This window comes from Motacilla alba, chromosome 2, assembly GCF_015832195.1.
Source record: "Motacilla alba alba isolate MOTALB_02 chromosome 2, Motacilla_alba_V1.0_pri, whole genome shotgun sequence".
Lineage (NCBI taxonomy): Eukaryota > Metazoa > Chordata > Aves > Passeriformes > Motacillidae > Motacilla > Motacilla alba.
Window position 1 is genome coordinate 98,398,667 of NC_052017.1, and position 72,089 is coordinate 98,470,755.

Genomic DNA, 72,089 nt, shown 5'->3' on the forward strand with positions numbered 1-72,089 from the left:
AGATAGTGAAGGCAAATATGAAGTAGGAAAAAAATACCTCAATAATCTGAAACATATCATTCAAATTCCAGTTCTGTTATTACTACATCCTCACTTGCAATGCAGAATAAACTCACATTTTATATATATTTGGAATTAAGGTAATAAACAAAATTTAAGAAATATAACAACTAAATGGACAGCCTGAAGCAAGCAGGAAGATCGGAACAACCTTTTTTGCATATAGGATGCATCAAGGAATGTAGCAAGGTGGCTAAGGGTAGAATGGTTGCCACCTGGACTATTTCACCAGGTGAGGATAAAACAGTCTTCACTGTCATTTTCCTGCATAAACAAGTGCAGCTTTAGCAACAAATCAACAACTTTTTCTGTCTCTGCAGAATGTGACTCCCAGTGTCATTCATATACTGCTGCACTGAAATAGACCACACATAAAGTGTGCTGCAGATTTTTTTTTTTAATGTCCTTTATGTCTGATGACAGGATTACAAGTTTCAAATAATTCTTTAGCTTTAGTGTTTTCTCTCCAGGTCACTGTCTTTTGAGATAGTACTTTAAAAACACCATATTATGTTGTATTTCTGTATGACTGCTACTAGCTCATTGTGTTTCTTGACCAAACCCCCCTTTCCTACTTTCAACATGCATTAAACATAATAAAAAATCAGGTGTCAGATTCAAGGAGTTGTTACAGCAGCACTTATACTTGAACTTGTTATGTATGATACATACCAAGTGCCGGGAGAACAGACTTGCTGCATAGTAATTTTTAGACAATTTCTCAAAAAAATCTTCTTCATGTGGCCCAAATACGCTCATGATAAAATAGATGTCTAAGAACACATTAGCAGAGTGTCGGGATATTACATTTAAAATGTCATTGTCTTCAATCACTTAAAAAAATGTTTAGGCATTCTAAATAACAGGCTGACTAATGATGGCATCAGAGGAGGTTTCTGCATTTTCTGCTCAGAGTGCTGACTTCTTACAAGACTGCCAGCTAAAATATATTTCAAACAAACAAATATATTTCAACTGCACACCTTAGAGGAAAGCTCTATTGTGGGTGTGCCAGACTTTCTGCAATCATTAACTTGCTTTTCTTGGCAGAAGGGTAGAATTTTAGAATTCATAAGAACTGGGGTGGAGACAGGGAGTTTTATGAATAACTCATCTGTGAAGTGAGTATTTGGCCTTTTTTTATTTAAAGGCAAGTAACTGCAAATTCCTTTTTAACAGGAGTAGAGCCCCAGCTGATCTCAAATTTTTATTACAAAAGTTTTCAGAGATCTACCATCCTTGATCCTTCAACATCTTTTACCAAGGTGAACTGGAAACTAATGAAGCCACCCAAGGTCTCTCAGGCTTTGGATTTTAAATGAGATATTTTCTGTTGCTACCCCTTGTCAACACTGCACTGGAAGGAAAAATTCATTATGGAGTGACAATTTCAGTTTTCCTCTTAGCAACAACTTCTGGGTAAGTCTATGGCATTCAAGATCCAAGTCTTCCGTTGCATCCCTTGAAATTCAACCAGATTATGTCACTTATCACCCTTGCCTTCATTTTGACATACAAGGATTACTATGAGTTTTCTTAGAATTTTAGTACCATAGCAACTTTTACTCCAAACTTTTTTTTATTGTATATTTTAAATTTTAATTGGTTGCTCTTCAGGATCATTCATATTTCCCTCTTTTCCCAGACTTTACTTCCCGTTTGCTCTGTTTTAAAGAGGAATGTATGTGTTTGTAAAAGCTTTTTTATTTTGCTGATTGGTGATTCTGGTTTTTTTTTGGTCCTGGTAAAGTCTGTTCCTATAGGTGGCATAAATATTCGCTGTCTTTCAAAGATGGGATCTCGAAACCATTTCCACACTTCTAGATTTAGGCAAGGCATTTCAGGATCACCTCAGGATATTGAGTCATTGACAATAAAGTGTCCACTGAAAACTAGTGGATATTGAGATTTTAGAATTTAATGTCACAAGATGTTACAGCTATCTGAAGCACAAGTAGACTCAAAAGGAAAGTATATTGATTTATAGAACAGGCCTGTAGAAAAGGTCAATACTTACCAGTTATAACCTTCATGCATTTCTAATTGCACGCCTGCTTTCTTCCATTGAGCATTGTTTCAATTCTCTGAAATAGCTGTAGTTAAATAAGGTGTCTATATAAACTATATAAATGAAGAGGACATTGAAAAATATCACTTGTACTTCATATTGTTAGGCTGTCAACCATGTCAAGTTTCCTGAATTAGTCATGTAATAAATGTGATTGTGTGTACCATACCATACAGTTTTATTATTCTTTGGCTCTTGTTGGCAATATTTGTTCCAGCAGTTTCAACAGAGGTCAGGACAGTGACAAACAGGACAGTGGAAATCTGCACATAAATGGACTAAGACTTTACAAGGATCCTTCAAGCATGAAATAGCATTTGAGAGAGAAAAATAAATATTTCCTGCAGGGGATATCTTCCTTCATACTGAAGTAGGTACTGTCATGTCATGAAATAAAATCTATAAATATGCCTTTTTTTGCATATTTTCAGCGTGGCAAATAAGTTCCAGGACAATCTCTCCTGTTAGTTCTTCTTATGTGTTGCCAGTAGGCAGACTGGAATACTTGACTGCTGGGTTGCATATGTACCATAAAATTGTCATGTTGTCAGATAACGAGTTACAGACATTCAGGTTTTAGTCTATGCTGTTTGTATTATATATAATACAATAATTATAGACATGATATAATTGTACTTGAACACAGGAAGTTTGTCTGTCAATGGAAGATAAGAAGATAAGAATGGAAGATAAGAAGACCAGAGCTAAGTATAAAAAAGTTTGTATTAACTAACAGAAACCTACGTTGATGTACAATAAGTACAGAGGAGTTATAAAGAAGTCATATTTCTCTGTGTGGTTCTATGAGCTAAATCAATATTATGGGGACAAGCCTTGAGGCAGCACCAAAGGACTCAATTTTGAAACATGAATGTTGGCCAGCATTTGATACAAACTTGCTAAGAATAGCTCCTGTGTTAGTTAATATATCCAAGTTAGGGATCACTGAACCTCTAACACAACCATCATGAATTATACAAAGGTGTAAAAATTAAAAAATAATGTGCTTTTACCCTTTCAATACTAATGCCTATATAAAGTTCCTTAAGGACTCAGAAACACTAAGGAGCTTTTAGTCTGGTTGGTTACAGAAAAAAATCACCAGAGACATCAATATCGCATGACAAAACTATGTACTTTATTTAGTTCTAAACATAGAATAAGTCTCACAGCAATCCAATTAGATCTGCATTTGGGTAAGCATCCTAAGCTGTCTTTCTCAGAAATTTGCTGCAGTCTTTGAGCATTCACCTGTCTAAACACATGATAGCTGCATTGTGAGGGGTGGGGGGGGGGGGGGGGAAAGAGCAGGAAATAAAAGGAAAATACTGAAAATGTATGAAGATTGAACTATCAGAAGCTACTCTTGAAGAAGAAGGCTAGTGTATACTGGTATGTTCATATGAGAAAGCTTTTTCTTGCTGAAATAGCTCTGAGGCTTATGTACAAAAAAAATCAGTCTCTGTAAGGGTATCATCTTTCCCAAGTACTTACTTCAAAGCAAATAATAAAATAAAAAAAAATTAAAAATAAACAACCAGTATAACAGAGGTAGCCCACATCCAGAAGAACTGGAATAAAATCTCAGTTTTGTGGATGCCAAAGTGGAAGATCCTACTGGCTTCACTGGAAACACCATTTAATCCATGGAGTATTTCAGAACATTCTCATTTGCTCCACTTAGAGCTAACACTCACAGGGTTTTGACACCATCCAAAGATGTGCACATATAATTTGCATCATCTTAAGCAAAAACAGTGTGGATATCTGAGATGTCAGTGCAGGTCTCTATGTGTGGGATTAAAGGAAAAAAGCTTAGGTTACAACCTGGAGCCTGGGAGATTTTCTTTGATTTTCTTTCACATTCATGAGCTGATCAGATCTACCACAGCTAGCATGAGAAATTTCATGAGCTTCTTTGCAGGCAAAATGTATTTTGCTATATTTAATGTCATTCCCAGCTGCCAAATAAAATTGGTGATATGCATCCTGGAAAGAGAACTTAGTAAAGGCAACCATGGACTCCTTTCTGTGGAGACTCCTCTCTTACATCTTTCCTATAAAAAAGAATTGTCAGTTCATCATTGGAGGAGGGAAAATTACATAATGGTTATGTGGTATAGTAAATGTTTATTTAGTTAATTTATTTTTTAAATAAAGTTATTAATTTGCAATTCATTTCTCCTCAACTTCTGTAAATAATGAGGAGACAATATAAAAAGAATGTTCTTTGATGATGCACATTGTTATATGTACAATACTTGTCAGTTTAGTTTGAAAATGATAAATTATTCAAACATTTTCTCACTGAGGTCATGTAGTTGTTTTATGTGTCAGTGAGACAGGAGTTTTATTTTTTGATTGCGTCTCTAAAAGAAAATGACCCTAAAAAACTCAGTACATTCAATTTGTGTTATTCATCCTCAGCCCTGAAGAGGAAAAAAATCAACAAAGAAATATGAGGAAATATTAAATATAAGGAAATATTATTTAATATAAATAATAAATATAAAGAAAATGTACTAATCATGTCCTCATTAAACAAATATACAAAAGACTCCTGAAACTATAATATTTGTTTTTCAGGTAAGTTATGAGTTTGAGGGAATTGCCCTTTGTATATGACAAGCAATATAAAGTTATAATACAATTTTAAGATGATCATAGCTAACTATCATCCATATTCTCCCTTTTAGATAAAGAAGAAAATGAAAAATCAGTTGATCTGTAGAAGGTCTGTTATCAAGTTATTTAGTAGTCACACACTGGTAGCTGATTGATAAAGGTAACTATTGAACTATTTTGACCCCAAATACTTCAGTGGAAAAATGAGTTTTAGTTCATGTATTTGCATATGTGATAAGCTGGGATAATGAGTCTTGCACATGAAATGAGTAACATGTGATAAGCTGGGATAATGAGTCTTGCACATGAAATGAGTAACAATAAGGAAAGAGATAATGTTTGAAAAATTGCAGGGACACATTTATATCTGGAAGAGATAAAAGATTAATGATGATGGTTGACTTCAGGTCCTCATCTTGTTTTTTTAACAAAGACTGGCCTTTAGGAGGTTCTGGATAGAATATATAGATATTATATATTTTTATGTGTATATGTGCATCTCTCACTCTTTCTCTCTGTGTTAACATCTGAACCTCTGTAAACCAGTCTTTGAGTGCTATTCGCTGTGCTGGCATTGAAGCATATTTGATTGTTGTAACATTTTATTTATTTTTAAACAGAGGAAATACCTTTTTTCCCCCAACAACTAGAGTACCTCCCATTCTGAGTACCTTGCCAGCCGCTTCTTACCTCTTCCTAGCGCTTGGGAACTCTATCAGTTCTCTAAATTTTTCTCTTGTGGTACATTCACTTCATCCTACCCAGGTTATATGTCTTGCCTGCACAGAGGATATCTTGATGCAACTGCAATAGATAAATCGTACACTGTAAGAAGAGACCCTTTGGGTACTGTAGTTTATACAGGTTCAAGAAAGGAAGCAAACTTAACCACCAAGAGCATGTTTAGTATTGTGCAACTATTATCAGAGAAAAACAGCTTGTAGAACAATCAGAACTGTTCTGCTATTTTTTTTTCTTTTTTTACTATGTTTGTACATAATACAATGCAATGTTGCATATCTTTTTAGGAAGCATATAGAAATTTCTCTGTTAATTTTCTGGGAATTTCATGATATATCATCTTATGGTACATCAGGTGCAAGGACAGTAAGTTGAATGCTTGTGGGCTATTAATGAAGTAAAGTTTAAATTAGGTTTAGCTAAGGAACTGGTTTTTACAGTTTTTTACTGTACCTATGGCTTAAGATACAGTCAATAATTTACAATTTAAGCATTATAGTTTTCAAAGTATCTACTTTTAGAAAAGATAAAATAAGGCAACAACATGTAAGTATCAGGGAAAGATGAGTGAAAATCAGTACACAAAACAAACAAAAACCCTTTCCATTTGTCTTACCTTAATTTCATTTTGCCTTGATTAAATTTTTTTTAAGATAGAATTTTAAAGCAAAAAGATTTGCTTTTCTTCACTATTTTCCACTTCAGGGCATGTGACCTTTGGACTCAATTGTCCAGTTCTCCACAAATGAAGAACTTTAGGTTCTGGTAAAATTATGTTTTGTATTAGGGTTATAGAAAAAGAGTTTGCAGGAAAGCCTCTTGAAATATAACACATGGAATTAGATGGGCACTTTGCAACATACAGAAAATTTAGTTTTTTATGTTTTTTGGTACAAGTGGAAGACAGATTGCATAATCCATGAAGCACCTACTGTGCATAAGATATCTGCCAAAATCCAATTAATGAATGTGGAGAATTGAATATACAAATGCACACTGGAAGTACAGCCTTAAGCACTCCCCATCAGGCCATAAGCCAAATTTAACATTCATGTCCTACATAGTTCATATAGTGCCATATCCTAAAGTCTTTATCTGGCAAAATTCTCATTGCCTAGAAGTCAACAAGAGTTTTGCCAATTTGTTCAGTAGGGAATAATTTTTTGGTAGGTTTGAAGTGTATCTCCCTACTGTACAAGAGAAAGTCTATAAAGATGCTTCATTACTTGCAACTGTTTCTTTTTTCCATGTCTTCTTCTTTGTGGACTATATTTATCTCTGATAAATACTGTATCTTCCTTTGCTGCCATGTGCTATGCATGAAGCATGAAAAAAGCAACCCAAACCTGAAAGCAGGACATACAAAGGTAAAGAAACCTCTGTTCTGTAACCTAGTTGCATTAAGCCAAAAGAAAACTCGAGGTGAATGATATCTCCAATTCTCAAAAGATCAACTCAGCATACCTGTTTCACTCTAAACCAGGAATGTCTGAGAGGTAAGATTTTAAACAGTGATTTATTCTTGCCTTTGAGTGTTGAGGTACAAGACTATATTGGGAAATAAAAAAACTTGTGAGGCTTTCAGGGTTGCACTGAATGATATTTTGTTTACAGGGAGCTGGAGAGAGCACAATTTTTCCAAACTCTAGATTTGATGGAAAGCTTTTAAAAATAGAGTTACATTTTTCTGACTTGTTTCGGGTATATTTTTCAATATATTTGCATTTACTACTGATTTATACACATTAGTGCAATATCTTTAGTGTACTGGCTGTTGGAGAGCTTCTTTAAGCATCTGCTGATTTAGAATTTGTATCTGGTAAATGAAACCTTTAAACACATGTTGAAAGGGCCTGTAATCTCACAGGTTCTACTCATCTTTTGAGTTTGTACCCTCCTAATTAATTTTTCCATATTTACTGAGGGCCTGTAAACAAGACCAAAATGAATGTACAACCTGCTCTACATCCTAGTCTTCTCTCTGATCATGCTTAGTGGCACTACAGAAAAAGGTAACTTGATGAATGTATAAATCCAAAATGTGGAAAAGGTATTTAGCCTAGATAACTTATGCAATAGAACTGATATTTAAAAGGCAGCTTATGAGTTTCCTAATTTATGTACAAACTGGCACTTTGAAGTTGAAGACACTCTATCAATCTGTCTAGTACAAACTTGGGATTCTGTGGCTGCCCTTATGCAGTATTTCTCATTTGTACTACTGAAAATTCAGGTTGATTTCCTGGATGGTTGAAAAGCCAAGGAATTCTATCTCTGCTTAGGCTCAATGATTTATGGATGATATGCTAGCTCTTTTTCTGTCCACCAACCTAACGTCACAGCAGCTTACAAGCTGCAGTGTCACTAAGACAGTTGTTATTACTCTTTTTTAAGCCCAGCAGTTGCACTTGCTCTCAATTCTTTAAAACAGTCAATTGTGACAGTAACTATGATGTATTCTTTCCCTTTGTACAGGAGACAGAATTCTGCAGCACTGTTCATCTATCTGGTTCCCTTGCAGGCTTTTCACCTACTGCCGTAATTTATTTTTCTGAAGAATACCTCTTGAGAATAAACACAGATATAGGAATATTGTATTGTTTATGTGCAGTTGTGTGTGTGCCCAGTTTTCTTTTTATACAACTTTGCTCTGTGCCTGAGGCTTTTTCCTCTATTTATTGCATATATCTGCCCTCTTCCATCCCACTTCATTCTATAGATTAGCCTAATCCAGACACTTTTTAGTGGCACTCCATTATGACACTTTACAACACTGCATAGATTGCCAAATTAAAAAGTAAAGGTTTCAAAAATCCTTATTGTTAAGGATATTATATGATCTGATTTTCCCAATATTTCTTACTGTTCTGTTTTAACTCTAAGTTTACATGAGTTAAAACATTTATCTTCTAGATCTTTCCAGCTTTGTTACAGCATTATTTTTATTGTGACAGTTTGTGAAGAGTGAAAATTTTCAGAGTCATATTTTTGACTATTTTTCTGGTTTTATGAACTGGAAACTCTGGTGTGTAAAATTATCAGAAACTAGTAATAGATAATAAAGGTTGCTCTAAGTAAGATCAGAATTATTCAATTTGCATTTGCATGCAATGTTTCTCTGCCACCAGATAAAGCAAAACTTTTACAGTAATTTTGCCATATTAAGGTGTTGAACAGAAACGAAAACTGATTATCACAGTTTGAAAGTATTCAGGGAAAAGAACAGGCTTTGTTCCCTTTGTTCCCTCTATCTTGCATTATCCTGGAGAAGGCATTGCTGACAAAAAGGCAGAAGACATGGGTCTTCTTCTTCTCCTTCTTCTTCTTCTCCTTCCCTTCTCCTAAGTCGGTCACAGACCTTGGTAGCAGGACTGTCAATTGCTCAGTAAGTCAGGGTGGAAATGAAAAGTCCTGCTTTTCTGTGGGAAATTCTGTCTTGAACTTCTCTGTCATTGTTTAGATACTATTTCACTCTCATTCTGAATTTTAGCTTCAATTTCCTCATTTAGTTTTTCAAATTCATGGTGATTAGCCCTGGCTAACAGGCCAACTCTCACCAAGCTGCTCGCTTACTCCCTTTCCAAGGCAAGACAAAATGAGAAAAAGAAAGCACATGGGTCAGGACAGGAAGAGCACTTGCTAATTGCTACTGTGAGTGGAACCGACTTGATCTAAGGAAAATTAGTATAAATGTATTTTCAATTAAACAAGATGTAGATAGTGAGAAATGAAGAAAAACATTAATGTCTTTCCTCCTGCTTCTCCCAGGCTCAAGTGCACTCTTTCATCCCTGTGTCCTCCCCAGCAGCGCAGGGAGGATGGGGGGGCAGAAGGCTCTGTGATCAGCACGTAATTGTTGCTGCTCTTTCTGTTCCTTCTTCCTTCCATAGTTTCCCTCTTCTCCAGCATAACATCCTCACAGATCACAGTTCCTTCAGGGAAAGCCCATCTTGTCTGGAAGGACCCTGTCCAAGGGCTGTAATGGGGTATCTGCTGTGGAGCCTGAAGCACCAGGTCCTCCTCCTCCTCCTTCTCTGCCTTTCATGTTCACACTGCTGTTTCTCACTGGTTTCACCCTCTCCTCTGTGCCAGTGGCATCCTTTGCCTTTAATTTGGTGCATTTTCTCAGAGTCACCACTACTTGGCTGCAAGGCCCAGCTATGCCCTGCACTGGGTTTTTTTGGAAACAGCTGCAGCTGATCATGCTCAACACAGGTCAGCTCTGGTCTCTCCTCTCAGAGGACACCGGAACCCCCCTGGGCAGCACCTGGGCAGCTGCAGTCTGTACAAAGACTTACTCATCTGCTCTCCTCATAATCTGTTTGATATGCAAGCACACTGCATAAATTAAAAAGTAGAAAACCTATATGCAAACAATTTAAATCCAAAACCAGAAACACTGAGTTTTTCCTTATGGAAGCAAGAATTCATGTCTGTAATGTAAGTGCCAGGCGGTATGTAGATCCCAACCCTATCACAGTCCCTGGTAAGGTGCTAACTAGATAGACACCAGCTGCTTTGCACCCAGGCTGTGAATTGGTTGCTTGGGGATGGAACCTGAAAGAGATGGGATGCACTCTATCCAGGCTCTCTTACTAGGTGATGTGGGAGAGAGGTTCAATGTGCATAGGTCCATGCTCCCCATCCTCTCTTGCCAGGCAGAATATCTTTCTTTTAAAAGCAGGCAACAACTATGCAAGTATCTTAGGCTTTCCAGGGCTGAAGAAGAATATATTTTGACATTTCAGACTTAAGTTCTACTTTTGAAAGGGATTTTTTTGACTCCTGATTTGTGGCATTTTTTAACTTTTCACCTGTTTATCTAGAACAGCTTATAGTTCTTGAGCCAGTGGGAGAATTTAGGAGCAGAGTAAAATGGTGAGATAATACAAAGGGAAGAGAAGATAAGAATGCAGTAAATGACAGGTCATCTCACCCTGTTGGAAGTCTAGAGAGAGTCATAGCCCTTCTCAGTGTCTGGAAAGTCTGCTAGGTAGACTTCTCTGTTCTGCACACAAGACATCTCCTTTCTCTCTCTGCTCTCCTTCCTGTGGTCCATGAGCCCTGCTCCAAATCAAGAAGTCACTGCTGTCCTCCATCCCAACACTTTCCGTGTTGTTCTTCAGTCTTAGCTGTACTAAAAAGGTCATTCTGCCTACAAATGATTCCCTCACAGGATACAATTTGACAAAGAAAACATCAGGACGCATCTATCATTTAAGAAGTGCTCTTACCTAGGCTACCTCTACCTAGCTCCTAACAGCTTTCAGTTTATAAATTTCTTTTTAGAGATGATGTGAAAAATTTCAGCTTTTTCACAATTGTATATAACAACAAATACATTTTTTTACAATAACTTCTCTTTTAGAACATTCAATTTTTTTTCATATTTTAGATCACAGTGCCCTGAATTTTTTTGCTGAAAACATGCGTGATACACAGCTGAGTTTCAGTCAGCCTTGCAGCTTTTTCATTTTGGTCATGACAAAGTATTAGTTTCCAGTGGAATTGTCTCTGATATTCTCAGATTTCTTTGTAACCTTCAAAGTGAAAAACCCAACTTTTTCTCATTTGTTTAGGTTGCTTTTACCTGACAAGCAATTCTGCCTTTTCAAAGTAAAAGAATGTTTAGTTACTGCTTTAGTTTTACCCACATTCTCAGCAGTTTTCTCATAGCATAGAGTTCTACATTACAGTAAGACACTCACTCTCACTTTGTTTATAACTCTGTGCTGTGTTGTATGCCATTCTCATAGGGAAAACTTTTCTTAGTTTTCCTACAAAATATCACAGAAACATTAATACATTGGGTTTTTATGGAGTTTTTCAGCTTGTCAACCTCTAAAAAAATAATTTGGGTGTTTGTAAAGACAGCACGATTCATGGGGAATGTCTCTTAAAGTCCATGAAATTATTTAAATAGCTTAAAGACCTCCTACAGTTCTTGTTTTATTTGTGAACTGTATGACACATTACGTTCACTTCAACCAAATTTATGTTGGTGTTTTAGTCAGCAGACACACAGGGCATAAAAACTCATAACAATTTTTTCTGTCTAATATGCTTTACATGAATACATTGCTTTATATTGTCTGCATGTACCTTATTATGATCTGAGCTTCTTAATTCATGGTGGAATTACAAATAAAACCAGCAGGAATCATAAACAGAAAAAAATACCTGCTTTCTGTATTTGTGAAAATAAAAGCTTTTTCTGATAGTGAAATTGCTTTAGAAGTATGTGTATTTCATCGTAGCTATTCTAATTTCTTTCTTCTATCACAATTTTTTTTTTGTGTAATCTTGTCTGTGCAACATTTGACTTATAAATCTCCTTTTTTGTCTGATTTTTTTCATACCTTAATCTTACTTTAAACATTCTACCATCTCTAGCTGGTGTAAAAGGGCCAAAGAAATGAAGTTATATCTATGCCACCTAGGAATCTCCCCAGGTATTGTTTTAATTGTTGTACAATTGTAAAATCCTAGATTTTTATCTTTTCTCTTTTTATCATAAGAAGCTTCCCTTTCTGCTACATGGATTTAGCAGGTTTTTAATATTTTGTACCCATTCTCAATATATTTCATATTCTTCAAACTGTACCTTTTAAACTCCAGTATTTTTGTTCTACTAGCCTTATGAATAGTCTTTTGACTCCCTAAAATTTGATGCTGTTGCTGTTGCTCTACAATCACATTAATCAAATCTTCACCAACTTTTGTCTCATTAATCACATATATTTATTTTTCTTGGGGACACATCCAAATACATGTCTGGCCTGCTTGATTGCTCAGAAGATTTGAAAAGAAATAGCTCCATTTTACCTCCAGAAATAACTTTCCATGGTCATTTCACAATTTCTATTCTAGTCTATGCCAGGGTAATTGAAGTCCTCATGATTAATGATGTGCCTCTTTAAGAGAAACTGTTATGGATACAAACTTTTCCTGACCTGTCTCTTTTTACACTGGTTTGCACATTTTTATCTATTTCCTTATAACATAGTTTGTACCTTGTCTGTCATACATTTCTATCCAGACTGCTCCCATTCTGCTAAGCCATTCTGCATGCAGAATATAACTTCTCTGATCTTAAAGATATATTGTCCTTTACTGCATATACTCTCCTGTTACTATGGTGTTTTCATAACTTCTGAGATTTCTGAGCCAGCTCTCAGTTAACCTACAGTAATTAAGTTATTTTTGTCTAAACACATATGGTTTCAACTCTGCAATCTTCTGTCTTTATATAATCCCAAAGAATTCATGTAAAACAAAGGCTTTCTTGGTTCACTTTTGTGAAGAAAGTCTTCGTATCACTTTCACTTCACTATTTTCAACAGTCTGCACTATACTACCTTCATTATGACCTTCTAGAATAATTTGTTCTCCTTTTATTGTAACTGTGAGTCATGAAGTTGTTAGCCCAAGGATGTGCATGTATAGGTTGGGATCATTGTAGCTTCAAGGGACTCACCAGCTTGAAAATCTTACAGAGTGAGGGACTGACAGATGATTAGCGTGATCCTTGACTAGAGAGGAGGCATTCAGAATCTGGGACAGAATTCAAGGGACACAGTGTAGATTGAAAAGCAAAACATACTGTCGTAGGAAAGGCAGATATTAAAATTTTTTATAGAATAATCATCTAGAACAAATAGTAGCTTCAGATAAACAGAATCATAAAATAGAGTTATTGAATGGCTTGAGTTGGAAGGGACCTTAAAGATCATATAGATCCAAATCCCCTGTAGCAGCAGCTCTCTGGCCACAGAGAGCAACACATAACTTTCCCAGGCCTTTCTGGGAAAGGCTGTGAGAAGATCAAAAAAAAGAATGAGAAACAATCCTTATCTTCACCTGCTGCACCTGTTACTGTGAACATGTGGGATGTGTTATGGAAATTTGTTTACCAAAGGGTAGTTTCTTAATTAGGCAATGATTATGGTATTTGGATTGGTGGACCAATTAGGTCCAGGTACCATAACTGTCTATAAAAGCAATGGGTTTCTTAATAATGATATAATAAAGAGATTGATCAGCCTTCTGTGAATCATGGAGTTAATGCTAATTATTACCTGGCTAAGAACGCCCTGTGGCGACAATCCTCTACTGTGGATAGGGATACCTTCCAATGGAACAGGTTTCCCAGTGCCCCATCCAACTTAGATTTCCCCTTCCAGGATGGGGAATAAAAATTAGAAACCTTAAAACAAAGTGTATCTTAAGTAAAAGGCTTGGGAATTATTTGTTATTCTTGTTTTGTTCTCTAGCTGATGATTACATCCTACCCCCTCTCTCACCTCCCCACACCCTCCCCATTCCTTTATCTGTCTCAAAAGAAATGAAAGGGGAAAATAAGTACATCATGTCTTTTGTTTTTATCTCATTTTTTCATCAGCCACATTTCTTTTTGCAGTTCTTACCAAAAGTCAGGAATAAAAGTGACATTTCTTACACCAAAAAATAAAGTGGTGTGACATAATGCAGACATTAAGGGCATGAGAAGATGACAAGGAGGATAATAGGTAGAGGGAGAGGGACCAAGTTCAAAACTTGTGTGTAGCCTCCTGAGGCTGTTATTTTTAATTGACTGAGCTTTTGGAATAATCAGTTGCTAATGAAATCTAGTATTTCATCACTAAACCTTGCCTTTAATTTGCAATTAATCTGTGAGTACCTTTGCCCTTTCTTCAGTAACTGTAGAAAATAGTGTTGAAAACATCATTAAAGTCTGTAGGATTTCTCCCACTCTGAATACTTCTTTACAGGTCCAAACTTCCTGTGCCTTGTGCTATAAATAAATTTGCATACTCTTTCCATGAGGGCTTTTAGCTTCAGCCCTTAAGTAAATAAATAAAGAAACCACTATCCTATTGCCCATGTCCTTTCAACAGAACACACTGTCTATTAAGATGAGCTATTCCTTTATTGCTGAATGGCTGTATTCGCTAGTCCATGAATTTGTAATTTAGCGTGTTTACTGCAGTCCTGGGATGTGTACTGCTTAAAATGTTCACTGGGGACTTTGTCATTTAGCTGTGTCATATTATTATACTGGGTAATGAAACATAAACACATAATGCATGTAAATAACAAAGTGTCAGCTGCCTGCCAAAATATAAAGAGAACATGAAATGTGCCTTCCATCACAATCCCAGATAAAACAGCACAGCAATCTTCTAGAGAAATTAAAAAGTTAACTTGTTGAAATTATTACTCTTCCTTTTCAGTAAAATAAATATAAGGAAAAGGAGTAGGCTCTTTATTTTGTAACATTTCCCAATCTTAGTTCCCTACTATGTTTCTAATTAATTGTTTTTATTTTAATATGATCCTGGAATAACTCTTTCAGCTGTTAAGTGCACACTCCTATACATATCCATCTTCCTGGCTTCTTCCCGGCAGCTGTCCTTTTTCTGTCTCCCTTTGCTGCAATCTTGACAACAGATACTTGGCATTTTCTTTCTTTTACACTTACCCTTAGCTTGACCTTAGTACTTAGAATGAACTAGGCTAAAGAAGAAAATCTGGCCCAGATATATGCATGCACACAGTAGCAATTCATTTCCAGATGAAATTTCAGTTTTCCAAAATCTGAGTTTGAGAAATCTTTCACATTCATTTATCCCCACTTGTTTATTTGTATGTCTTTCTCTCTCTCTTTTGTAGATTGCCTCATATTGCATATGGAAGCTCTCTCATATAAATTTATGACATTTATATATGTCATAAATGAACATACACAAAACTATTGTAAAGCACCGTTTCATACACACACACACAAAAATTATAATAATTAAGAGGAAGAATAAGGTCTTGGACATAATCATAATCACTTGGACAAACATACTTAAAAGCCAATATAAAAAAACTAAAGCACATGGCAAATATGCTGAAAGAAAGCAGGGCAGAACACAAACACACTTGAAGTGCTATTAGACACATTAGAAACAGCAGCAGTAAACACAGTTTTGAGATAGGGCAGAAAGTGAAACTCTCTAACAAACACACTCTAACAAGCAATTCCAGAAGAAATCTAACAAGCATAAAGAATACTAATTTAAAACAAAAAAAAAACAAAAACAAAAAAAAAAAAAAAAAAAAAAAAAAACAAAAAAAAAAAAAAAAACCTTGAAATGAGAAGAGAGATAAAAGATGAACTGGTTTCCTATTAGCAAGATTTTGTGGGGGAAAAATGTAAAGGAATAGCATGATCCCTTTTACTGAAAATGATACTTTTTAAATACCCATTTTTGTCTTAAGTTTCTTACTTCATGTCTCAAGCACAGAAGAATGAATGCCATATGATATGTTCTAATATTGGCTCAAATTTAGAAAAAAACACAACATTTTCTTCCACTTTGTTTATTCTTTTTGTGGTTGCCAAGAAAATCTGCATGTCTCTGCTTAAACTGAGAATCATTTTTTTATGTTTTATGTTCAAATAATCACATCAGAGTGGTCATAAACTGCACATACTGTTTTCCACATTGGGGCATTCTCTTTTCACACCACCTTAGTCTGGAAGCCTAAAATGTGCTTATGAGAAAAACAGAGCTTTGACTTTCCCTACATGTTCAGATTGTGCAGGAGTTAAAAAGAAAGTAAGTCGGAAGCCTAAAACCCAGCTATAAAATCCTGCACTCACTTACTGGTTTTAGAAATTACGTGCCATGTAAAATCCTTGCTGTCCAGGCAGATGCTAATTATTTGAATAACAGTTTCGGTTCTTTGGTCTCCTCAGTCATACATCAGTTCACAAAGGAAACTATAACCAAAAAAATAATAAATTCCAGATTTCATACATGGAAAAACTGCAACTAATACCAGCCCAACTTTACTCAGGTGTAAAATAATAATAATGTTTTCCTCTTAGCATAAACCCAGTAGAAAAGGGCAAAAAACAGAGAGGGAAAAAAACCAACCTCCAAATAAAATTAAGCAGATAAATTCAAGAATCTCTTACCACAGAAAATTGTTGATCCAAAGTGACTAAATTCATTGACAATAATCTGGTCAGCTCTCATCAGAATGACAGTACATCTTTTATGAATTGAATGAATTGTCTAATATGATGAAGTGCCTCAAAAACATTCTGAACAACTGAATAACCTTAGTCTAGATGTATTTGTATTTGCCCATTTTCTTCTTTCCAGCTTTGATATTTTATCTACTTTTAGTCAAACAAATTAAATCTGTCCAGTAATATAATCTGATCAATAATCTGTCCAATGAATTAAATCTTTCTATTCATAGATCATTTGGAGGAATGGGAGAAATAACTGCACTTTGTTTAATATAAAATATAGCCCAACATATATATCCATATATATTCATTTATATTTTACCTTTTTTTAAATTTTATTTAAAGCATACTTTTAATCTCTAAAAGCATTTAACAAGCAGCCTGATTAAGTTAGGGATGCAACCCAACATCTAACAATTATTTAGGCTGATAGCAAACAGAACATGTCCCAGCACAGTGTTTTAGAGCACAGGAAATATCATTTAACAAGCAACCCTAACAATGCAACAATTACCCAGTCACCGTTCAACCTGGTGAAATCACGAAAGTCAAATGGATATAAGAACTCAGAATTAAATATCGGCTATCTTGTATTTTTCATTGATTTTCTTACATTTATTATCTACTTTTGAGGATTTAGCTGGTTAAACTTTTCACTGGAAGCACTTTGAAAGCTGACCTCTGCCTTTGAACTGTTTGTGAAAATTGTAACTGTAGCATCACACTGAAACGTTGCCTCAGAAGCTTTCAGGCAGGAACAGTTCAGCATATGGATTGCTCTTAGGTTTAGCTGTCTCTTGTGGTCATGAACTCCAGTTATTCCAGCATGCAGCAGGTCACCTGCAAAGTGTAGGTCTCTTCCCCCGTCTCTCTTTATCAGTACCTGAGTCTAAAGCAGGGAGAGACTTCAATTCTCTCTGGGAAGAGGTTGAACTGCTGGAAGAGAAAAAGCCAGAAGGATTCTGGGAACTGGCACTCTCACTTTTTCCAAACTGGATGAACAAATACAGCACTGCTCATCCTTGACGGCACCAGCATTTTACAAGGGACTTACATAAATCTCATCCTTGTAGCAGCAAGCACAGGTTCCTCTCACTGGTGTCTGTCCTAAGTACTCTGCTCGGGCTGAAAGACAAATGATTTCATGCACTTACTTCAGCAGCTGGCTGTTGCAGTTCAGTGAAGTGAAGAAATACAGACCACAAACACAACACTATGATGCTAGGCCTACCAGCAGATGCTCAGAGTGTCCTTGGTAAGTTTTAAAAGTCACCAGAGGTTCATAAAGAAGCTATCCCCTGAGGATCCGAGGTGGAGCAGTTTCTGCTGGGGACTCAGCTATGATATGGCATCACCTTCATTTTCAGATGATTACACAGTATTAACTAACAGATTCTCCTGACTTTGGGGCTGTGAAGATGCAAGATAAATAAACAGGTTTTATTTCAGAGAGGGTCTACATGAGGGAAAAGAAATTGGGTAACAGGAGTGACAGGCTGGAGCCTAAAAGCCAACAATTTTCTGGCAGTATAAAAGGGGTAGAATTCAGAGAGTGGAAGTAGAGACACCTTTGGGAGACCCTCCAGAGCACCAAAGGAAAAATAGGGTTAGTGCGGGCAGAAACAAGGCATGATCACTTTGTCTGCAGGCAGGCAGGCAGGCAGGCAGACATCCCACTGTGCCCAGGATAAAAAAGTGACAATTTTCAATAAAAGAATATGCTACCATCTTCCTTTACCAAATTATTTCACCTAATTTATCCTTCTGTGAGGTCTACCACAGGCTTGGAGAACAGTAGCCTCAATAATACTTGTGATTGTTCTTCAACAAGCAGAAAGAGAAAAAAAAAATGAAGCACTTAGACCATGCTTTTGTCTGCGGCATTTTTGAGTGGTTTGGTTTTTTCTTTTCCCTCTTACACTTGGTTATTCACAGTTGATTTAATCTATTATGGGGCAAAGGCAATTTCAGTTGCTTCACAATTACAGTTTCAAATTACTTCTTTTTATACACCCAATATTCAATTTTTTTTCCCTGAAGAGCATTTCTTCCATCAGAGGAGTCCACTACTTCTATTAAAGCAAAATTCTTTTCCATATAAGTGGAAAAACAAATTTGAGCAAAAGATTCTGTAATTGAGATTAAAATTCTGTTTAATAAGTAAAGTTTTGATTCCAGTTACTCTGTGAATATTCACTGAAAGTGAACATAAAAAAGGGTCATGGTCTCATCTGTATTGATTCACATACAGGTAGATGCAAATTGACATTAAAAATATTTACAGTACATATCCAGATTTCTGCATTTGTGGGTCTGGAGCAGAACAGATTTATTTACACCACAAAAAATAAAGTGCCCTTCCATGGAATACATATCTCAATGACTGAAGTGTTCAAAGTTGTGGCAAATGAAGCTTCAAAACCATGCTGTTAAAAAATATGTCTTAAAATACAGTACTGACAAACATAATCTAAAGCAAAGTCTGATAACCTGCCACTTAACTTCAAAATGTTCTTATAATGAGTTTTGAAATATAATCAATAGTATTGATTTGGAGGTGATTTTCATAGGCATAAAGGCCAGTTAAATAAAAGTTGGAGGGGAAAAAATTGTCTGTGATTTTCCAGTTAGTTTTGCTATGAATCTGTTCATATTTTCTAGCTTCAATCTAATAAAAAATTCCTAACACAGACCATTATTTGCTGGTTGAAAGTAATAGGCCAGAAAAAAATACTAGTTAACAATAAATCTTCTAGTCTCCCATAGTCCACAACCAGTAATAAAACTCCTCAATGTCTGATATTGGCAATATAGTCCTGAATAAGCATTTTCAGTTCTCAAAGAAATATAGATTGAATTAGGTTTAAGACAAATAATGAGTAAAAGCATAGTTTTGCTTTATCTAAGCCAGGTCTAGCTGTTCTGATGCCTGCACTCTATTTTTCTCTTGGGGATAGATTGTCACAGCCCTTTTTATTCTCTCCTGCTGGGTATAACTGCCTGTATGCAATCTGAAGGAAGAAAATGCACTGCAGAAACGAAGAGTTTCCCAGATGCACTGGAAATTCCACCCTCAGGCTCAGGGCTAAAATGTCACCTACTGATCTGCTGCCTCTGAAACATTTTTTCCTGTAATTATCCCACCTATTTCTGATTTTAAAATTCCAGGCCACAATGCATACAACACATCAAAAAATGTTGCAACTGCATATCTAGGAAAAATGTGAAAAGCAGCTTCTACTTGCTGAACTAGAAAACTGAATAATGGGGTGAGCTCTGTTCTCATTTCTGCTCGATCCACCTCAGGGTTGCCTGGCTAGAGGTGGAAGGATAATTAAAATCATGGAGGACAATTAAAATCATCATGGAGGGCAAGAAGGCTGGAAATAGAGGTGAGCTACAGCTGCCTCCTGCACTGGTGATGGGACACTGCCACAGTGCACATTCCTTGGAGGGCAAATTATAAATTAATAACTCCTTCTTCAGTGATCCACTAAAACTATTTGGTATTTCCTTCTTTCACTGTCTCTCTAAGCAAACATATAGTGGCTGATAAAAGCAAAATTCTCTGCTTTGCTCTAGTCTCTAATCATTCAGAAAGAGACTTCAGACTGACAGAAGCATTAGTTTGCTGGTGATTTCTTTTTCTGTTGCTTCAGGAAAAAAAAAAAAACCACTTACAATTCCAATCACCTTACATTCCATTTCTGTAAAGAAACCATGGTAAGGGAAGCAGAATTATCAAAAGACTATGTCTAGAGAAGTCCTCCACAGCCTACATCTGCTGGTTTTTGTAAACAAAAATAAAAATAGTTGCTTTGGAAACCCAGTTATGAAAACACTTCTGTTCTCTGCCATCTATTTTGGCTTGTCTGGGATTTGTTTTGTTTTTAATTCAGTAGATCCTGACTACATATCCCCACCTGTAGTTCTAATCAGTGGTTACAAATATTGCAATTAGCTGCTGTGGAAATGATTATGTTGTCACAAACAGAGGATTAGAACTTCATATGAGAAAAAATCATCAAGAACAGATGAATGCCTGAGAAAAAAATTAAGATCTGGGTCTCATGCTAAGATTCTTAATAACAAAATAGAAAACGAATGGTAACAAAGAGGAAACCAGAAAAGTATTACTGCTTGCCTTTAATGCAATTTCCCCCCAAAGGTTATTAAAATCCATTGATTGTGAAATGTCTGTTCTCAGGCAAAGATTTAAACTGATTAAAATGCACAGTGTATTGGGGATTAAACCTTTATCCCATGACAAAGTTCCTCTCAATGGAAACATAAATGACTGGATTCTGAAATTCTAAGAAAAGGATTTATTTTGAAAATGAAAACTGTTTAATTTTATCTACACCAATGCAAGAAATAAGGGACCAGTCCTGCTCTCACTTACAGTTCTTGGCCAGAAACAATGTAAAAACTATTCTTCCCTAAAAGCTGTGATTTCTACATTTTCCTATATTCAAACCCTGCTTTTGTAGGACTGACAGACCAACATATTGGTGCAAATGGCTTCATCCTGTCATGTTCTCAGGAAACAGCTGCAGCTGTCTCTGGTATCATGAGCACTACCTGCACATTCAATTCTGAAGAAAAAAAACATTCTCTTCTCAAAGATAAATTTGAGTGATTCTTAAAAAGAATTGTGATAGTATTTACAGCTAGAAATCATTCTGATTATATGAAATACATTTTCTGAAAGTATTCATTTTCAAGATGACCCATTCTTTTATTTGGGTCAATGAAACTCCATTTACGCACTAGCGAAATTACAAGAAATTCAGTTGGTTTTGTTGCTTAATGCATGCCAGAGAGGCAAAGATGATTGTTATCCCTGGCAGATACTTAACAGCAAAATAGCTGGTTCAATACAGCATTCTGCATTCTGAGATGTGAAGATCATATTGTGTGAGGCTCATCTTGATAATAGTTCTCATTATTTCCTTTAAGGTCCCCCCCTTGTTGTTAATTCTGGACCTCAGCGTACACATATTTCTCTCAGATCAGATAAGGCATTTTTATCAGATCACAGACAATAGGTGCTTCTAGTATCTTGATCTATTAAATTTTTGTCAAATGCTGTATAAAAGACCCCTGCTTCTTTGGAAAGCATGTTCGTCCAATGTTGATAATCCTTAGAGTACAAAGCTTACAATATATTGAAAAGAAATTCAGATATTGTCTTGAAAAAGGCAAAGTATCCCAATGTATTGGAGCACAGTAGCATTTTATATTTCTTAATAAATAGGCAACAGTTTTCACTGTGTTGTATTAGTGCAAACCAGTACACACTTTGGAGAGATTCTCAACTACATTTTGTTATTACTTTACTGAGTTTCAGCTCTCTTCTACCAGGTCTTTCAGATAATTTTGACTCAGTGTCTGGTCTCTCATACCTTTTAGACTCTGGGTGGGCATGCTTTTAATATAAGAGCATACTAATTTCTTCTGATACTATTCAAATTTTGTTTTCCAGTATGTTCTTTGAATGTGTATCTAATTTACACATGCATTTAATAGAAATAGACACATATAATAAACATATATATAAAGATTAATTTGTTTAATCATATCTGTGTTTTTCTCCTGCTAGTCCTGACTGGATGAGTCTAGTAGCACTTTCTTTACAGCCTGCTAATGCTCAACTTAGAATGAATGAATGCCTCATTGCAACCTTTTTATCTTTTGTGGAAACATTACCCATTCTACTATGTGAATTCACCTCATTCCACTAGGTCTTTGGGTATATTGCACATACTCTGTCATTGCTTAGATATTCCTTTCACCATTTCTTAGCACCTCCTTCCACCATTCCAGATTGCGGATCTGGTTTTTCAGCCTCAATTCCACACTCAAGACTTGTATTTTCCCATATTAGTTAAAAAAAATAAAATTCCTTCTCATCCATTTAATGTTCCCATAGAAGATAGGAAACTTCAAATATTCCTAGCAGTTTTACAGTCAATCTATTCTACATGAGTTAAGTGGAAGCTATTAAACACATCAAGAGCTTCAGAGCTAGCTATTGTTAGAAAGAAGACTATCTTTCTGAAACTGTGCCTTTTCCTGACATCCCTTGCTAGCAAAGGCAGAGTGAATTGCTGTTTAAAACTCTTCTATTTCCAGGGAGTTTCAACTCTCATGCTGCTTTTAACTGCCTGTTTTTCCACTGCAGGTCCTTTCTTTGTTGCTTCTTTTCCTCTGTTATCATGCAATATCTATTGATCATTCAATGCTTCAGTGCTGTTTTGCAACATAGGTGCTTCTTTCTGCCTTCGTTCAAAGCAGCCTAGTAAGCCTGGACTACCCAGGTAGAGCCTAAGGTGTGACTTCATTCCAACTGCATGTCAAAACCATAAGAGCCATCTTTGATCTGACCAGGTCCTCCAAGCCCAGTGTCCATCTCTCAAAATGAACAAACTGAAGTTTCTGACAAGAGTATAAGAACAGAGTTACCACATACTTTCCCCTGAAGTATCCCCTTTGCCTCCAAATTTTTTGCAACTCAAGTAATTCCTGATCATATATACATTTAGAAATGTCCCAAGGATTTCTTTTTCATTACTTTCACCAACTTCTTCTGGGATCTTTGTAAGCTTAAATAATTACAGCACATCCTGGCAAGGAGTACCACAACTAAATCATTGCGGACTGTTCAACTCACCTATACTCATTTCTTTTTCAAACAGAAGATCTCTTCTCTTTTATTTAGTTGTTTCTCACACGGATGTTGATCTTTAATAATCCTTGTTGCCTTTCCTCAGACTATTTTCAACTATATGCTCTCTGAGATGGAGAGGACCAGAACTGCACAACTATCACTGTATGACCAGTGGCTGTTCCACTGGGTCACTCCTTGAATTTGTTTCCACTTAGGCTTCACAATGCACCCAAGGCACCCAGTTCTGACTCTGCCATAACTGGCCAGTTCATATATAGGGACAGTCCCAAACAACACAATATCGTGTGCTCAGTGTTGGCTTTAGATTAGCAGCGCAATTCTGCTGCCTAAAACCTGTATAAGAAATTTCAGGAAGAAGATAATCAAAGCAAAGAGATTTTAAATATTGAGTGTTAAGAGCATTACCCTACACCTGGCAAGTATTCTTCTCCTTTTTGCAAGCTTTTACATGCAGAGTTGTAGTAAGCAGAGAAGCCTTCAAGCCTGGATAGAAAAAGGAACAATACTAGCAACATCCATAGAGGACACACTGCAACCTCCATATGTATTTGTTCAGAGTTCAGGTTTGGATAGGACTCCCCATACTGTACTAATGTGCTGAGATCACCTAAAAATACAGTGGCTTTGCAGTGCCAGTTCCAGTCTTCTGCCTTTGACTCTCTATTTTTTAGTGTTCTCACTTGTTTTCTTCTTGCACCTCAGGTATTTTTTACTGCTTCTTTAAAAATTATTAATGCTTCTGCAAGGTGCAATAACTTTTGGGTTTGTGGGGACCTTCTTCTGATAAGTGAGACAGATAGCACTGGATTTCATGATGGACTCAATAATCTCTCTACTGTTGTATTTATAATAAAAAATATTTTATGCTATATTAGTCTCCTCTTAGAAAGCCATTGCAAAAAGCAAAGACTCCTTTTTGAATAAGACTTTCATGCTATCAGCCATTCAAAGATAAATAGTCAATATTTATTGAAATGTTCAGCAGCAACACTAAGCTATAACTACAGCTATAACATGACATGGGAAGCCATCTGAAGCTATTGCCAACCAGAGATTTGGATTATAGAAAATTACTGTAGTTACTGGCCATTTTGTTTTAAAATATCAACTTTTTTAGCAATTTGGCATGGCCTCCTTCTATTGATGACTATATGATGGTAAAATTAAGTTAATTTTCCCTATTTTACTTTTGCATTTTTCTAAAAAAAAAGTCAACAAACTGAACAACCCTACCACTTCACTATTAATCAACAATTGCAAAATTAATATGCTGATTTTGGCTGGAGTAGAGTTCATTTTCCTCAGAGTGGCTAGTGTGGGGCTATGTTTTGGATTTGTGCTGAATACAGGGTTGATAATACAGAAATGTTTTTGTAATTGTTGAGCAGGGCTCACACAGAGCCAAGGCCATTTCTGCTTTCCAGCCAGTCATGCTGGAGAGAAAGTTGGAGTTGCTTGGGAGGTTGGGAGGAGGCACAGCTGGGACTGGTGACCCAAACCAACCAAAGGGATATTACAGACCCTGTGACATCATGCTCACTGTAAAAAGTGGGGAAAGAAGGAGAAATCTGAGGATGTTTTGTGTGACAGGGTTTGTCTTCCCCAGTCACCATTACACATGATGGGGCCCTGCTGTCCCAGAGGTGGCTGAACACCTGCCTGCCCATGGGAAGTGATGCATTAATTCCTTGTTTTGCTTTGCTTGTGTGCTCAGCTTTTGCTTTCCCTCTTAAACTGTCTCTATTTCACACGGGTTTTCCAGCTTTTACCCTCCTAATTCTATCTCAAATCTCCCTGGTGGAGAAGTGAGCAAGTGGCTTTGTGGGGCTTGGCTGCTGGCCAGGGTTTAGCCACAACAATTTGTATCATGCTCATAGAGTCATAACATTTCAAGCATGCATAAGATATGCTTTTGTAAATCCTTTAAATTTATTTTAGGCTTGGTTGAGGTGTCACCTTCCTCATCTTCAGGTTGCCACAGGATTCCCTTTAACAAAGACTTTTAATTGTGATACATCCATTGAAATTATGTATGCACTCTCTTACCTCTTTTCTGCCATGGCCTGACCTTCCATATCTGAAACAACCTCTAGAAGTGAATTCTATAGAACCTTTCTCAGAGATTCTAAAATATTTTATAAATATTAAATCATAAGCTAATTCCAGACACTTGAAGAAACTGAAGAGTATTTATGAGCAATTCTGTCTCCCAAACTCCACTGCATAAATCAGAGAACCAATATGATGTAGCAGACACCACATGAGAAGAGCTTCAAACAGGGACTAAAGTGTTCTGCCTCTGAAAATAGATGCAGGAAGAATATAAATCAACAGTATATTAAAAATTGTATTTTCCCTGATGTAGGGTCCTTAGGAGACCTTGAGTGATTAAGGAACTTGACTTGGAGCCTTTACTCCAGAAGTCAGTGCTTGTTACAAATACATCAGGTGACAGGCTCAGTGTTGAACAAAGGCAGTGGTAACTGCACAGCAGCCAGCACAGTCACTAGCAGTGTTTTGGGTTTCCTTGGAGTTTGTAAGTCAAGCACTCAACCTGCCTACCAGAGCATGTAAAATCTAGAGAGATCAGAGCGTGAGATGGTATTGCTGGAGGCTATAAAAAGCAGGCTGTACTTTTGTCATGTCTTTGAAAGGTTTCTCAAAATGCAGGTTTGTCACAAACACTGTCCTGCAGCTTGTGGCTATCAAATACAAAATCTGGAAATACAGCTGGGATTGCAGCTTTCTATCATCAAACTATTGATTTCTTTTTTATATTTTAAAAAAACAGTGTGCATAGAGGTTCAACATGTGGCCCTCTTACAATGATGTCATTTCTGTATAATTTTTGAAATTTCTTATAATTCTGGATTTGAATTTAAGGAGAAAAAATGTATATAGAAGGCTACTTGTGGGGTCTCACCCCCGGATTGGGGTGACCCTGAAAGATGGAAAAGTCTCTCCTCCAACCGGTGCCTTCAAAGAAAGATTCAGTAGCCCTCTCTTGTCCGGTCTCAAGGTTGTTTATTGTTGGTTATCTAAAAGATTATTTTCCTGAAGTGCTGTGGCCCATTCAGCAGGTCAGACAAAGGCACACTGCCCTCCCAGGGGGCTGGTGCCATCTTTTATATCATACATTACGTGTTACATGTTTATACCTTTCCCCCAATGCCTACTATCTATATTGAATGGTGACTTTCTACTCTAAACCAATCTGTGAGTGCCAGCATCACCAAAGACACAGAGGTTAGGAAGGAGAAAGGAGGATACCCAAATCCCTCCATCCTGACCCCCATGTACAAAACTTGGACCCCTGTGTACAAGGCTTAAAACCCCCTTGTACAGCACTCAAAAATCCTTCCTTTCACTTTGTGATTACTTCTACTACAATACCTAAACTTGCGTGTGTGGCTTGTAATTCTTCATACAGAGTTGGTAATTTGCTCCATGGGCTAAGATCAAAACCCCACGTGTCTTTGGCTGCATGCCAGGGTCTCAGAGCCCTCTGCCAGCGGCTCTGGCCATCCTGCCAGAGGCTCTGGACACCTAGAGGGATGTCCTGGGTTCCAACAGCTACTAACAGCCCACTGTCAGGGCCAATATCACACACTATCTTCCTAGTGGCAGGGCCCTCACAGGATCTTTCTTTCCTGCATTAATTAATGCCATTAATACCCTCCTTCCCTGCTGCAACAGTGGTAGCAGGCTGAGACCAAGACACAATTTCCTGCCTCTGACCTTTCTTCTTTTTTTAGAGATCTGTCAGGTAATATTAGAAAAAACAAATTGACAGATAAAGAACTTAATGGGTCAAACTTCCTTAAGCCCACTACAAGGAAAGAATTTTATTTTCTTTTTAAATTTAAAAAATGAGAAAAAGAACAACTGTGCTCCTTTGATACCATTTTGTCTTCATCTGATCACTGTCCCATGGGAGGTGGGGAAGCTAAACACTGCATGAACCTGTCTCTGCAGTTCACTCCTCTCTCGGCATTTTCAAACTTACTCCACAGTATCTTTTGGCCAGTTCTTTTAGAATAAGGGGACCAAAAGCATGTTTTTCTATGTATAGCAAGCTTTTTTGCACAATCTTAATTAATTTTGAAGAAATAATAGCTATGAAAATGGTTGCGTTATAAAAAGCAGAAGAGCCACTGAATAACAGCCTGAGAATTTTATGGTTTATTAAGACAGCATTTGAAACAGCTCTCTTTGCAGGAAGATCTTCTTACCCTTCCTATATTTGACTGAGAATTAGGTTTGATACAGTTTCTGTCATGCCAAATGATGCTGAAATCATCACACACTCACTGACACTATCTCTTAGTGACAAGGAACAGTTTCAGTATGTCACAATAAGCATGTAAAAATTGAGGTGGGAGGTGGCTGACCACCATTTAATTTCTTTAATGTTCCAATTGGCTAAGTAATTTTCACAAAATGGGTTTTCTCATAAAGCTTCTTACATTTCTTAACTAAGCCTAACTGGAAAGTGGTGTGAAGTCCTCATTGTTTTATTATATACATACATACTATATATATATATATATATATATATATATATATATATATATATATATATATATACCCACTTCCTTGTATAAAGGAGTTCTGAGATGTTAAATAAAATTAAATACAGAGTAGAGTAGAGAGTAATCATAAGTTACAGGGGTAAAGATGGAGAATTAGTGATGCTTTATCCTGATGAAAATGGTCAGCATGATAGAAATAAGCATTTACCATTTTTATGAAATATTAAGGACATTATTAGGAACGCTTATTATTCACCTGTTAAAAAAAGTGACACTCTAAATTCATGACACAGAACATAAACTTATAAAAAGGCCACCTGAAGTTTTCTGTATCATACCTTAACTGTGAGTTGTGACATTTAAGGTTTTTTAAATTTTTTAATTTCTTTATAATTTTTTAGTGAAGCAGATGAGCCTTGGCCCTCAATACTTCTATTACTGCATTCACACATAGATAGACGATACTTGTATAATCATGTATATTTTATATATAGGTCACCTGCATATTTCTCTTCCTCCCAAGACTAATGGGTGAACAGTAGGGACTATGTTTCTCTAAGCAAGCATAGGGGGAGGTAGGATTGTTCATTGAAGTTTAAATCTCTACTTGCATTCCCAGACTGCTACATCTTCAGCATTTGGGGATTTTTCAGCTTTACTGGCAGTAATTTGTGGCAGCTCAGTGTATAAACTCTTTCTTTCCTCAATCCTTTTTAAAGTGTCCTTTTGCTTCTTTTCCTCTATTCTTCTTGCCCATGGTAGCATGAAAGTATTTGAAGATGATGAAGTGAAATGTTTGATCTTTTTTGCAGTGTTTCTGCCTGGACCCAGTGCATTATCTTGTGTGTCACTAGATAATACCTGTGGGGAAAAAAGTCCCTGAAAATATAAAAATAATCATATATGAAAAAGATTTCATTTTGCCCCATTGCTTCTGAGCAAATTTAAACAGCTGCTGACAGCTCAAGAAAACTTTGAAAAATGTTCTTTTTAGAAACTATTGTTATATATCACATTTTATGTATATTTCACTTCTCTGATTCTCTCTTTCTCAAGACATTTGCATGAGAATGAGATCCTTCTTTCCAGTATTTTGCTGACTCTGGCTGTCGTGCAGATTTGGTTCAGGTTGCTTGGACAAGACTTCTGGCAGTGCTTGTGTCTTTTCAACGGTAGCAAAGCTTCTGGATAGTCAAAGAGGTCAGGGAGGAGGAAGTTTATGTCTTGTTCCTGCAGTCAGTGAAGTGCAGAGCCCATTGCAGTTCCCAGAAGTAGAATTACACTTATGAACTGGACCTGGCTATCTGAACTCCTCACCGTTTGATGGAGGCAAGTTCCTCCCAAGTCCTTGTGGGGCTAACTTTACTGGGGTAAAGCACCCCCTAAGCCCCCAGGCTAATGCAGCATAGCACTTGGTCTCCTAGTTAATTCCTAGTATGCTGATTAGCTCTTGTAGGTCTGGGCTGAACACACTCTGTCTCATGCAAGACTGAGCACTGCCTTTAAATAAAATAAAACAAAGTGAATTTCCCACTGTCAAGTGTTGAAATATCTGATATGCATGGAAAGGTCTACCTTAACTTTATTTGTTTGTGCCTCTCTATACTTACTGGTGAAAAACCAAAAAGCCTGAGAAACCTTAAGAAAGGCTGCTCCCTTGTGGTTTTTCTAGCTAGGCAAGAATGAGAACTTCTCATAAAATCTGATATTATGCAAGTTCTTAGCTGAAGTTGTTAATCCCAGAAAAAGCATTGATGATAAATGCATTAGGGAAGCCAGTAGTATTCACGTGCTCCCAGGTGTCCAAATATTTTAGCAGTTCCCCAAGGACTAAAACCTTGAACAAATGGTTAAGTCAGTTATTTAAACTGCACAGCATCTACTCAAGCAAAATGGAACCTCTGAACCTTCTCACATTTTCCATGTCCAGGGACAAACTTCTATGTGATTCAGGGAAGATTCCTAGAAAGCAGCTGCTGGGCCCTGGGCCCACAGTCTAGGCCACAAGAAAGGTAAATTCACACAGCTTCCACATACCAGGGCTTTCAGGAACAAGCTGGAGCCTCAACCTTTATGTGGCTGGACAGAGAGTCAGGCTGGACAGCACAGCAAAAATGAGGGCAAAAGTATCCATGTGAGGATAGAGGTTTAGGCAGAGAGGGACCTGATCAGGCTCAACACAGGGAATTTTCAGGGTCCTGAAGAGAAATAGCAATCCAACATACCAGTACAGGTTAGGGCTGATATCCTGGAAAGCAGCTCTGCAGAGAAGGACCTGGGGGCCCTGGTGGACAACAAGCTGTCCGTGAGCCAGCAGTGGCCCTTGTGGCCAAGAAGGCCAGTGGTATCCTTGGCTGCACAAAGAGCACTGCTAACATGTCACAGGAGGTGATCTGGCCCCTTCACTCAGGCCTGGTGAAGCCAAATCTGGAGTGCTGTGCCCAGTTCTGGGCTCCTCAGTACAAAAAAGACATGTAACAAGTCCAGTGGAGGGCTACAAAGATGATCAGGGAGCTGGGTCAGCTCTCTTAATGAAGAGAGACTGAGGGAGCTGGGGCTGTTTAGCCTGAAGAGATGGCTTTTCAATGCATAAAGAGGATATTATCAATGCATACAAACCTCTTAAGAGCCGGCGTCAAGAGGATGGGGATGGGCTTTTTTCAGCTCAGACCAGCAATAGGACAAGGGAAATGGGCACAAACTGAAGGACATGAAGGGTGAGCACTTCAAGGGTGACACAGGATGGGAACAAGCAGCCCAGAGATTGTGGAGTCTCTTGCTCTGGACATATTAATAACCCACCTAGATGTGAACTTGTGCAACCTGCTCCAGGTGAACCTGCTTTAGAAAGGGGGTGGACTAGATTATATACAGTGGTCCCTTGCAACCCCAAGCATTCTGTAATTCTGTGCAACACTTCCAGAGGTGGAGAATTGAAGCCCACACTCTGAAGACAAGGAACAGCCAAAAGAGGAAAGAAACTGAAGGTTCTGAAATTGCTTCCACTTTTGATTAATGTCCTAAGCCTACCAAATTAATTTAGCAAAATATGCTTTCCACGTGCATTAGCAAGTCAATGGCATTTATCCATGCAGATCTACAAACTAAGTTGTGTAGACTGTGTGAATGTGTTAAAACTAATAAGCATACCTGAATTAAATAAACAGTTGGAAACTGCAGGCTCGGGGACTTTGTTAATACCATATGGAGTCTTTCAGATGTAAATTACCAGCTGAAATTCAGCCTGGGTCAGTAAAAATCCAAATTGTTGCATTCTAATAATTGTTCAGTGGTCTATATGAAATTAGTTGATTGACATGTCTACAAATTACAAACACAATTGCTGCTAATAGAGCCTCTCAGAGAGACTGGAAATTTCATGGGCATGGAGAATGAACTGGCAATTCATCCTCAAGGTGAACTCTTCAAGTCAGGAAGAGGCACCTGGGGGAGCTGTGTTATGGCTACTTTTCATGCTCAGACTGTTCTACTAAATTATTATCATTTATTATTTGTACAGTGTTCTATTGCAATATCACCTTTAAGCTGAAATCTTAGATCATCCACTTTACCAGGAAAGACAAACACACAGTTCAGCATCAAATCATTTGCACTTAAAGGTCCATCTATAAACTACTCTGAAAATATAGCAAGCTCCCTTAGTACAAGGTAAGGTGGGATGACTGGAAGATACAGAAAATCAGTTTAAGGACTGTCTAAACTTTACAACAAAGTCATATCAAGAAATTAATTTTCTACTGTGGCATTCTTCTACTTTTCCAGAGCTCTAGTATGCATGTCAGAAAAGTGTAAGATACACCTTCTATTACATCTGTGACTTTCAGAAGAGACTTTCTAATATGGCAAAACTATTTTGGGAAAGAAATTTCAGATTTCTAATCTCAAGTTGGTCTGGTAGGAAGGTATCTAGAGAGTAAGTCTTGTGAGGAATAACTGAGGGATCTAGGTTTGATTTGCCTGGAGAAGAGGAGGATCAGGAGTGACCTTTCCACTCTCTACAACTGCTGGAAATGAAGTTTTAGCAAGGTAGGGGCCTCTTGTCTCAGGTAACAACAAAAGGACATGGCCTCAAGCCACGCCAGGAAAGGTTCAGTTTGGACATTAGGATAAATTTCTTCATAGAAAAGGTTGTCAAGAAAGCACTGGAAGGGACAACCCAGGGAGATGCTGGAGTAACCATTCCTGGAGGTGTTTAAGGGAAAGGTTGGATGTGGCGATCTAGTTGATGTGATTGAGCAAGATTGGATTTGATGATCTTGGAGGTCTTTTCTAACTTAATAGATTCAGTAATCTGAAAAAACAGGGAAAGAGATTTTCAGTCTATACGGTCACAAATATACACATTTCAAAACTGTTTGCATATCAATATGCTGAAAAACTTATGCTTAAATTGGATTGTATCAAGAATTTCATTGACATGGTAGATGTGATGGGTTTTAATAGAGATTAAAACATTGCATCAATTATCTCTCTTTTTTTTTCTCGATTCTGTTGGGGTTTTTTTACACATTTAAAACAAGATTCAAACACTGCTAAGAAATTACTTTTTTTCATATCTCTGTTTTACATATTCTTGTGGGGACAAAAAAAAAAAAAAAAAAAGGCATCTTGTACTGGTTTCATGCTCATATTTTCATGTCCCTTGTAAGTCTGATTAAATTTTCACAAAGATAACTTCATCCAGTGGGTGATATAGGGCCAGGATCAGCCCTCACGGGACAGATGTTACCTCCTTCAGTGCACAACAGGGTGTGCTTATTGCTTCACCCACAGCTCTCCCTCCCTTAGCTCTTTTGTCAGAGTCACCCCAGAGTTATTACTGATACAAAACAAAGTAAGGAAAAAGAGAGATTGGTATATAATTTTTCCTCAGAACTATCACCTCAGTGAGATGCTGTTGAAACACAAATTAGCTTCAGTCCTGACAGAGCACTGGGCATTTCTGCAACATTAGATTTACCAGCATCATAAGAATACCTTACACATCTGACAGAGATGAAAACACTGAGATGAGTGGAAGATGAATGCCCACACTGGGGCTGGCAACATATGAAAAACCTCTCTTCCCAAGAACTGATGGCATTAACTAAAAGGGAGTCAGAGCTCAAGATTTGCCTCTCAGTGGAAAGACATTGCTTAAGCGACAGTGAAATATTGCTGGTCAAAGGAAGCATGATGCCTGCCAAAGCACTCATGTCATATTCTGCTCCACACCAAAACATAACACCCAAACCAATTCCTCTCTGTCCATATCAGACAAGGTAATTAAATCACTTAAAATCTTACAACTCATTCAAATGCATGTGGCTTCTTTATAGAACACTGCCCTATTTAATAATATCGTGATTTGCACCAAATATTCCTTCTTATTTTGTACACATATGTTTCTGACCAGTCAGCTTTCAGTCTTCCATATATCTTGGAAAAGAGGTACTCTGTAGCATGGCAGGTTAATTTAAAGTCTTCATTTCTGCTGTCCTGGTTTTTTTTCTTTTCTAGCATTTTAACTAGCTTTCTATGCAGAATTATATAAATTAGAATTTCATTTGTCAAGGCCTGCTATTTGCCAATATATTACATTTATCTAGAATTTAATCTCAGTTTAGGTTAAAAAATTCTAAAAACCACCCCATATACTATGATAAAATGATCCTATCATTTATATTTCTGTAACCGAATTTTTAGGAAAAAATTCTAATTAGTGACAAAAAGATATGTTACTCTGGAGGTATGCTAATCATCCCAAAATTCTGCTGAAAGTAGTACAAACCAAAATGTACATGCTGGCTTTAAGGCCAAAAAATGACATCTTGCATTTATAAAAAACAAAACCAGAAAATATTCAATAGTTTGTCTAACATGTGGTGGACTGAGGAGAGTCACCAAGGCCAGGAGTATCAATAAAAGTTGAATGGGTTTTATTCTTACTATTTCCATAAAAAATATTTAGAGGAAGCATAAATATTCTTCTCATTTTAAAAATGGTCACAGACAATGCATTTTTGCATTGGTACAATCTGTCTTATGGCATATCAATGCTTTTTATTACATTATTCCAAATGCATATTGAGCATCTTGCAATGGAAAACTTATCATGAGAGGCATCTATCTAAAGGTACAAATTTGGCTGGAATATGTATGTCCCCATACAGAAAGGTGTATAAGCATATATTATCAAGGACCCCCTTAGCTTGCATAAAGTTAGATTTAAAGCTATGATGGTCAACCAAGTCTTGACATTAGCCAAAGTCTTGATTTTTCTGGGTAGTAATTTTATAAGGTTTTCACTCTGAATCAGAGATTTCCCCAAGAAGTAATGTTTTTTGGAAAAATAGGCAGCAAAGAAATACTGAGGTCTAACTCGCTACATCCACTCCATGTTTCCCCTAACACCTTAAAAAAGCACTTCTGAATTTGTTTTGCGGAAGAAGGTCTGTTATATTCTGTATGGCTTCCTGTGCTCTGGCTTTGAGTGCACTGAACAGAACTTGAAGAGCAGGTATGACAGGCACTTTTCTCTAGCTGTACTGAAAAGCATTTTTGCCCTCAATAAAATAATGTAAACAATGAAAGTCTTCACAACAATACTAAACAAATAAATAAATAAAAGCCCACACTTACTTTCCCCTTTCATTTGCTTTTCTTTTAGATGCCTTCTACCAAAGGCAGTTCTTATTAGGTTTCTCTCTGACAAGAGAAAAATATAACATAAAACTGGAAATTTCAGGTTTGATTTTATTACACTCTTATAACTTAGGGCTACTGCCATATAAGAAGCTGCAATTTTCTATTTATTCCATAAAAGAAATATATTTGCTTTAAGATGTGTTCTCATATTTTATATTTCCTGGCTCATAAGCCACCTCAAATTCTTGAAGATGAAAACATAAACTGAAGCACGGAACAAGGTCATTCCTCTGGCAGTCTTACCAAATCCAGATCACGTGGAGAAATTATTGTATCAAGAGGTAGAAAAAAAAATTTAAAGGAAATTTTTTGCCATTTTTTTCTTAGTAATCTTTCATTTGTTTTGTTTCACTGCAATAAGGGCAATGTTGTTTTGGAGAAGGAAAAAATAAGACTGCAGAAAAAATGGGTCTGAATTTAACAAAAAAATCAAAGCTAATATGCTTTGGGGTTTGAGGGGCAGGGGGGTGTGTTATTATTTTAGTCTCTATTCTTTGCTCTGCTGCTAGTCCATAAAAATATTCCATATTGAGGGTGGACCCAGCAAAACTGTTATGTTCAGGTTTTTTATGGTTCCAGCTGGCTGGTTTGTACCTTTGTACCATTGCAGACATGTTCAGATCAAACACTCTCCATGCAGTGCTACCAAACCAGCCCATGTCTGATGTCAGGAAAGATGTGCAAGCTTTCTTCAACAAGTGGCCATGGTATGACACATTCCTAGGGATGATTTCAACAGCAGCAGGAACAGTCAAGTTGGAGAGTGTCAAAGGCAGGTAAGCTCCTTCATTGATAGATTCCTCTGCCAAAACAGCTTGGAAGGAAAATCTCATTTGGATGTTCTGGTGACAGCAGTAATAACTTCAGGAATCGGTGGTGAAAACCAGTTCTCTTCTTGGCCTATAGGACCATGATTAGATCAGAAAGACCCTGATCCTCACAGGATTGTGAGTGCCTAACTTCCACTTAAATAGTCATATATCTTATGCTCCTTTATGGAGCTAAGTCTTTCTTTTTCACATCTCAAGACATGTCTGCATCATAGGTTAGAATTCAGACCACTCCAATTAAATTCAGCTAAAGCTCCTGAAGAAACCTGTACTCTTCATACCAGATAACAATATAATGGGTTACAGAATAACTTTCTGGTTCTGCAACTCAAACTTCTTGCACTGGGACCAGCCAATTAGCTTTACATGGTATTTCTTGTTAGGATGCAATTAAATCAGTGCTAACTTAGGAGTCTTGGAACATGGTCCATATGTATTGTGTATGTGACCTTTCCCATCCTTAGTATAGATCCAGATTATTTATCTGTTTCACAAGGCCATCATGAGGATGAAGTATACATATCATAGTGAAGCACTGGTTGGCTATGATTTTAAGACTGAACTAATAATTTTCATTAATTTAAAAATTATTATAAAGTGAAAGTATTGGACGAGCCCTAAAAAACGAGGTTGTGAAGATGAAAGGTGGCAATACTCATTGACAAAAATGCTCCAGGATAAGCTTGCTAAAAGGAAAAAATACATCTTTAAAGAAAATCCTGGTACCACATTATAATTTTGTTAGATTTATTCCCTTTGCAGACTGTTTCTATTTAGCAGGTTCAACAAAGAGCATACAAAAAATTAAACTTTCCTTAAACTTACATGGCAGGATGAAAAACGCAGTGCAGTAGTCACCCACATGTCTCCTCAGGGTTTCTTTCTTAGATTAAGTCAGTCAGAAAATCCATTCTTCAGTCATAAAGTCCAAATTTGATTAGCACTACTTCCAAATGTATTTGTCATTTTTGGTACTAAGGCTTTTGACTGCCTGGTGAGGGCATTTTTGCTTGTTTTGTTTTTAGGATTCTTTTTAATGAATGTGGGGAGGAATTGGTTTTAAAAACAGAAATTCTGAATTAATTCAGGAGTACCAGACACTGTGCAATCATCAGTGTTTAAGGAAGCATGCTGCTGCGCTGAATTCAGGCCTTGACAAATGCATGGAACAAAGATAATGTAATAATATGCAGAGATTTTCATCCAAGGACCACAGAGCTTTAATAGAAGTGTGTAAATTGGTAGTAAGATTTCTGGTTTACTTCAGAGGAAATTGGGCCTAGATATTTGACCTTTTTTTATTCACACAGAGCATGAGTTTCCTGCAGCTGTTGCCAGAGTCACCTACCTGCTGCTCTGAAGTAGACCAGAGCATTGCCTGGAGCTAGAAAATCCATCCTAATGAGAAGTAACATGTTTCTGACTTTGTTTGAGAGAGGAATCTGAAAGCCTTTAGCCTCTGGGACAGAGCCTATACAAGGATATCCCAGATTTAAATTGTGTTTTACATCAGCTCTATGGCAAGTGGTTTGGAGGCTAATGATTGACAAAACTGCCACAAATCATGGAAAATCCTGGGCAACCAGACCAGACCCCACTGGTTTGGTCTCTGGGTGCCAGCTAACTCCTACCCCACAGCCGTAGATCTGTAGTTTTGTAGAATATAGGACTGACTCCCTGGGAATCCTGCCTATAATATCTTGAAAGAGCACTGAATCTAAATGTCAAGGACATCTTGAGTTTAAGTAACAGGTATTCTACAACATAACTTCTCTGTAAATTTTTGTGTATTTTTATATCTTTGTTCTCACCCTGACAACTGTTGATCAAAATAACTTAGCATACACATGGATGCTCATAAAATTGATGCACAGGAATGATAAGTCTCAATGGAAGCCTGAAAAATAGGCATACTGGTTATACCTGCTGACTTCTCCCAAAGATTTGCTGATTCTTTCAGTCTTTATCAAAGAATCAGCCAAGTGGTTTTAAAATGTTTGATTAGCAAGGGTTCTTAGTGTGGAGACAATTAGACACTGCCCTATCTGTTAAAATAATGAGATTTGATGAGAAAGGTTAGATAATTCTACCCCAGCAGAGGGCTATAGCAATCACTTTTTGAAGAGATAAGATTATTTCAGAAGAGGGTTGTCTGAAGTTTATGGAAGATACACAAAAGGGAGACATAGGCAGTAAGTTTCATTCTGCACTAAAGATATTTTCCAAGAAGGAAAATTATTGTGGAAAAAAACCCTTTACTTTCTGAGCGCAATTTATGCCTTGCAAAGTCTGTGAACCACTTAAACCAATTCCTGGGATTGAGCAAAATGCTTTATAAAGCTTGTATATAACTATGAGAATCTCCAGACATATCTGTATTCTTAATATATTCTGTATGCTGCTAAGATCCCAGGCTGGGATTTTCTAGGCAGTCTAAAGGAATTATGCTCCACATTGTTTTGAAAATCCTAGCATTAGGTGACTGTACTAAAATTGCCTATTCATATTACTGGTAAATATGCAATATTTTTAAATAGCTCAGTTCTGTTGCAATATGAATTCTTTTTGTGGTCTTTTGGCAAACTAAAGAAAATTACAAAGAAACCAAACAGAAGTGTTTGTGAGCAGTGTGTAACAATAACGAAAAGAACAATGCCTGGCAACTTTGAAAGATGACACAGGTTTAAGTGACTTGTATTTACACCTCTGCCATCCAGAATGCAAAGGGCCATCAAGTCCCTTTAGAACTGGACAAGAAAGAAAAATAGAGCGCCTCTGCAAGCCCTGTGATAAGAGGAAGAAAGAAAGATTGGCTTTTAAATCCTCTTTCATGGTTCCCTTATAATATAGGAAATCCTTGCTGATACACAGAGTCAAATTTGTTTTCTGGTTTCATTGCATTATATGTCCAGACAAGGAAATAGCAGTAATATTTCTAACCTGGAAAGTCTTTGCTTTAGACTTGTTCCTGTCTATCAGAACCTTGTCTCTACTTGATTAAACAGAATCAGGACTAGCAGTTCACATCTGCTCCTTTTTACACAGAGCTGTCCTGTCTACTTTACTTTCCTCATTCTTCTGAAAGAGCAGCATTATAATTCTCTACTTTAAAAAGATTATTTTTTGTGTAAAAAGAAGGTAGTATGTTACCCCGTCCATCTTTTTGCAGCTTGTGATAATTCAGGGAGATGATCTCAGGTTTAGCGTATACCACAGACTGAAAAATTTCAATTGTATGGGGAATAAACTCCTCAAGAATTTGTTTAATATTTGAGGTGTGTGCTCTGGCACAGCAATACTGTCACAAAATTGATCTGTAAAGCATTGACAAAAAAAATGCAATTGTGGACTTTACCTCAGTAACATACATTCCTTTATTTAACCAGCCTGCAGTAACATGTGCACTCAGACAACATCAATTCCTAATTTATCACAGATTTTCAGACTAGAGATCACCTTTCAGTCCCCAAAACTCCCACTGCAAGCAGCTGTTTTCTCTGCATAGAGTTTCAAAACAAAGGCAGAATATCAACAGCTGGCAGCAGTTTCCTGCCTCATCCCGCTGGAAGTGATGAATGAACAACTGGATTGTCCAGCACACAGATGATTTACAGCACTCAATGATACGTGAAATGGTACATTGAATCCCCTTCCTGTAACTTGCATGTCACAAAATGTATCAGTCTCTAAACTATATTGCCCATGCACATATACACTTGAGAACACAAACTCATTTTAAATATAGAAATTCCTTTGAAGTTCACCTTGAGTCATTTTATATGTGCTTGTTTAGCAAAATTAATCCTGTGGTAAGTTTTAGATTCTACATTTCTGATTTTTTTTTTAGTATGACATAGCCTCATAGCTTGAAATATAAATACCCAATACATGCTGGATGCTGGTAGCAATCAGATTTCTGTCACACACATGGTCACGCACACAGCTCCTCCTTTCCTAGTCATATGTATAACTATTCATATAGTCACAATATCTAAAAGGCAGGTTTTGACTAGAAATAAGGAATACCTTGCTAACAGTCAGCTTTCCTTACAGGTAGGAGAGTTTGGTAAGAAAAACCTCGGCTCTATGAAAAATTCCTTGTGACAGAAGCTCAGAGGCTCCTCAGAAGCTCCTTCAGCTCAGAAGCTGAAGTGCAGTTTAGAGCATTGTACTTTGCAGGGAATGGCAGAATGATCAAATGCTTGTACATCAGCTGTGTGACCAATTTACCACATTTTAATATTTGTAAAAGATATCACCTACTCAAATATTTCGTACCTTTAGAAAAGTTACAACTCCTTTTTTATTTGCATAAAAAGTGGTCAGTTTAGACATAATGGGATTGATTTAAGAAGAAAGAAGGAGTTGGGTTTTCTTGTGCACGGTACGTACAAGGTGGCTGAAGGAGGGCTGAATGAAGATATTCCATCATGCTCATAACTCAGATTAGTAACAAAGGTCATTCTTGTATGAGACAGTATAGCCTAGCACATGTCCTGAAATAGCTACACCTTGGTTGTCCAAATAATATAGCCTTCCTTTTAGAGTTTTGTGAGTTGGAGCAAGCAAAAAACCTTCGTCTGGAGTCAAAGATATGTCAAAATTATGGTCCTGATACTCTGGCCTCCACAGAGCCATGTGCAATCAACAACAGAGTAAACACAGTATATGTCACAAAAGCACTTGCAGTGGCACAGACACAGATCAGCAATGCTCACATGACAAATTCTGATCATCAGATGGACAGCTTGATTCAATTGCTTTGTATGATTGACACATCAGACATATGGGTTACACCATTTTGGAACCTACCTGTCCTGACAGGGGCAAAAATAAGGTTTTTAATAGGTGAACTTAAAATAGATGCACACAATTAACTTTCAAAACTCTTTTGATGAAGAAAGCTAACTATAAATAGCACTCAAATCTGAAGTAAACAAAGCAATCATCATTTTTTCCATTTTCATAAGCTTTTGCTTCCCCCAAACATGTTTCCATAGATGGGCATTATAGTGTGCCATGATTAAGGAATTGCCTTCCCCAGTTTACTGTTCCCTCTGGAACACACCAGGCCGCATGCTGCTCTCTCATTTCCTCCCCACACAACTTCCCCTGCAGCAAGATGGAGAGGAGAACTGGAGGGACAAAATAGATCGTGGGTTGCGATAAGAACAATTCACTAAAAAGAAGAATGAAATAAAAAAATTAGCAGTAACAGCAATATTAATAACAGTGTAAAAGGCAGGCAAACAATTCACACACAATGCTCCCTGTGTGGAACCTGCCACCACACAACCACACACTCTGACACCAGCCCACCCTGGAAGGGACACACCCTCTCTCTGTCCATTCCGCATGGCGTGAGGTAGTATGGAATAACCACAGGGTCATGGCCATGCCCCTCCTGGCTGCTGCAAAAATCAACCCTGTCCTGGTCAGAACAAGGGTGTAGTGCCTGCTGATCATTTACCACCATTCAAAAATGCTTCATTTAGTGCACCAGATGCTCTTAGAATATCAAGGAAGGGGAAATATTTAGGAGTTGCATTACCTTTCCTTAAAAAAACAGAACAAGCAAATACAAACTATACAGAGTTCAAACTATATTTTATCTAGTTTAGCAGCACTTGTGCTAAACTTGTTCTCTAATTTGTTTGCTGCTTTCTTCCCCTTCATTCGGTTCCTATTGCTCAACCTTGTCTGCTACCTACTGGTAGATACTAGATGTTCAGCTTTTCATAATCTTAGAGTTGCTAGATGTTAAACTTTTGCTTATCACTTGTCAGCTGCTCAGCTGGACAACACTCTTCAGCTTTGTTTCTCTGAAGCAGGAGAATGATTTTAGGCCATCAATCAAACCCTTTCTTGTCTTTAAAATAATTTCTGCCACTTAAAGAAGGAAATTTCATTCCCATTGTAATGCAGTTATAGCATTGCAGATAAAAGTGTATGAATATGATTTATCTTTGGAGAGTCTGAAAACCAAGTGATGTAATATGGAATTAGACACTGATGAGAACAATGTTGCTTCCTGTTTTTACTTGATGCTAAGGAAGGCGCTCCTGAATTAAGTATGAATATAGCCATGGAAAATACTGAACTCCATCAGACATTTGCTGAACACAGAAGATTGCTTCCATGCTCTCTACAGAGCATTCTAGAACAAAAAAACAGTGGGTCCAGTGATATTGATTGCTCTTAACTGCCCTTTTGGAAAGGGAAGCAAAAAGTCTGCACCAAACAGGGCAAACAGAACATAAACAAAACCTAGCTTCTGGTTGCTGCTTGCTTACCAACCTCATGCAAGGATCACAAGGGCTGGTGAGACTTGATTTCTTACAACCATTTTTTTACCATGAGAGTCTGTTAGGACATCTGTTGAAAATTGCAAAAAGAAACCGAAATCTTTTTTCTTTTATTTTGTGGAGCTTCAGTAATCTCTCAGAACAGAATTTTAGTAAAAGACAGATGACTGGGACAAATTATTTTCTAACTTTGGAGGAGATGGGAGTATTTTATTGTTTTACTTTCACTTTATTTTCCTGCAGAGTGAGATTCCTGAAAAACAACTAAACATGTAAAATTACTAATCATAACAAGTATGAGATTGAACAGAACAGCAGCTGGGATAGCCAGTGGATGATCTTTAATGTCAAAGGTATGATAAATAAACAGCCATATGTTCTTACCAGTTTTCAAATACAGTCTTTATTTTCCTTTTTCCACAGACTTGTGTATTTCTTTAGAGAAAGCAAGGTGCATACATATGGTATTCATTCATACTTTCAGAATGTTGTTCTGGGCAAAGAAAAGAGCCATAACTTGTATGCAGAGTCAAAATGTATTGTTAGTTTAATTGAAGTCTTAACTGCCTAATAAATGAACAATAAACAGTTACTATTGCAGTTGCAATTTAAAAGTCATAGTCCGAATTACCTAATTATTACTGGAAAAAATTCTTTATCATACTGCTACATATTTTGAACATAAAAGTATATTTCCTCTGTGTTCACTTTCCAGGGCCCCACTGGCTTCCTCAAAAAGAATCAGGGAGAGAGATACAAAGATTCCTCAGCATGCCAACCTCTGACAGGATGATAGTGGAAATAATCCACAGTTATGGATTGGGGTTACCTCTGTTCTCAATTTTCAATCCACTTGTCACTGAGTTCTTTACATTATCTACTAGAATGGCCTCTCTCTCACTTTGTTCCTTGGTTATGAATTCCCCATTATACTTGCTCTTCCATCATTTTTGCTAACTTTAGAACAGATTTACCTGTCTCTCAGGGTTGCATCCCTTTAATAAGCAGTGACTGACCATGAAGATTTATGGGTTTTCACAGTCTAAAGTCTCTGTATCCTCCTATGCCTATGCTGTCTCACAGCCCATTTTTATTCCAGGGTCATAAAGAATTCAGTCTGCATAGAATTGCTAGTTATTACTACTCTCTGTTAATCAGCATTATGCACTGTGCTGTGCAAAAGTGAAAAACTAAGGCATATTTAGGCAGTAGGCACCTGACTGGTAGACAATTGCTATGATACCTAAAGCAAGCTGAAAATAAGCTCAGGTCAAAGGAAGCCCCTACACATCCTGAAGCACTGCACTCCTTACAGGTGTATTTGTTCAACTGCAGCACTGAGCTTCTGACAAATTGTCAAATCATCTGCCTTTCCCTTAAACCCCCGGGCCAAGGAACTCAATAGCCTTTATGGGTTTGAGATTACAGATCCTTGCAAAACCTGAATCTGTGTCTGGGAGCAAGTTTATAAAACTTCTGTTGGCCTGGAAAAATTATTTCTATCTCAGTCAGTACCTTTGTGCTACTCAGCCATGATATTTCAAAGTAATTACAAATAGCAAACAAACATGGCTTTTGCTGTTTCTTGTTCTTGCTTTCACTTTATGTATTTAAACATTGAAGCTGATGAGGAACTACATTGAATACAGTTTGTAGTGAGGTTTGGTAGTGACACTATAAATAGCCTGCAAAGAATGGCTTCATGGGATGGGGCTGGACAGGGTGGGTGGTATTTTCTGTGAACTAGAAGTTTCCCAAGGTGAAGATTTTCTATTAAAACTCTGAAAGCTATGTTTCCCAGACATGACTTTCTTGACTACTTTTGGCCTCTTGACAATGTAACATTATCCTGGGATTCATTCCTGTCTTAACAACCTTGGTGAAAGTCATTTATCTATATTTGTTACATATCTCTATGACCTACATTTATCAAGTATAGAATTCCAAGAGATCATGCAGACAATCTGAGGGGAGAAAAAAAAATTTTAATCTATTAATTTGTAGCTATAGATAATGAATGAATAATCTTTTTTTTAATAGTCCTGAATCAAAGATTCTAATCAGTTTCAAAGGCTCAAACAGTGCAGTTGTTTCCTGGGACAAAATTTTGTTTTTCAGATTCCTCTGTATGGATAAGCCTGCAGGGCTGGCTCCTCAAAACAATAATCCCTTACTTCTGTATGCCAAGATGCCCTGGTCTGCAGCCCTCTTATATATTGTTAGATGAAGAGTGTAATCAGACTGCTCCTCTGATATTTCTTTGGTGATGCCCTCTGATCCCATTCCCTAGTCATACTGCTAACACCTCTGGTGTTATTGTGGCCATCTGACACACTGGCCTAATCAATAACCAAGATGTACAAAAAAGGAGAGCTCTATGGTGAGTTTCTGCAGCCTCCTTTGTGAGGAAACATCTAATTATAAGCAACACTACTCATGCTGCCCTGTTAAAACACTGGCCCAAGGCATGTGAGAAAAAAAAATTCTACTTTCTAGCACAGCTATGTCTCACCTTTATGGGCGTACACCAAAGAGGAACAGAAAATACATAGCACATAATTTTGCATTTTTATTATAAGGTTGAAACTAAACACTAGGAAACCTTGTCAGCGCCTGCTAAGCTGATTCCAATTAAAGCTTCTGGCAGAGTTCCAGCTGCTTTACTACCTCAAATAGCACTGAACATAACAAGGTTTATGAAGCATTCAAAAGTCAAATACCCTATTAACATAAACATGTAGTGAAATCAACTCTTCTACAATTTTCAGCTTGCTTTCTTTCTTTCATTTACGTTGGACTAATCTAAGATGATGTCTGTTTTCTTTGTTGCATCTCCCTGTTTTTTCTGCTTGCTGGAATGCAAAACAAGATTTAGTATTTGAACGATGCCTGATTTGCTTGAGAACTTACTCCCTTTGGCAATTTTATTACAACAATTTCAATCCCACTCTGTTTCGTTAGTAGTATGCTGAAGGTTTGTTTCCTATTCTGCTTTTAACTCCAAAACAGCAAGTGGTATATTCCATTCTGGACTGTTAGGGAAGATTTCTCAAAACCTGGATGCTAATACCAACACTTAAGTGATAATTGTTTGAGTAAATTCACTTACAATTACTAAGCATGAATAAAATGGAAAAGTAGTGTACTACTCAAAACTATTTCCTGATAGTTTTGTCATTGTTAAATAGTCAGTCATTCCTGTTTAAACTGAATGAAAATTAGGCATATCCTTCCCTGTGTCTTCAGTAGGGTGAATGCCTGCTGTGTTCAAAAATATTTAGTGTTTTTTTCCAGGATGTTGATTAAAGCAGTGGGCAGAAAGTAATGAATAGAGTGTAATTAAATAATGCTGATCTCCTTTTAAATAGATATATGTTTAAAACAAATATAGGCAACTGAAAGTAGAATGCACTCCATTGTATGCAACCCACCAAGCAAACCCACTTATAAACATATTGCCATCAGAAAAAAAATTGAATAAGTAGAAATAGAAATATGCAATCATCATAAATCTGGAATTGGCCACTATCTTACACTTAATGAATAGGGTGACTTAAGAGAAAGCTTTATGATTTTATTTCTTAAGTCTCACTGTTTTATTTATTTTGTGATTCAGCATCTGATAAGTCAGCTTCACATTCTCAATATGTAAATTAAATTCTGTCAGTATATCATATTGCTGCTATTTCTGATCTGCAAGATTTACAGGATCTTAAAAAAAAAAAAATTCTTGGAGCCAGAGGCATTTTCTTTCTTTATATGCAGCCTGACCCAGAGACCATGCTGGTTTACTAAATGGATGATTTCCACAAGCTCCAGATCAGATCCATAATGGATAAGATGCAAATTATTTTTCTTTTGTTTTAGCTGAAATAAGCATTGTTAAACAAGGATAGTCTCCTAACACATAATAAAAAACCACCCTAGAATGTGATTTTTAAACTGCAAAATCAATCCACTACTCTGAAAACAGACAAACTGTTTTCTTTTTCTTTTCAGTTTTGTATTTTAAGGAAATTTTATTTAAGAATTCTGAACTACTTGTCATGTAATGTGTCATCATCAACTCAGTCCTCAACAAGCTGAAATCTTAATAAATCCAGAAGAGTTTAAAAATATTTCAAATTTTTGTTAGTTTGAGAAGGATATTTTTGTAAATTATGAGTTATCCTTACATTTTCAAAATGCTCTATTCTTTTAATATTCTTTTTCCACCACAATGTTTGTAGGGACAGCCTGGTTGCAAACTAGAAAATAGAATAATATTTAAAGGTGATTTTGGCTTTTAAACCAGTTCAAGATTGAGGAAGAAAAGTCTTGAAAATACTTGAAATCAAGATCTAATGCTTAGTACCACTTAATATTCTTTCATACTCTGACATACGAATCTTAAAATCCTTTGTATTGTATGACCTTGGGAAAAAAATTAAATTATTATTTTTATTAAACAATATAATTCACATTTTAGTTTAATAAGTACTTTCTGAGTCCCACTTGAAATTCATTGTGATTCTTTTTGATATAGATAAGTGGGTTTTAAAATTTCTAATCTTTCAATTTCTGCATTATTTAATCTCTTTTTAAGGTTTAATATTACTCTAAAATGTGTTGGTGTAAAGTGTTGCATATTATTCTGAGAGAAAAAATGTAATTCAAATAAAATATTATAATAGACTGTTTCAAGATTTCGGAAGAACTGAGACCCTGAGTTTTCTTTAACTATTGGGGTCATTTTTACTGAGATTATGGTTCACTGTGAAAGAGTTTCCCTGCTGCCTTCTCCTTTTTCCTTTTTCTTGATGGCAGCCTTCAAGGTGATTTCTTTTCTAAGGATATATTTAATGCAAGACACTCTAGTTTACATTCATGATATAAGAAAGAAAAGCTTGTCAAATCCTACTGGGAAGCTCTATAGTACAACAGGTTACTGCAAATCTACCCACTTTTCCTTTTTGAAACTACCATACAGTGTTTCACACAAAGGATTTAATCACTAAAACATATCTTGTGATTTAAGAACCTTGACTGTAGAAAGACTGCATCAGTTAGGAGAGGCAATGTTTTAGCTAGAGCTTCAAGTAAATGCCAAAACAAACACAAATATATTGTTATTTAAAATTTGGATTAAAATATCTTGTCTTTAAAATGTTCCCCAACAGTCTTTTAAGAATATATCATTCTTTTCAAAAAGTGCAAGTTCCTTTTTGATGTGCACACTGATTTTTAACAGGTTGCAAATTCTTTCTTAATTTGATCTAAATTTATAAATGTACCATTTTAGATTCATTCCATGCTCCTGAACACTGCACTTATCATTGATTTTTATTCACATCTGCTTAGTTTTTAGTTTTTCAGACTACTAACCTAATGCTTGCCTCATTTCCAGACACCAGGATGGATATGGAAAAAAAAAAAAAAAGATTGTCAGAAAAGAGCAGCAGGATGTTTATTAATTTTGAATTCTGTCTATGAAGGCTGATTAGGCATGACTAGCTCCAAGTTAAATGTTGGTGATTTACAGAGGAACACAGGGAGAACAATATTCTCAACCTTTTTTTTCTTTTTTGAATGATAAAGATACTCTATTGTTTCTCAAAAGGCTCTTCTCAGGTTTTGTTGGATATGTTTCTTAGTGAGACTACTGATAAGGTGAGGTGTGTCATTTTAAGATTAATAGACACGGGATGCATGAGATGCAACATTCAGAGCATGAAGAATCACTAACTAGCAACGATGTCTGAGGGATGTTCCTGCATTTCAAATGGTTCACTGCTTCATTGAGTAGTGAGCACAGCAACTCACTCTGAGGCAGATGTTATGCCCGCACACATTGCAAATGCCAGCAATTATCTCCAAAGTGTGCAGAGAAAAATCAGACAAACTATGTAATATTTTTGAAGGAAGGGGGGAAAAACCCCCCAAAAAACCCCAAGAAATAATCCAAAACCAATCCCCCCTCCCAAAAACACCCCAACCTATTTAGAATTAGAATGTTTATGAATATTGTAATTGTTACAATCCATAATTATGTGTATGAAAAACAAGACACTCATATTCAGTATTTGGCCAAGAAATTATCTGGTTTGAAGGATTTCAGGATAACAAAAAATTTCAGCTGAATCTATAGCTAATTTGGAAATTGTTGATTATGGTAAGAATGGTTTATATGAGACTCCATTGTTCTATAATTATCTGTGGGTCACCACTCAAAATGTCCTGAACTACTTGACACAGCTATAGAGGAATATTGGAATAAACAGAATGGTTATTTCGACTGGCATGGAAGTTCAAAAGCTAGAGACATCACAATCTTATCTTACAAGCCAGAAGTTCTCAAATATTAAATGCAAAAAACTCCCAGCGCTAATAAGGAGAATGATGAGAGAGAAGGATAATACCAGGATACCTTTTTGTGCGAAGAGGGAAGTGAGGCAGGAGTATAGCTTTCTACTGTCTTCTCAAGACCCAACACTATGGTTCTGTTCTGTTCAGCCAGGGTGCGAAGTGCCATAGTATTACAAGCTCTGCAATTGTTACTACTATAGATAATAAAACAATGAGATCAGGAGCTAAGTGCAAGTTAGTGTGTTTGCTGCAGTGCATCTTGCCTGTGTAACCATTTTCATTCAGGACAATATCAATTTCTCCAAGCTTCAAATTTTGTTCCTGTGGTGCTCAAAGACAATGTCTATACTTGAACAGGAAAAAAAATATTCAAGCATCAAGCTGTGTAATCAAGAGAAGAGACACATTGTAAAAACTAATGTTTTTTTAAAAACAAGTCTAAGGGTTTAAATTTCATGCCAATATGACGTCTTAGATGTTTGCACCACCTGAAACAATGTGTTCAATCTCAGAGGGAAATCTTTTCACCCAACATGAAATTGCAGTGACTTCCAGGGGTGAGATGGTATCTTTTTGTAACATATACTGAGAATAGGTAAAGGAGAGAAATCAAAAAGGTAAGGGAATTAAACATTATCTTCTCACCCTATCCAGGAGGAAAAAACATGCTTTGCTCCTGGAGAAGACTGGATCTATACACCAAGACGACTCCCTGGTCTGCCTCCACAGCCTATCCCTGGTACCCTACGAAGGCCATACACTGCTCTTACTACAGACATGGCAGTTGATTTCCAGGGAAGGAGACAGGAATGGACAAGAAAAGGACAACACATGAATCAGAAAAGACAGCTCTGAAAGCATTTAGAGAAACAGAAGTTTTTCTCTGTTATTAAGGGAAAACCCAAACCTGAAAATAATATTAAAACAAAGTGAAAGGTAAGATGTTCTGACCTCAGAGCTCACCTTTTCTCTCTAGACGTCTGATATGCCTCTAATTATTTTTCTAACACCGAATAAATGTCAGACATGTTAAAGTAAGGAATTCCACAGATCTGTACAATTTTTCAGTGCTGTCAACAGGTACCACTGAGTAGTAGGGTGGAAATTCCTGTTCTCAGTACCTTCAGTCCCACAGAAATACATTGTATTATTTAATGAAACTTCAGACTTTGCATCTTTTTCTGGTTGTGATTATCAAAGACATTTTCTGTACAGGTCCAAGCTCTCTGTGAGTCTCATGATGACACAGCAAAAAGCTGGTATGTGTGTAACAGCTCAGGATAAATGAGCCTAGCATTTGTTTTAAAACAAATTTTTTTTCACTTTGAGAATATTCGAGACAGACTAAACAGTCCGTGGAAGTGTGTCACAATAAAAAGGGCCTTCAGACTTGCAGAAACTCCACTGTTGTGTCACAGCCTAGATTCACTCTACTGTTAAATAAAGTTGGCATTTTCGTTCTAGATGTACCTCCAGTGAAGTCTTTTTTTCACAAGCTTACCAAGTAGGAACAGCCTGTGACTATTTACTCCTGCCCAAACCTGCATCTAAATATTCTTTTAGGAAAGTCTTCTCATACTTTATTGCTTCTACACACTCTCAGGACAGAGGCTATACTTAAATGGTTGTTTTACTTGAAAATGGTTGTTTACTTTAACAAATTAATTTCAAGCATGGTATCATGGATCAAGGCTCCCCAGAACACTGCAATGATGCTTCTCAAATACCTGCACAGATGCAGAGTTATACTCCCTTTTCCTCTGGAAATCCTGGATCACTGAACTTTAGTATTCAGCTCTGCCTGAAATGTCCAGAGCTTTAATAAAGATTATCTCCATTTCTCTGAGTCTTATCCTATTTTTATGATTTTATCACTAAAGATGCCATTGTATTGGATTTGGACTGGTAGTGGCAGGGCAGCTACACTGCAGGGGTGACTACACTGCAGGGGTGACTACACTACAGGGGTGACTTCTCTGACAAGCTACCAGAAACTTCTTCCATATCCAGCACAGCCAGTGCCAGGCAGCTCCAAGACTGGTGGGCTGGCCAAGGCTGGGTCAATTAGAAGTGGTGGTAACACCTCTGTGATAACATACTTAAGAAAAAGTAGTAATTGTGGGAGGTGGCCAGGGGGAGGCAGGCATGGGAATGCCATGGGAAAGTACCAGTGTTTGATGTAAGCTCCCATCCTGCCTCATGCTCCCAGGCAGAGTGAAAGTGTCAGTTATCTTCTCCCCACTCCCCTATTCTAGAAAGTTCTGTTTTTCTCAGTTCCCCATTGGCTCCCCTTCAAGACCCCTCCTACCTTCTTCTCCCATTGGCCCCAGCTATGTCACCCCACCTTAACTCCGCCCCAAACCCCTCCTACCTTCCCCTTGCTTATATACCCTGACCCCACCCAGGGGGGGTTTGGACTTCTTGCCTCTGCTCCCCTTCAGTTGTGATTGCATCCTTGCTAACCCTCAGAGTTTCCCCCAAGTAAACCCTTCTGGATTCAGCAAGCAAAAAGTCCTCTCGTCTCTCTCTGGTGTGGCAATTTGATTACTCCACCCAGGCTTGGGCGGAAGGTGGGCCGTAAGAGTTACTGAGTGGCTCTGAAGAGGAGACGCTCTCAGCGTTGAAGGTACCCTGGCAGCACCGGCCCAAGAACAGACAGCAACCCGCAAGTAATTGCGCAGATGCATTTGCAGCCATGGAAGACCAGAGTGAGAATGTGTGAGAGAAGCAGCCCTGCAGACACCAGGGTCAGTGGGGAAGGAGAGGGAGGAGCTTGTTTAGGTGCCAGAGCTGAGATTCCCCTGCAGCCCATGGTGCAGCCCATGGTGAGGCAGCTGTGCCCCTGCAACCCATGGAGGACTTCAGGGAAGCAGAGATTCATCTGCAGCCTGTGGACCAAGCTCACACTGGAGCAGGTGAGAGGAGGCTGTGACCTGTACAAGGCCTGTCTGGATCAGTCTCCTGGCAGGGACCTGCAGACCCATGGAGAGGGGATTCCATGCTGGAGCAGGTTTCCTGGTAGGACTTGTGACACTGTAGGGGGATGCACACTGGAGAAGGCTTTGCCTGAAGGGCTATACCCCATGGAAGAGTGACTCATGTTGTGGAGAACTGTTGCCCATGAGATGGACTCCTGCTGGAGAGGTTCATGGAGAGCTATATCCCATTGGAGAGACCCCATCCTGGAGCAGGGTAATAACTCCTCTCACTGAGCAGTAACAGGAAGAACCTGTGATGAACTGGCCATAACCTCATTGCCTGTCTCCCTGCACCACTGAGGAGAAAGTAGAGCTGGGAAGGAGGAAGGGGGGGAAGTGTTCTTTGATTTAGTTTACTTTCCATCATCCTGCTCTGAATTTTTAGTAATAAATCAATTAATATCCCTAAGTTGAGTTAGTTGTACCAGCAGCAGTATTTGAGAGATCTCTCCAAGTCCCTATCTCAGCCCACGAACCATTTGTTCCATTTTCTCTCCTGTATCCAGCTGGCGAGAGGAATGATAGAGCAGTTTTGGTGATTGCCTGGCATTCAGCCAATGTCAGCCTGCAGCCTTACTAGACTCAAAGGAAATATGTAGAATTCTTTCTAAAATCCTAGGTCAAAAATACAGTGAAAACCTTACAGGAAAGGAAACAAAACCTTGCGAAACAGAAAACAAAGACTTACAAGGACTCTTGAAAGGAGATATGATCAAATGAAATGTAATTAGGAAAAAAAATGGAAAATTTAGTGAATACAAGAAAATGGTTTGGGAGGAAATGAGGCACATTGCAAAGGAAAAAATCATGCCAAAACTAACCTCCCAGATATTGTAAAATCAAGGGAAACAAAAAACGAGGAGGAGAGAACATTGAGGGGAAGATATGAGAGACATGTCATGGATACTTTAAAAAAAAAATTTCAAAGAAGGAAAAACCCGCAAAGGGCAAGGGATTGCAAAAAGTGCAGGGATATGGAAAAAGCATCCCAAATTGATCCCCATTGAAATCGTAATATTTCACGTACGTCCTGAAAGGAAATTCGATATCGTACTTCAAAAGGGAAGGAAATCATGTGAAACAGAGAAGAAAGACATACAATCACTCTGGAAAGGAGATAAGATCAAATGAAAAGTGTTTGGGAAAAAAAAAATGGGAAGTCTAGGGACTAGAAAAAAAATGACCACGGTACATGAGGAGCAATGCAAACAACCAAACCCAACAACACACCAAAAAAAACATCACAGATGTTGTAAAAGCAAGGGAAAAAATCAATGAAGAAAGAACTTTGAGGGGAAGATATGAGAGACATAACATGGATACCGAAAATACAAACAAAAAAACCTTCACCGAAGTAAGAACCATGAAATTGAATAGGATACCATGAAGTGCAGGGACATGGACAAAACTTGCAAAAATTTATCATCATTGAAATTCTGGAAACAGAAAAGAAGGACCTATAAACACTCTGGAAAGGTGACATGATCAAAGGAGATGAAATTAAAGGAAAATACTTTATATGGGAAATTAAGTGACTACAAGAAAAAAGTATGGGATTAAATGAGGGGCAGTACAAAGAACCAAAACTTGCCCAAATTAACCTCACAGATGTGGCAAAATCAGAAGAAAAAACCAAAGACACAGATAGCAAATTGTGGGGAAGATATAAGAGACATAGCATGGATACAAAAAAAAAAATTCCACAGAAATGAAAACCATCCAATGGCAAGGGATGCCATGAAGTACAGGGACACAGACCAAAGCTTCCTAAATTGATCACAATTGAAATGACAAAAATCGTAATCTTTCCCAAATAGAAAAAAAATAAATACTACGAAACAGTGAAGGAGGACTGACAAACACTCTGGAAGGGAGATATTAGAAGAAAAAAAAAAAGAGGCAATTAAAAAAAAAAAAGGCTGTTTAGTGACAAATACAACAATGTGAAGCGAGATTATGTGAGATGCAGTGCAAACAACAAAAATATGCCAAATCAAAGCTCACACATGCTGCAAAAGCAGGAGAAAAAAATCAAGGAGGAAGACAAAACTTTGAGGGGAAGATACAAGTGAAAAAGCTTGGATAATGGAAAGAAAACAAAAACAATCTTCCCCAAAGCAAAAATGATCAAAAGGCATGGGATGCCATGAAGCGCAGGAACATGTCCAAAAGCTTTCAAATACTTTCACATCAGAGACAAATTTCTTTTTTATTTTTTTTTTTTGGAAAGGAAATGAAATTTCCTTTCGGGAAGGGAAACGGAATCTTGCGATTTCAATGGGGACCAAGTGCGCTATCTTTGGTCCATGTCCCTGCACTTGATGGCATCCCATGCCTTTCGATGGCTTTCACTTCGGCAATGAAATTTTTGCTTTTTTTTTTTTTTCTTCAGGATCCATGCCTTGTCCCTCACATCCTACCATCAAAGTTGTATGCTCCTTCTTGACATTTTCTCCTGATTTTGACACATCCTTGCGCTTAGTTTTGCCATGTTTTGGCCCTTTGCACTGCAGCACAGGTACTCCTGGGCCATTTTCTTGTAGTCACCAAATCTCCCAATTTTTTTTTTTTTTCATCGTTGCATTTCCTTTGATGGACTCTCTACTCCAGAGCGTTTGTAAGTCCTTCTTTGCTGTTTCCAGGATTTCAATGGCCATCAATTCTGGCAAGCTTTGGTCCATGTCCCTGCACTTGATGGCATCCCATGCCTTTCGATTGCTTTCACGTCGTCGACAAAATTTTTTTTTTTTTTTTTTTCCAGTATCCATGCCTTGTCTCTGATATCTTCCCCTCAAAGTTTTGTCTTCCTCCTTGGTTTTTCTCCTGATGTTGCAAGATCTGTGAGCTTAGTTTTGGCATGTTTTGGTCTTTTGCGCTGCACCTCATTGCCTCCCAGACCATTTTCTGGGAGGCACTCCATGTCCCAGTTTCCTGGGATTTTTGCCGTTTTTCCAGTTGCTTTTCATTTGATCCTATCTCCTTTCCAGAGCCTTTGGAAGCCTTTCTTTTCTGGTTCGCAAGATTCCGTTTCCCTTCCCGAAAGGAAATGAAATTTCCTTTCGGGAAGGGAAACGGAATCTTGCGATTTCAATGGGGACCAAGTGCGCTATCTTTGGTCCATGTCCCTGCACTTGATGGCATCCCATGCCTTTCGATGGCTTTCACTTCGGCAATGAAATTTTTGCTTTTTTTTTTTTTTTCTTCAGGATCCATGCCTTGTCCCTCACATCCTCCCATCAAAGTTGTATGCTCCTTCTTGACTTTTTCTCCTGATTTTGACACATCCTTGCGCTTCGTTTTGCCATGTTTTGGCCCTTTGCACTGCAGCACAGGTAATCCTGGGCCATTTTCTTGTAGTCACCAAATCTCCCAATTTTTATTTTTTTTTTCATCGTTGCATTTCCTTTGATGGTCTCTCTACTCCAGAGCGTTTGTAAGTCCTTCTTTGCTGTTTCCAGGATTTCAATGGCCATCAATTTTGGCAAGCTTTGGTCCATGTCCCTGCACTTGATGGCATCCCATGCCTTTCGATTGCTTTCACGTCTGCGACAAAATTTTTTTTTTTTTTTTTCCAGTATCCATGCCTTGTCTCTGATATCTTCCCCTCAAAGTTTTGTCTTCCTCCTTGGTTTTTCTCCTGATGTTGCAAGATCTGTGAGCTTAGTTTTGGCATGTTTTGGTCTTTTGCGCTGCACCTCATTGCCTCCCAGACCATTTTCTGGGAGGCACTCCATGTCCCAGTTTCCTGGGATTTTTGCCGTTTTTCCAGTTGCTTTTCATTTGATCCTATCTCCTTTCCAGAGCCTTTGGAAGCCTTTCTTTTCTGGTTCGCAAGATTCCGTTTCCCTTCCCGAAAGGAAATGAAATTTCCTTTCGGGAAGGGAAACGGAATCTTGCGATTTCAATGGGGACCAAGTGCGCTATCTTTGGTCCATGTCCCTGCACTTGATGGCATCCCATGCCTTTCGATGGATTTCACTTCGGCAATGAAATTTTTGCTTTTTTTTTTTTTTTTCTTCAGGATCCATGCCTTGTCTCTCACATCCTCCCATCAAAGTTGTATGCTCCTTCTTGACTTTTTCTCCTGATTTTGACACATCCTTGCGCTTAGTTTTGCCATGTTTTGGCCCTTTGCACTGCAGCACAGGTAATCCTGGGCCATTTTCTTGTAGTCACCAAATCTCCCAATTTTTTTTTTGTTTTTCATAGTTGCATTTCCTTTGATGGTCTCTCTACTCCAGAGCGTTTGTAAGTCCTTCTTTGCTGTTTCCAGGATTTCAATGGCCATCAATTTTGGCAAGCTTTGGTCCATGTCCCTGCACTTGATGGCATCCCATGCCTTTCGATTGCTTTCACGTCGGCGACAAAATTTTTTTTTTTTTTTTTTTCAGTATCCATGCCTTGTCTCTGATATCTTCCCCTCAAAGTTTTGTCTTCCTCCTTGGTTTTTCTCCTGATGTTGCAAGATCTGTGAGCTTAGTTTTGGCATGTTTTGGTCTTTTGCGCTGCACCTCATTGCCTCCCAGACCATTTTCTGGGAGGCACTCCATGTCCCAGTTTCCTGGGATTTTTGCCGTTTTTCCAGTTGCTTTTCATTTGATCCTATCTCCTTTCCAGAGCCTTTGGAAGCCTTTCTTTTCTGGTTCGCAAGATTCCGTTTCCCTTCCCGAAAGGAAATGAAATTTCCTTTCGGGAAGGGAAACGGAATCTTGCGATTTCAATGGGGACCAAGTGCGCTATCTTTGGTCCATGTCCCTGCACTTGATGGCATCCCATGCCTTTCGATGGCTTTCACTTCGGCAATGAAATTTTTGCTTTTTTTTTTTTTTTTTTCTTCAGGATCCATGCCTTGTCTCTCACATCCTCCCATCAAAGTTGTATGCTCCTTCTTGACTTTTTCTCCTGATTTTGACACATCCTTGCGCTTAGTTTTGCCATGTTTTGGCCCTTTGCACTGCAGCACAGGTAATCCTGGGCCATTTTCTTGTAGTCACCAAATCTCCCAATTTTTTTTTGTTTTTCATAGTTGCATTTCCTTTGATGGTCTCTCTACTCCAGAGCGTTTGTAAGTCCTTCTTTGCTGTTTCCAGGATTTCAATGGCCATCAATTTTGGCAAGCTTTGGTCCATGTCCCTGCACTTGATGGCATCCCATGCCTTTCCATTGCTTTCACGTCGGCGACAAAATTTTTTTTTTTTTTTTTTTCAGTATCCATGCCTTGTCTCTGATATCTTCCCCTCAAAGTTTTGTCTTCCTCCTTGGTTTTTCTCCTGATGTTGCAAGATCTGTGAGCTTAGTTTTGGCATGTTTTGGTCTTTTGCGCTGCACCTCATTGCCTCCCAGACCATTTTCTGGGAGGCACTCCATGTCCCAGTTTCCTGGGATTTTTGCCGTTTTTCCAGTTGCTTTTCATTTGATCCTATCTCCTTTCCAGAGCCTTTGGAAGCCTTTCTTTTCTGGTTCGCAAGATTCCGTTTCCCTTCCCGAAAGGAAATGAAATTTCCTTTCGGGAAGGGAAACGGAATCTTGCGATTTCAATGGGGACCAAGTGCGCTATCTTTGGTCCATGTCCCTGCACTTGATGGCATCCCATGCCTTTCGATGGCTTTCACTTCGGCAATGAAATTTTTGCTTTTTTTTTTTTTTTTCTTCAGGATCCATGCCTTGTCCCTCACATCCTCCCATCAAAGTTGTATGCTCCTTCTTGACATTTTCTCCTGATTTTGCCACATCCTTGCGCTTAGTTTTGCCATGTTTTGGCCCTTTGCACTGCAGCACAGGTAATCCTGGGCCATTTTCTTGTAGTCACCAAATCTCCCAATTTTTTTTTTTTTTTTTCATCGTTGCATTTCCTTTGATGGTCTCTCTAATCCAGAGCGTTTGTAAGTCCTTCTTTGCTGTTTCCAGGATTTCAATGGCCATCAATTTTGGCAAGCTTTGGTCCATGTGCCTGCACTTGATGGCATCCCATGCCTTTCCATTGCTTTCATGTCGGCGACAAAATTTTTTTTTTTTTTTTTTCCAGTATCCATGCCTTGTCTCTGATATCTTCCCTTCAAAGTTTTGTCTTCCTCCTTGGTTTTTCTCCTGATGTTGCAAGATCTGTGAGCTTAGTTTTGGCATGTTTTGGTCTTTTGCGCTGCACCTCATTGCCTCCCAGACCATTTTCTGGGAGGCACTCCATGTCCCAGTTTCCTGGGATTTTTGCCGTTTTTCCAGTTGCTTTTCATTTGATCCTATCTCCTTTCCAGAGCCTTTGGAAGCCTTTCTTTTCTGGTTCGCAAGATTCCGTTTCCCTTCCCGAAAGGAAATGAAATTTCCTTTCGGGAAGGGAAACGGAATCTTGCGATTTCAATGGGGACCAAGTGCGCTATCTTTGGTCCATGTCCCTGCACTTGATGGCATCCCATGCCTTTCGATGGCTTTCACTTCGGCAATGAAATTTTTGCTTTTTTTTTTTTTTTTCTTCAGGATCCATGCCTTGTCTCTCACATCCTCCCATCAAAGTTGTATGCTCCTTCTTGACTTTTTCTCCTGATTTTGACACATCCTTGCGCTTAGTTTTGCCATGTTTTGGCCCTTTGCACTGCAGCACAGGTAATCCTGGGCCATTTTCTTGTAGTCACCAAATCTCCCAATTTTTTTTTTTTTTTTTTCATCGTTGCATTTCCTTTGATGGTCTCTCTAATCCAGAGCGTTTGTAAGTCCTTCTTTGCTGTTTCCAGGATTTCAATGGCCATCAATTTTGGCAAGCTTTGGTCCATGTGCCTGCACTTGATGGCATCCCATGCCTTTCCATTGCTTTCATGTCGGCGACAAAATTTTTTTTTTTTTTTTTTCCAGTATCCATGCCTTGTCTCTGATATCTTCCCTTCAAAGTTTTGTCTTCCTCCTTGGTTTTTCTCCTGATGTTGCAAGATCTGTGAGCTTAGTTTTGGCATGTTTTGGTCTTTTGCGCTGCACCTCATTGCCTCCCAGACCATTTTCTGGGAGGCACTCCATGTCCCAGTTTCCTGGGATTTTTGCCGTTTTTCCAGTTGCTTTTCATTTGATCCTATCTCCTTTCCAGAGCCTTTGGAAGCCTTTCTTTTCTGGTTCGCAAGATTCCGTTTCCCTTCCCGAAAGGAAATGAAATTTCCTTTCGGGAAGGGAAACGGAATCTTGCGATTTCAATGGGGACCAAGTGCGCTATCTTTGGTCCATGTCCCTGCACTTGATGGCATCCCATGCCTTTCGATGGCTTTCACTTCGGCAATGAAATTTTTGCTTTTTTTTTTTTTTTTCTTCAGGATCCATGCCTTGTCCCTCACATCCTCCCATCAAAGTTGTATGCTCCTTCTTGACTTTTTCTCCTGATTTTGCCACATCCTTGCGCTTCGTTTTGCCATGTTTTGGCCCTTTGCACTGCAGCACAGGTAATCCTGGGCCATTTTCTTGTAGTCACCAAATCTCCCAATTTTTTTTTGTTTTTCATAGTTGCATTTCCTTTGATGGTCTGTCTACTCCAGAGCGTTTGTAAGTCCTTCTTTGCTGTTTCCAGGATTTCAATGGCCATCAATTTTGGCAAGCTTTGGTCCATGTCCCTGCACTTGATGGCATCCCATGCCTTTCCATTGCTTTCACGTCTGCGACAAAATTTTTTTTTTTTTTTTTTCCAGTATCCATGCCTTGTCTCTGATATCTTCCCCTCAAAGTTTTGTCTTCCTCCTTGGTTTTTCTCCTGATGTTGCAAGATCTGTGAGCTTAGTTTTGGCATGTTTTGGTCTTTTGCGCTGCACCTCATTGCCTCCCAGACCATTTTCTGGGAGGCACTCCATGTCCCAGTTTCCTGGGATTTTTGCCGTTTTTCCAGTTGCTTTTCATTTGATCCTATCTCCTTTCCAGAGCCTTTGGAAGCCTTTCTTTTCTGGTTCGCAAGATTCCGTTTCCCTTCCCGAAAGGAAATGAAATTTCCTTTCGGGAAGGGAAACGGTATCTTGCGATTTCAATGGGGACCAAGTGCGCTATCTTTGGTCCATGTCCCTGCACTTGATGGCATCCCATGCCTTTCGATGGCTTTCACTTCGGCAATGAAATTTTTGCTTTTTTTTTTTTTTTTCTTCAGGATCCATGCCTTGTCTCTCACATCCTCCCATCAAAGTTGTATGCTCCTTCTTGACTTTTTCTCCTGATTTTGACACATCCTTGTGCTTAGTTTTGCCATGTTTTGGCCCTTTGCACTGCAGCACAGGTAATCTTGGGCCATTTTCTTGTAGTCACCAAATCTCCCAATTTTTATTTTTTTTTTCATCGTTGCATTTCCTTCGATGGTCTCTCTACTCCAGAGCGTTTGTAAGTCCTTCTTTGCTGTTTCCAGGATTTCAATGGCCATCAATTTTGGCAAGCTTTGGTCCATGTCCCTGCACTTGATGGCATCCCATGCCTTTCCATTGCTTTCACGTCGTCGACAAAATTTTTTTTTTTTCCAGTATCCATGCCTTGTCTCTGATATCTTCCCCTCAAAGTTTTGTCTTCCTCCTTGGTTTTTCTCCTGATGTTGCAAGATCTGTGAGCTTAGTTTTGGCATGTTTTGGTCTTTTGCGCTGCACCTCATTGCCTCCCAGACCATTTTCTGGGAGGCACTCCATGTCCCAGTTTCCTGGGATTTTTGCCGTTTTTCCAGTTGCTTTTCATTTGATCCTATCTCCTTTCCAGAGCCTTTGGAAGCCTTTCTTTTCTGGTTCGCAAGATTCCGTTTCCCTTCCCGAAAGGAAATGAAATTTCCTTTCGGGAAGGGAAACGGAATCTTGCGATTTCAATGGGGACCAAGTGCGCTATCTTTGGTCCATGTCCCTGCACTTGATGGCATCCCATGCCTTTCGATGGCTTTCACTTCGGCAATGAAATTTTTGCTTTTTTTTTTTTTTTTCTTCAGGATCCATGCCTTGTCTCTCACATCCTCCCATCAAAGTTGTATGCTCCTTCTTGACTTTTTCTCCTGATTTTGACACATTCTTGCGCTTAGTTTTGCCATGTTTTGGCCCTTTGCACTGCAGCACAGGTAATCCTGGGCCATTTTCTTGTAGTCACCAAATCTCCCAATTTTTTTTTTTTTTTTTCATCGTTGCATTTCCTTTAAAGGTCTCTCTACTCCAGAGCGTTTGTAAGTCCTTCTTTGCTGTTTCCAGGATTTCAATGGCCATCAATTTTGGCAAGCTTTGGTCCATGTCCCTGCACTTGATGGCATCCCATGCCTTTCGATTGCTTTCACGTCTGCGACAAAATTTTTTTTTTTTTTTTTTTCCAGTATCCATGCCTTGTCTCTGATATCTTCCCCTCAAAGTTTTGTCTTCCTCCTTGGTTTTTCTCCTGATGTTGCAAGATCTGTGAGCTTAGTTTTGGCATGTTTTGGTCTTTTGCGCTGCACCTCATTGCCTCCCAGACCATTTTCTGGGAGGCACTCCATGTCCCAGTTTCCTGGGATTTTTGCCGTTTTTCCAGTTGCTTTTCATTTGATCCTATCTCCTTTCCAGAGCCTTTGGAAGCCTTTCTTTTCTGGTTCGCAAGATTCCGTTTCCCTTCCCGAAAGGAAATGAAATTTCCTTTCGGGAAGGGAAACGGAATCTTGCGATTTCAATGGGGACCAAGTGCGCTATCTTTGGTCCATGTCCCTGCACTTGATGGCATCCCATGCCTTTCGATGGCTTTCACTTCGGCAATGAAATTTTTGCTTTTTTTTTTTTTTTTCTTCAGGATCCATGCCTTGTCTCTCACATCCTCCCATCAAAGTTGTATGCTCCTTCTTGACTTTTTCTCCTGATTTTGACACATCCTTGTGCTTAGTTTTGCCATGTTTTGGCCCTTTGCACTGCAGCACAGGTAATCCTGGGCCATTTTCTTGTAGTCACCAAATCTCCCAATTTTTTTTTTTTTTTTTCATCGTTGCATTTCCTTTGATGGTCTCTCTACTCCAGAGCGTTTGTAAGTCCTTCTTTGCTGTTTCCAGGATTTCAATGGCCATCAATTTTGGCAAGCTTTGGTCCATGTCCCTGCACTTGATGGCATCCCATGCCTTTCGATTGCTTTCACGTCTGCGACAAAATTTTTTTTTTTTTTTTTTCCAGTATCCATGCCTTGTCTCTGATATCTTCCCCTCAAAGTTTTGTCTTCCTCCTTGGTTTTTCTCCTGATGTTGCAAGATCTGTGAGCTTAGTTTTGGCATGTTTTGGTCTTTTGCGCTGCACCTCATTGCCTCCCAGACCATTTTCTGGGAGGCACTCCATGTCCCAGTTTCCTGGGATTTTTGCCGTTTTTCCAGTTGCTTTTCATTTGATCCTATCTCCTTTCCAGAGCCTTTGGAAGCCTTTCTTTTCTGGTTCGCAAGATTCCGTTTCCCTTCCCGAAAGGAAATGAAATTTCCTTTCGGGAAGGGAAACGGAATCTTGCGATTTCAATGGGGACCAAGTGCGCTATCTTTGGTCCATGTCCCTGCACTTGATGGCATCCCATGCCTTTCGATGGCTTTCACTTCGGCAATGAAATTTTTGCTTTTTTTTTTTTTTTTCTTCAGGATCCATGCCTTGTCTCTCACATCCTCCCATCAAAGTTGTATGCTCCTTCTTGACTTTTTCTCCTGATTTTGACACATCCTTGCGCTTAGTTTTGCCATGTTTTGGCCCTTTGCACTGCAGCACAGGTAATCCTGGGCCATTTTCTTGTAGTCACCAAATCTCCCAATTTTTTTTTTTTTTTCATCGTTGCATTTCCTTTAAAGGTCTCTCTACTCCAGAGCGTTTGTAAGTCCTTCTTTGCTGTTTCCAGGATTTCAATGGCCATCAATTTTGGCAAGCTTTGGTCCATGTCCCTGCACTTGATGGCATCCCATGCCTTTCCATTGCTTTCACGTCTGCGACAAAATTTTTTTTTTTTTCCAGTATCCATGCCTTGTCTCTGATATCTTCCCCTCAAAGTTTTGTCTTCCTCCTTGGTTTTTCTCCTGATGTTGCAAGATCTGTGAGCTTAGTTTTGGCATGTTTTGGTCTTTTGCGCTGCACCTCATTGCCTCCCAGACCATTTTCTGGGAGGCACTCCATGTCCCAGTTTCCTGGGATTTTTGCCGTTTTTCCAGTTGCTTTTCATTTGATCCTATCTCCTTTCCAGAGCCTTTGGAAGCCTTTCTTTTCTGGTTCGCAAGATTCCGTTTCCCTTCCCGAAAGGAAATGAAATTTCCTTTCGGGAAGGGAAACGGAATCTTGCGATTTCAATGGGGACCAAGTGCGCTATCTTTGGTCCATGTCCCTGCACTTGATGGCATCCCATGCCTTTCGATGGCTTTCACTTCGGCAATGAAATTTTTGCTTTTTTTTTTTTTTTTCTTCAGGATCCATGCCTTGTCTCTCACATCCTCCCATCAAAGTTGTATGCTCCTTCTTGACTTTTTCTCCTGATTTTGCCACATCCTTGCGCTTAGTTTTGCCATGTTTTGGCCCTTTGCACTGCAGCACAGGTAATCCTGGGCCATTTTCTTGTAGTCACCAAATCTCCCAATTTTTTTTTTGTTTTTCATCGTTGCATTTCCTTTGATGGTCTCTCTACTCCAGAGCGTTTGTAAGTCCTTCTTTGCTGTTTCCAGGATTTCAATGGCCATCAATTTTGGCAAGCTTTGGTCCATGTCCCTGCACTTGATGGCATCCCATGCCTTTCGATTGCTTTCACGTCTGCGACAAAATTTTTTTTTTTTTTTTTCCAGTATCCATGCCTTGTCTCTGATATCTTCCCCTCAAAGTTTTGTCTTCCTCCTTGGTTTTTCTCCTGATGTTGCAAGATCTGTGAGCTTAGTTTTGGCATGTTTTGGTCTTTTGCGCTGCACCTCATTGCCTCCCAGACCATTTTCTGGGAGGCACTCCATGTCCCAGTTTCCTGGGATTTTTGCCGTTTTTCCAGTTGCTTTTCATTTGATCCTATCTCCTTTCCAGAGCCTTTGGAAGCCTTTCTTTTCTGGTTCGCAAGATTCCGTTTCCCTTCCCGAAAGGAAATGAAATTTCCTTTCGGGAAGGGAAACGGAATCTTGCGATTTCAATGGGGACCAAGTGCGCTATCTTTGGTCCATGTCCCTGCACTTGATGGCATCCCATGCCTTTCGATGGCTTTCACTTCGGCAATGAAATTTTAGCTTTTTTTTTTTTTTCTTCAGGATCCATGCCTTGTCTCTCACATCCTCCCATCAAAGTTGTATGCTCCTTCTTGACTTTTTCTCCTGATTTTGACACATCCTTGCGCTTAGTTTTGCCATGTTTTGGCCCTTTGCACTGCAGCACAGGTAATCCTGGGCCATTTTCTTGTAGTCACCAAATCTCCCAATTTTTTTTTTTTGTTTTTCATCGTTGCATTTCCTTTGATGGTCTCTCTACTCCAGAGCGTTTGTAAGTCCTTCTTTGCTGTTTCCAGGATTTCAATGGCCATCAATTTTGGCAAGCTTTGGTCCATGTCCCTGCACTTGATGGCATCCCATGCCTTTCGATTGCTTTCACGTCTGCGACAAAAATTTTTTTTTTTTTTTTTCCAGTATCCATGCCTTGTCTCTGATATCTTCCCCTCAAAGTTTTGTCTTCCTCCTTGGTTTTTCTCCTGATGTTGCAAGATCTGTGAGCTTAGTTTTGGCATGTTTTGGTCTTTTGCGCTGCACCTCATTGCCTCCCAGACCATTTTCTGGGAGGCACTCCATGTCCCAGTTTCCTGGGATTTTTGCCATTTTTCCAGTTGCTTTTCATTTGATCCTATCTCCTTTCCAGAGCCTTTGGAAGCCTTTCTTTTCTGGTTCGCAAGATTCCGTTTCCCTTCCCGAAAGGAAATGAAATTTCCTTTCGGGAAGGGAAACGGAATCTTGCGATTTCAATGGGGACCAAGTGCGCTATCTTTGGTCCATGTCCCTGCACTTGATGGCATCCCATGCCTTTCGATGGCTTTCACTTCGGCAATGAAATTTTTGCTTTTTTTTTTTTTTTTCTTCAGGATCCATGTCTTGTCTCTCACATCCTCCCATCAAAGTTGTATGCTCCTTCTTGACTTTTTCTCCTGATTTTGCCACATCCTTGCGCTTAGTTTTGCCATGTTTTGGCCCTTTGCACTGCAGCACAGGTAATCCTGGGCCATTTTCTTGTAGTCACCAAATCTCCCAATTTTTTTTTTTTGTTTTTCATCGTTGCATTTCCTTTGATGGTCTCTCTACTCCAGAGCGTTTGTAAGTCCTTCTTTGCTGTTTCCAGGATTTCAATGGCCATCAATTTTGGCAAGCTTTGGTCCATGTCCCTGCACTTGATGGCATCCCATGCCTTTCGATTGCTTTCACGTCGTCGACAAAATTTTTTTTTTTTTTTTTTCCAGTATCCATGCCTTGTCTCTGATATCTTCCCCTCAAAGTTTTGTCTTCCTCCTTGGTTTTTCTCCTGATGTTGCAAGATCTGTGAGCTTAGTTTTGGCATGTTTTGGTCTTTTGCGCTGCACCTCATTGCCTCCCAGACCATTTTCTGGGAGGCACTCCATGTCCCAGTTTCCTGGGATTTTTGCCATTTTTCCAGTTGCTTTTCATTTGATCCTATCTCCTTTCCAGAGCCTTTGGAAGCCTTTCTTTTCTGGTTCGCAAGATTCCGTTTCCCTTCCCGAAAGGAAATGAAATTTCCTTTCGGGAAGGGAAACGGAATCTTGCGATTTCAATGGGGACCAAGTGCGCTATCTTTGGTCCATGTCCCTGCACTTGATGGCATCCCATGCCTTTCGATGGCTTTCACTTCGGCAATGAAATTTTAGCTTTTTTTTTTTTTTCTTCAGGATCCATGCCTTGCCTCTCACATCCTCCCATCAAAGTTGTATGCTCCTTCTTGACTTTTTCTCCTGATTTTGACACATCCTTGCGCTTAGTTTTGCCATGTTTTGGCCCTTTGCACTGCAGCACAGGTAATCCTGGGCCATTTTCTTGTAGTCACCAAATCTCCCAATTTTTTTTTTTTGTTTTTCATCGTTGCATTTCCTTTGATGGTCTCTCTACTCCAGAGCGTTTGTAAGTCCTTCTTTGCTGTTTCCAGGATTTCAATGGCCATCAATTTTGGCAAGCTTTGGTCCATGTCCCTGCACTTGATGGCATCCCATGCCTTTCGATTGCTTTCACGTCTGCGACAAAATTTTTTTTTTTTTTTTTCCAGTATCCATGCCTTGTCTCTGATATCTTCCCCTCAAAGTTTTGTCTTCCTCCTTGGTTTTTCTCCTGATGTTGCAAGATCTGTGAGCTTAGTTTTGGCATGTTTTGGTCTTTTGCGCTGCACCTCATTGCCTCCCAGACCATTTTCTGGGAGGCACTCCATGTCCCAGTTTCCTGGGATTTTTGCCATTTTTCCAGTTGCTTTTCATTTGATCCTATCTCCTTTCCAGAGCCTTTGGAAGCCTTTCTTTTCTGGTTCGCAAGATTCCGTTTCCCTTCCCGAAAGGAAATGAAATTTCCTTTCGGGAAGGGAAACGGAATCTTGCGATTTCAATGGGGACCAAGTGCGCTATCTTTGGTCCATGTCCCTGCACTTGATGGCATCCCATGCCTTTCGATGGCTTTCACTTCGGCAATGAAATTTTTGCTTTTTTTTTTTTTTTTCTTCAGGATCCATGCCTTGTCTCTCACATCCTCCCATCAAAGTTGTATGCTCCTTCTTGACTTTTTCTCCTGATTTTGACACATCCTTGCGCTTCGTTTTGCCATGTTTTGGCCCTTTGCACTGCAGCACAGGTAATCCTGGGCCATTTTCTTGTAGTCACCAAATCTCCCAATTTTTTTTTTTTTTTTCATCGTTGCATTTCCTTTAAAGGTCTCTCTACTCCAGAGCGTTTGTAAGTCCTTCTTTGCTGTTTCCAGGATTTCAATGGCCATCAATTTTGGCAAGCTTTGGTCCATGTCCCTGCACTTGATGGCATCCCATGCCTTTCGATTGCTTTCACGTCTGCGACAAAAATTTTTTTTTTTTTTTTTCCAGTATCCATGCCTTGTCTCTGATATCTTCCCCTCAAAGTTTTGTCTTCCTCCTTGGTTTTTCTCCTGATGTTGCAAGATCTGTGAGCTTAGTTTTGGCATGTTTTGGTCTTTTGCGCTGCACCTCATTGCCTCCCAGACCATTTTCTGGGAGGCACTCCATGTCCCAGTTTCCTGGGATTTTTGCCGTTTTTCCAGTTGCTTTTCATTTGATCCTATCTCCTTTCCAGAGCCTTTGGAAGCCTTTCTTTTCTGGTTCGCAAGATTCCGTTTCCCTTCCCGAAAGGAAATGAAATTTCCTTTCGGGAAGGGAAACGGAATCTTGCGATTTCAATGGGGACCAAGTGCGCTATCTTTGGTCCATGTCCCTGCACTTGATGGCATCCCATGCCTTTCGATGGCTTTCACTTCGGCAATGAAATTTTTGCTTTTTTTTTTTTTTTTTCTTCAGGATCCATGCCTTGTCTCTCACATCCTCCCATCAAAGTTGTATGCTCCTTCTTGACTTTTTCTCCTGATTTTGACACATCCTTGCGCTTCATTTTGCCATGTTTTGGCCCTTTGCACTGCAGCACAGGTAATCCTGGGCCATTTTCTTGTAGTCACCAAATCTCCCAATTTTTTTTTGTTTTTCATAGTTGCATTTCCTTTAAAGGTCTCTCTACTCCAGAGCGTTTGTAAGTCCTTCTTTGCTGTTTCCAGGATTTCAATGGCCATCAATTTTGGCAAGCTTTGGTCCATGTCCCTGCACTTGATGGCATCCCATGCCTTTCGATTGCTTTCACGTCTGCGACAAAATTTTTTTTTTTTTCCAGTATCCATGCCTTGTCTCTGATATCTTCCCCTCAAAGTTTTGTCTTCCTCCTTGGTTTTTCTCCTGATGTTGCAAGATCTGTGAGCTTAGTTTTGGCATGTTTTGGTCTTTTGCGCTGCACCTCATTGCCTCCCAGACCATTTTCTGGGAGGCACTCCATGTCCCAGTTTCCTGGGATTTTTGCCGTTTTTCCAGTTGCTTTTCATTTGATCCTATCTCCTTTCCAGAGCCTTTGGAAGCCTTTCTTTTCTGGTTCGCAAGATTCCGTTTCCCTTCCCGAAATGAAATTTCCTTTCGGGAAGGGAAACGGAATCTTGCGATTTCAATGGGGACCAAGTGCGCTATCTTTGGTCCATGTCCCTGCACTTGATGGCATCCCATGAAATTTTTGCTTTTTTTTTTTTTTTTCTTCAGGATCCATGCCTTGTCTCTCACATCCTCCCATCAAAGTTGTATGCTCCTTCTTGACTTTTTCTCCTGATTTTGCCACATCCTTGCGCTTAGTTTTGCCATGTTTTGGCCCTTTGCACTGCAGCACAAGTAATCCTGGGCCATTTTCTTGTAGTCACCAAATCTCCCAATTTTTTTTTTTTTTTTCATCGTTGCATTTCCTTTGATGGTCTCTCTACTCCAGAGCGTTTGTAAGTCCTTCTTTGCTGTTTCCAGGATTTCAATGGCCATCAATTTTGGCAAGCTTTGGTCCATGTCCCTGCACTTGATGGCATCCCATGCCTTTCGATTGCTTTCACGTCTGCGACAAAAATTTTTTTTTTTTTTTTCCAGTATCCATGCCTTGTCTCTGATATCTTCCCCTCAAAGTTTTGTCTTCCTCCTTGGTTTTTCTCCTGATGTTGCAAGATCTGTGAGCTTAGTTTTGGCATGTTTTGGTCTTTTGCGCTGCACCTCATTGCCTCCCAGACCATTTTCTGGGAGGCACTCCATGTCCCAGTTTCCTGGGATTTTTGCCGTTTTTCCAGTTGCTTTTCATTTGATCCTATCTCCTTTCCAGAGCCTTTGGAAGCCTTTCTTTTCTGGTTCGCAAGATTCCGTTTCCCTTCCCGAAATGAAATTTCCTTTCGGGAAGGGAAACGGAATCTTGCGATTTCAATGGGGACCAAGTGCGCTATCTTTGGTCCATGTCCCTGCACTTGATGGCATCCCATGCCTTTTGATGGCTTTCACTTCGGCAATGAAATTTTTGCTTTTTTTTTTTTTTTTTCTTCAGGATCCATGCCTTGTCTCTCACATCCTCCCATCAAAGTTATATGCTCCTTCTTGACTTTTTCTCCTGATTTTGACACATCCTTGTGCTTAGTTTTGCCATGTTTTGGCCCTTTGCACTGCAGCACAGGTAATCCTGGGCCATTTTCTTGTAGTCACCAAATCTCCCAATTTTTATTTTTTTTTTCATCGTTGCATTTCCTTCGATGGTCTCTCTACTCCAGAGCGTTTGTAAGTCCTTCTTTGCTGTTTCCAGGATTTCAATGGCCATCAATTTTGGCAAGCTTTGGTCCATGTCCCTGCACTTGATGGCATCCCATGCCTTTCGATTGCTTTCACGTCTGCGACAAAAATTTTTTTTTTTTTTTCCAGTATCCATGCCTTGTCTCTGATATCTTCCCCTCAAAGTTTTGTCTTCCTCCTTGGTTTTTCTCCTGATGTTGCAAGATCTGTGAGCTTAGTTTTGGCATGTTTTGGTCTTTTGCGCTGCACCTCATTGCCTCCCAGACCATTTTCTGGGAGGCACTCACTGTCCCAGTTTCCTGGGATTTTTGCCGTTTTTCCAGTTGCTTTTCATTTGATCCTATCTCCTTTCCAGAGCCTTTGGAAGCCTTTCTTTTCTGGTTCGCAAGATTCCGTTTCCCTTCCCGAAAGGAAATGAAATTTCCTTTCGGGAAGGGAAACGGAATCTTGCGATTTCAATGGGGACCAAGTGCGCTATCTTTGGTCCATGTCCCTGCACTTGATGGCATCCCATGCCTTTCGATGGCTTTCACTTTGGCAATGAAATTTTTGCTTTTTTTTTTTTTTTCTTCAGGATCCATGCCTTGTCTCTCACATCCTCCCATCAAAGTTGTATGCTCCTTCTTGACTTTTTCTCCTGATTTTGACACATCCTTGCGCTTCGTTTTGCCATGTTTTGGCCCTTTGCACTGCAGCACAGGTAATCCTGGGCCATTTTCTTGTAGTCACCAAATCTCCTAATTTTTTTTTGTTTTTCATAGTTGCATTTCCTTTGATGGTCTCTCTACTCCAGAGCGTTTGTAAGTCCTTCTTTGCTGTTTCCAGGATTTCAATGGCCATCAATTTTGGCAAGCTTTGGTCCATGTCCCTGCACTTGATGGCATCCCATGCCTTTCGATGGCTTTCACTTCGGCAATGAAATTTTTGCTTTTTTTTTTTTTTTTTCTTCAGGATCCATGCCTTGTCTCTCACATCCTCCCATCAAAGTTGTATGCTCCTTCTTGACTTTTTCTCCTGATTTTGACACATTCTTGCGCTTAGTTTTGCCATGTTTTGGCCCTTTGCACTGCAGCACAGGTAATCCTGGGCCATTTTCTTGTAGTCACCAAATCTCCCAATTTTTATTTTGTTTTTCATCGTTGCATTTCCTTTGATGGTCTCTCTACTCCAGAGCGTTTGTAAGTCCTTCTTTGCTGTTTCCAGGATTTCAATGGCCATCAATTTTGGCAAGCTTTGGTCCATGTCCCTGCACTTGATGGCATCCCATGCCTTTCCATTGCTTTCACGTCTGCGACAAAATTTTTTTTTTTTTCCAGTATCCATGCCTTGTCTCTGATATCTTCCCCTCAAAGTTTTGTCTTCCTCCTTGGTTTTTCTCCTGATGTTGCAAGATCTGTGAGCTTAGTTTTGGCATGTTTTGGTCTTTTGCGCTGCACCTCATTGCCTCCCAGACCATTTTCTGGGAGGCACTCCATGTCCCAGTTTCCTGGGATTTTTGCCGTTTTTCCAGTTGCTTTTCATTTGATCCTATCTCCTTTCCAGAGCCTTTGGAAGCCTTTCTTTTCTGGTTCGCAAGATTCCGTTTCCCTTCCCGAAAGGAAATTTCATTTCCTTTCGGGAAGGGAAACGGAATCTTGCGATTTCAATGGGGACCAAGTGCGCTATCTTTGGTCCATGTCCCTGCACTTGATGGCATCCCATGCCTTTCGATGGCTTTCACTTCGGCAATGAAATTTTTGCTTTTTTTTTTTTTTTTCTTCAGGATCCATGCCTTGTCTCTCACATCCTACCATCAAAGTTGTATGCTCCTTCTTGACTTTTTCTCCTGATTTTGACACATCCTTGCGCTTAGTTTTGCCATGTTTTGGCCCTTTGCACTGCAGCACAGGTAATCCTGGGCCATTTTCTTGTAGTCACCAAATCTCCCAATTTTTTTTTTTTTTTTCATCGTTGCATTTCCTTTAAAGGTCTCTCTACTCCAGAGCGTTTGTAAGTCCTTCTTTGCTGTTTCCAGGATTTCAATGGCCATCAATTTTGGCAAGCTTTGGTCCATGTCCCTGCACTTGATGGCATCCCATGCCTTTCCATTGCTTTCACGTCGTCGACAAAATTTTTTTTTTTTTCCAGTATCCATGCCTTGTCTCTGATATCTTCCCCTCAAAGTTTTGTCTTCCTCCTTGGTTTTTCTCCTGATGTTGCAAGATCTGTGAGCTTAGTTTTGGCATGTTTTGGTCTTTTGCGCTGCACCTCATTGCCTCCCAGACCATTTTCTGGGAGGCACTCCATGTCCCAGTTTCCTGGGATTTTTGCCGTTTTTCCAGTTGCTTTTCATTTGATCCTATCTCCTTTCCAGAGCCTTTGGAAGCCTTTCTTTTCTGGTTCGCAAGATTCCGTTTCCCTTCCCGAAAGGAAATGAAATTTCCTTTCGGGAAGGGAAACGGAATCTTGCGATTTCAATGGGGACCAAGTGCGCTATCTTTGGTCCATGTCCCTGCACTTGATGGCATCCCATGCCTTTCGATGGCTTTCACTTCGGCAATGAAATTTTTGCTTTTTTTTTTTTTTTTTCTTCAGGATCCATGCCTTGTCTCTCACATCCTCCCATCAAAGTTGTATGCTCCTTCTTGACTTTTTCTCCTGATTTTGACACATCCTTGCGCTTCATTTTGCCATGTTTTGGCCCTTTGCACTGCAGCACAGGTAATCCTGGGCCATTTTCTTGTAGTCACCAAATCTCCCAATTTTTTTTTGTTTTTCATAGTTGCATTTCCTTTAAAGGTCTCTCTACTCCAGAGCGTTTGTAAGTCCTTCTTTGCTGTTTCCAGGATTTCAATGGCCATCAATTTTGGCAAGCTTTGGTCCATGTCCCTGCACTTGATGGCATCCCATGCCTTTCGATTGCTTTCACGTCTGCGACAAAATTTTTTTTTTTTTTCCAGTATCCATGCCTTGTCTCTGATATCTTCCCCTCAAAGTTTTGTCTTCCTCCTTGGTTTTTCTCCTGATGTTGCAAGATCTGTGAGCTTAGTTTTGGCATGTTTTGGTCTTTTGCGCTGCACCTCATTGCCTCCCAGACCATTTTCTGGGAGGCACTCCATGTCCCAGTTTCCTGGGATTTTTGCCGTTTTTCCAGTTGCTTTTCATTTGATCCTATCTCCTTTCCAGAGCCTTTGGAAGCCTTTCTTTTCTGGTTCGCAAGATTCCGTTTCCCTTCCCGAAATGAAATTTCCTTTCGGGAAGGGAAACGGAATCTTGCGATTTCAATGGGGACCAAGTGCGCTATCTTTGGTCCATGTCCCTGCACTTGATGGCATCCCATGCCTTTCGATGGCTTTCACTTCGGCAATGAAATTTTTGCTTTTTTTTTTTTTTTTCTTCAGGATCCATGCCTTGTCTCTCACATCCTCCCATCAAAGTTGTATGCTCCTTCTTGACTTTTTCTCCTGATTTTGACACATCCTTGCGCTTAGTTTTGCCATGTTTTGGCCCTTTGCACTGCAGCACAGGTAATCCTGGGCCATTTTCTTGTAGTCACCAAATCTCCCAATTTTTTTTTGTTTTTCATAGTTGCATTTCCTTTGATGGTCTCTCTACTCCAGAGCGTTTGTAAGTCCTTCTTTGCTGTTTCCAGGATTTCAATGGCCATCAATTTTGGCAAGCTTTGGTCCATGTCCCTGCACTTGATGGCATCCCATGCCTTTCGATTGCTTTCACGTCTGCGACAAAATTTTTTTTTTTTTTTTTTCCAGTATCCATGCCTTGTCTCTGATATCTTCCCCTCAAAGTTTTGTCTTCCTCCTTGGTTTTTCTCCTGATGTTGCAAGATCTGTGAGCTTAGTTTTGGCATGTTTTGGTCTTTTGCGCTGCACCTCATTGCCTCCCAGACCATTTTCTGGGAGGCACTCCATGT

At 38.8% G+C, this 72,089-nt stretch overlaps 1 long non-coding RNA gene across 3 annotated transcripts; it reads left to right on the forward strand.

The window, feature by feature from the left end:
• Positions 1-1,220: 1,220 nt before the first annotated feature.
• LOC119698186 lies at positions 1,221-49,689 on the forward strand. Of its 3 annotated transcripts, XR_005256084.1 has the most exons (6): positions 1,221-1,479; positions 2,346-2,498; positions 4,825-4,913; positions 35,065-35,230; positions 41,833-41,942; positions 48,589-49,689. It is a non-coding gene; the product is annotated as an uncharacterized LOC119698186 (long non-coding RNA). The 3 variants fall into 3 exon arrangements; XR_005256085.1 differs by lacking the exons at positions 35,065-35,230; positions 41,833-41,942; positions 48,589-49,689 and adding exons at positions 6,820-6,990; positions 7,419-8,693; XR_005256083.1 differs by lacking the exons at positions 35,065-35,230; positions 41,833-41,942; positions 48,589-49,689 and adding an exon at positions 6,820-8,693.
• Positions 49,690-72,089: the final 22,400 nt, after the last annotated feature.